Below are 60,948 nucleotides of genomic sequence, written 5' to 3'. Positions count from 1 at the left end.
GATGGAATGTAACATGGTACATTAACTCAAGTACAGTTTTGAATATTTTCATTTTCTGCTACTTTACAGTTCCAAAATGTACTTTTATTCCAACACATTCATTTGATAACTTTAGTTACTAAAGTTAAGTTACTAGTTAGTTTACTTTGTGGACTGCATGCTGTATCAGGGCCAAAGTGGCACATTTTTAAAATCATTTATTTTATCGCAATCAAGATTAAAAAAACACTGATTTAATAATCGTAAAAAATGCTGAATATACAGTATATACATACATGTAAATATATTTATAACTTACTTTTACTTATGCTCTTAATACTTAAGTACATTTATCAGAAAGAAGAAAGTTTATAATAATTGTGAGTCATATCTAGCAGCTGTAATCTTGTATGTTTGCACTGAAGGAGGGTTGTAAAAAAGCATGACATTATTAAACACATAAATTATTCACTGCACGTAACAATAAACTGATGGATTTGGAGGCACAGCAGTCATAAAATATTTCAATAAACTTTATTTATATACATACAGTATATGTATTGTAGCCCTAAAGGCTGTGTTGACAAGTGTATGATTCAGAAAAGGTGTAACAATATGAAATAATAAATACAATTTATTTCTGCTCTGTAGTCCTCAGTTTCTATGAAACTGGGCTCTTCTGTCCCAATTTTTAAAATATTGTCATAGCACAGAAAAAGCTGAACAAAGTCAGTAATAACATCTGAATGAATAATTATGCAATAATGATGATGTTGAGTTCTCTCACACTGCTAAGCTATACATCAGCTACTGTGACAATGGCCAGAGGAGGGGGGAATGTGAAAATGTGGCTCTGGTTTGGTGTGGTTTACGCTTGAGCTGCCTTCTCCTCCTCCTCATCCTTCACCTGTGGGAAAATAAAACAAGTTTAGTTATTGTCAAGTAGCACAGATATTTTCCAACGCTTATTTTATTTAATGCAACCTTTATCAGTTATCCTGTCATAAAAAGGAATTTAAAAACATAGTACTTATACAACAAAAATTACAACAAAAAACACCTGATTTTAAAGCCTTGACAACTCTAAAATGTAATGTTTATAACAAATTACTGCAGCTCTGTAATTTATTTAGTACTATAAAAGTATTTAAGCCTATTATAAAACAAAAAACACTAATTGCACTCTAATTATACAGTTATTTATCATGATAACTCTTTATTGTCAAGGTATACAGTTATTATTTATACATCAATTACGGTCCCAGCCTTTACAATGAACCAAAACATGGCAGAATACAAAATATTAAAGAGGAAGTCAGAAAGAAGAAGCAAGTATTAATCTAACTAAATTAGGTAGCATGTGTGCAACGCAGGAGAAACAAACCTGCTCCACTGATTCAACTTCAGGGACGTAAAACTGCAGCATGTTTTGTATTCCACTCTTCAAAGTAATAATGGAACTCGGACAACTGGTGCATGAGCCCTGCAGCTTCAGTTTAACAATGCCGTCTTCAAAGCCCCGATACAGAACATCACCTCCATCCTCCTGCACTGTTGGCCTGGGGAAGAAGAATAACACGTTTGGAAAAAGAACAGAAAGCCACTGTCACAGGAGACAGGTGCAGATATTAGGGTGCAGCCACCTTATTCGAGTATCCAGCAGTTCTTTGATCATCGCAACCACTTCATCATCGTCGTCTGATGGAGCTGAAAAGACAAGTGGAGATTCCTTGGCATTCACAAACAGCTTGCCCTACCAGGTTCAGTGTAACACACCGCATAGCTGATTGAAATCCTTACCTGTATCCGCACTAGGTTGGCTGTCCTCATTGACAACAGGAAGTCCAGAGGTGAAAAAGTCCATAATAGTAGCGAATACATCAGGCTTAATTACTTTCCATTCCATATTTGCATCAGACTAAGTGGAGAGAGAGGACGGAAGCAAGTTATTCCAAGCAATGACAGTACAACATGCCACACTATACATAATGTGGACCTAGTTTTACCTTTGATATGGTGATAAAGTCGGGGCCCAGGAGCACACCCTTGACTCCATCAATCCTGAACAGCTGTCTGAAGAAAAAAATAGAACATTGAGCTCTGTTTTGTTATGTTTTGGGACATACAAAGTTAATTTGACATTTACAACATTTAGAAATGTTTTAAAATATCAACTAACTAGGCTATATAAATCAAACCAATAACAGATATCATGCTTTAAAAAAGAAACACAGTTGTACAAATAAAGTGCCTATGCATATATGTGTGTTATATTAATATCACACTTTTGATCTATTTTTCTAATGGCACAAACAGTGTTTCAGGTTAGATCTGTATCATTGAAAGATTGAAAGCTCAAAAGCTCAGACAAGCATCTACAGTAACAGAATCTAATCAAGCAGTGGAGGACACACTGTGTTCTCTGCTTTAAAGACACTGGCTGCAGACTCAAGGACAACCTGAGAAACACTCTTCCTACTGCTATTTCTGTGCTCAACAGGAATAAATAAAACAATTATTGGGTACATTCATTGCTTTGGTTCTCATGCTACTGGTACAGCAAGTGAATAAAACTAGAGTAAACTACTACACCATATCAAAATACAGGCTATGAAAGTGATTTATTTCTCTTCATTCAGTAAACTTGTATTTAAGCAGTCATATACCTGACTAAGGGTGAGCAGTGTGCGTCACGAGGGCTGTCAAAGTTCATCGTTCCCGATTCAAGAACTGTACGACCGGGCAGAAACTTTAGGCTGTTTGGATTTGGTGTGTCCTGCGTCTGCACAAACATGGTCCTTCCTGGAATTAGACAAAACACAAATAGGAAGAATGTAACATCGGTCGTTATGTTTTCTCTAAGTAATAGAGCCCCAAGCATGCTGCAGGTATACACACCAGGGACAACCCAATGGGGGTTTTGTGGCCATCTGTTAGAGACTCCTGTGGTATGTGAAGGCCAGTGTAATCCAGCGCTCTGATATCCACTGCCAGCAAGACTGCCAACACATAAGAGAGGTTCATAAGGTTATTAGCAGTGGTGTGGCTATTATTGTTGAAATATTAATGCATTAATGTGCACATCACTTTAATACCGCAGCTGCATGGGGCTAATTCTAACAGCTTTATATACAGCGGGATAGCTTGTGAATTTACCCCAAGGGATTATTTAAGTCTTACATTAACCTGTAAAATACATCTAAGTTTATTTCTTGACTTTATGTTTCATTATTAATCTGAATCTGCAAACTAACTAAGTAACTGCAAAGTACAATATTTGCTCAGAGTTGAAGTGGAGTAGAGGTGTAAAGTAGCAGAAAATGGAAATATTCAAGCACAAGTACCTCAAAACAGTTCTTGAGTAAATCTACTTAGTAACTCTCCACCACTGATTATAACAGCAAACAATCACACTTCATTAACAAATTCATGCTGCTAAAAATCTGAATATTCAATTTCCATGTAAGCTTGTTTATTTTCGTCCCTCCTACTTGTGAATGTTTGAGGTTAAAAAAGGAATCAGTTGAGTAAAACTAATCTACTTAAAACCTTTTTGTGCACAACACATTATTCCTTTGTAGCACATGTAATAGTGTTACATGGGGCAATAAGGAAACATGCCCTGCAATGACTCATGCAGCACAAACTAAAAACTAGGAAGCATCATTTGTCTTGTCCATGGCAATGACAATGCACAATTCATGTCATGTGGGCATGGCTAATGGAAGGATGTTCACATATAAACAAATATTTGGTATACTACAGTGCAACAAAAATGTGAACCCCTCATTTAACTACTTACTTACTTTGAACCAGAATGGATTAATTAAGCTTTCCTACCACATCTACTGACAAACTCTGAAAATGAAACCAGATATCTACAAGTCAATGATAACAGGTAGTAGGCATACATAAAAAACTATTGCTAAACTGTTCACCACCTTTACTGTGACAAGATTATATGAATGGAGACCACCTGTGTGTAACTGAGGTGTTACAGATCATTGTAGAATAAATATACCTGACTCTGGATGCTCCTAGTTGGTCAATCTCCGGTCAAAAACTACTCAATAAAAATTAAAGCATTCTCCAAACAAACGCTTCACAAAGTTACAAAAATTGTTTCCAAGACACTTAATATCATTCGGATCCGAAGTTTATTCATTCAATAAATTATAACAAAATAACTACAAATAACTGGAGAGAGAAATGTGACTCGCAAGAAGGTTTACTTTCCAACCAGACAACTCCAAATATAGGATCAAAGTTACAGAGTAGAGCAAAGACCTCATCCTCATCATTAGATATGTAGCAGGGCTAGCCTTTATTTACCACTTCGTAAAAAAAATATTTCTGATGAAACATTACAATGTCCAGATGTGCACTTGGGCTCAAGGCTGCGGCGTTAGATAACTGCTAAAAAAGAGAGGTTCCAACAAAATTTAGACTCGAAGGGATTTATTTGTGTACTAAATTAAATGTAATAATAGAAGAAATTATTTTAGTGTGACATTAACGAGTCATTTTTGTTCAACAGTGTTTAGCAAGCTTTCATAACTGACTGTTCATCACATCACGCTGCTCTGAGGTAATAATCAGTCTGCGTCACTCTGCACCTTAGCTAGCTAGCTAGCCGCTAATGTTTAACTTCAGCTGTACTCAGGCAGTTAATAGCTCTCTGCATGTACACATGTACAACTAATGCAAAATAAAAGTACATCACATTGTCACAACTGACAAACAGGTAAACTTACGGACGCGAAAGTCTTGCTGAAATACCCAACAACCTGCCGACCTGTCTGTAAGTCGCCATGTTTGTTGTGATTATCTAAAGCAACGGAAGTGATCAGTCCTACTTGCGGAAGTGACGTAATATTATTGTACGTTTGGTAAAACTTTCCCCAAGACACCCAACCATCTGCTATCAAACGCAATTTTGTGAAAGCCCTGAAATAACCTTAAGCCGCTGTGAAAATGCCGAGCGGCAAAAACTTTAGAAGGAGAAAGGAGTCGTCTGATGAGGAGGAGGAAGATGAGACAACTAAAGAAGTCAGGTAAAGTACTTAACTGAAACTCCACAACATGAACAAAAATGCTAGCTAGCTACTAACGTCAGAATAAGGTTGTTAGCTAACGTAGCCATCTGCTACATCGAAGTTAAAAACAATAAGTACCTACAGTATTTATTAATGGACTTCATGTATTTATACTTTATTGTATTTTTAGCTAATGTCGTTTAATTGATGTGTATTTGTTGGCCGTGTAGGTCGAAAGTAGAAGAGGCTAAAGAGCTTCAGAGTTTGCGGAAGCGGCAGACTGGAGTCAGGTAACGGGAATGCAACACTTGTGATGCTGTTTCTTAAATAATGAACACGTTTCTAAAGATAAAGTCTCAAAAATCTGATAAATTACATGAGAAATAAAATGATATTCAAATTTCCGTTTTGTGCAGTGTGACCGCACTGCTGGTTGGAGAAAAACTGCCACCAGAAGTTGAAATTGATGTAAGTGCTTTTTTTCAAAAAACATTACTTTATATGGATTAACCAGAATATGTGTTTTAAACTGGCTATTTGTTGAATGTTTGGTTATAAAAATAAACCTTTCTCACAGAATGATCCCTTTAAAATGAAGACTGGAGGAGTTGTGGACATGAAGAAAGTCAAAGACAGAAATAGGGACATGTAAGTGAATCTGTGACTGCTTTAATGACTGCAGTGATATTAAAATGTTGTGTATGTCATTACAAAATGAAAAATGTGTGCATATGTATCACACATGGAGCTAATCTGACCTAAAGTTACCTCTTTTCCACATCCAGGACAGAAGAAGAGACGGACCTCAACCTGGGCACCTCTTTTTCTGCTGAAACTAACAGAAGAGACGAGGATGCAGACATGTATGTACACTTCTTCTTCACACACATACTCTCACTCAGAATGAACTGGTTCATCCCAATCCTGAACCTCAACTGGAGCACCCATTTCTCATGAGTATATCTAGATGTTTAACAGCAATATTCCCACATGCTTTATCTAATGTGGAGGGCCAACATGCTTGATTTAGACTGGTCATTTTATTTTGAAAGACAAGTGAATTTCCTGCAATAGTCTTAAATGACATAAAACAGAAGATTGCAATCCATGAAACAATCATGGTTTCTCACTGACAGTTGTTTGCAAAGTGCTTCATAGAAATATTTTAAAACCTTTCTTATGAATCTATTCTCACAGGATGAAATATATCGAGACAGAGCTGAAAAAGAAGAAGGGGTTGGTTGAAGCAGAGGAACAGAAGGTTAAGCAGAAGAATGCAGAGGACCACCTGTATGAGCTGCCTGAGAACATCCGAGTCAACTCAGCCAAGAAGACGGAGGAGATGTTGTCCAATCAGATGCTGAGTGGGATCCCTGAAGTCGATCTTGGCATTGAGTATGTAAAGAAGATTCTCAAAGTGATCCTGTAGATTAATTTTTTTAGAATCTTCAAGAGTGACAGAAAGGATTTGACTCTGTTACTGAGGGCTTGCTTTCTGTGATTTCTTCCCCAGTGCAAAGATAAAGAACATCATCTTCACAGAGGAGGCAAAAGCCAAACTTCTGGCAGAACAGAGGAACAAGAAAAAAGACAATGGCACATCATTTGTACCCACCAACATCGCTGTCAACTACGTCCAACACAACCGCTGTGAGTTCTGTCGATCAGTTAACGATGAGGTTTAAATAATGATAAGCAATGACATGTGAAAGGTTGGTTTAATATGTAAATAATATAATCTATTTTTTTTCAGTCTATCATGAGGATGTGAATGCACCGCAGAGGCACCACAGACACAGAGAAGAGCCCAAAGCAAGGCCGCTGCGTGTGGGAGACACTGAGAAACCAGGTCCAGAAAGTAAGACGCTGCAGGACCAAATTATTAGTTGGTTTATTATTTATTAGTTGTTCAGCACCACTAGAGTGCAGAATACTGTTATGAGTTCAAGCACACTGAAACAGAGGAGAATATAACATTTTGCTTGTTTCTATAAACTGTGTGGCACTAGTGACTTCATTTAAGAGTTTCTGTGGGTTCTTCAAAGGTCTTAAATCCAATAATCCATAATTTAGGCCTTTTAAAATGTCTTAAATATTTTTTACAGGCCTTTTTGACACGATTCTGAAGTTAATGTTACTCTTATAAAGTTGCATTAAGTTCAGTCTCGCTTATAAATGTTTTTTGGGGGGAATTTTTTTTTTTAAACTGCAGCAGCACTGCAAAACGAGAACAGCACATTGGTTTAAGCCTGTTGAAAATAACAAATTTGAAAATAACGTGGCACCTTCTGCAAGAAAAAGGTCAAATTAGGAACTTTGGGTATAAAGGCATTAGAGTCGCTTGGGAAGCCTGAAAAAACAACAGAAAATGCCATAAAAGCCACCAGCAAATCCCTGCCATAACCCAGTGTTGGTCTGTATTCATATCAGGAGCATCATTAAAGTCAGGGTCCCATGTGATTCACTTGTAGTAACAACAAAGAGACAGCAGACTAGGGTTTCTGTTGCCAATATGGATGTGAAATAGATCACTAATTGCAGCCATAATGGTCTTAAAAAGTGTTCAATCTAACCTGTTTCACCCTGCAGAAACTGTGTTAATGTGGAACATTGTTTATACAAATGGTATCATAGCTGCTCACTGCTCTTATATCTTCTCGTTACTCCACAGCTACGTCACCACCCAACTACCGCAAACGTCCAAACAACGAAAAGGCCACAGACGACTACCATTACGAGAAGTTCAAGAAGATGAATCGGCGATATTGAGAAGCTGGATGTTTTTTTTTTAAAGGATGAATTACTCAACATGATGCCCATCTTTATTAAGACTGACTCCTTTAGGTTAGCATACTGGACTCCCAAAACAGTTGTTCTTTGTAAAGACTGTAAATAGCTCCCTGTGGTTATCTGTATACAGTACACTTACAGTACGCTTTGTGATGTGCATGTTAAAAGAGAAGTCCAAATCATTCAGGCCATCGTGTGGTTCAGGATCGCCTGATGACCGAGGAATCAGTCAAATGAGACCATGATCTCACTTCAGAAATGTTGCTTTTTTGATTCACTGTTAAATCTAGACTTCTTGTTGTAGAATTTCGTGATTAGGACTTTCAACAACAGTTTTGATTAAAAACATAAAACCACAAGTTTTTAACTCGTTCTTTAATGCGACCAGTGCTTGGTGGAGTAAAAAAAAAAGCAGAAATAAAACATTACAAAAACATACTAAATAACTGAAAGACACTTAATACCCAGTCCAACATAAGAAAATAAAAATGTACAGTATTTAAATGCTGCAAAAGTTACACTGGACATTCATAAAGTTGTCTGCATTTCTTGTACTTCAGTAATATATATACAGTGTGTACATTTTAAATTTATTGTGAAAAAGTCAAACTGACATCTGAAATGTTTTAGAGGCCGTCATTCTTCTGATTCCAATAAGCTTTTCCGGTACTTCCTGTTGAGTGCAGTGTCTTTATTTTTACTCTTCTCTATGCAAAATAAATCCTCAGTTGAGTCTTTAACACATGGAAACACAATGGAAAACCTAATCAGACACTAGTTCACACTGCGATGGACCCTAAATGAGCCAAACCACTTCAAGACAAAATGTTCCAAACAGTGTCCACTTTTTTAATCATTGTTTCTCTATAGAGGACGTCCCGTGTCCGTTGAGATGGTGCTGGGGGTTTGTCTCCTGTGAAGGAGGTCCCTCCACGTCCTCTCGGTCACCCTGGGTGGAGCTGCAGCTGCTGCCCGGGGAGGCCCAACTGTCTCGTCTACGGTAGGCCTCGCACAGTGGCAGATCAGTGCTGTCCCACTGACTGTAGCTTTGTGGAGCAGAAACCAGTAGGAGGCAAAGAATCAGCGCAGCACAGAAAGAGAGGAGCAGACAAGAGCGTCAGCAGCAGGTCAGAATAAGCACATTCATACACAGAGAGGCACACATACGATAGAAGCATGGAGGTTATGCAGAAGCACTGGAAACTGGATCAACGCGTGTGCAATAACTAGACGCTGCATTAAGAGGTGATTTAATCAACTGTTGATTTTAAGTTCAGCAAAAAGGTGCAATTAGTTGCTGATGGAGGAGAAAGCAGAGCAAGTGCAGTGAGGAAGGAAGGCCCACACCCAGCATGCTCCAAACAGGACTAAGAGACACTTTTAAATATGTTCTCACAGAAAACAAGACAAACTACTGCAGTGTTTTGTCTCTATTTTATTTCTTAAATCATTCTGGGTCTACTGGAACAGTTGGCACAAACTGGTACACATGTACAACCACACCATGTGTGATGGTGTGCATGGTTACAGCTTGAGTCCTCGGTGGTCTTAAGGACGGATCAATTGAAAATACCAAATGGCTTTTACAGAAAATCTCTATTTAACAAACTCTTAGTAGCTTTAGATTTGACCTGGAATAAATAAACAGTCGTGACTAATTTTACAGTCTACATCAAACATCCATCCACAGTCATCATTAAAATCTACCATATAGGTCACCACCGTTATGTTTATGATTTAAATATTATATATAAATAATCTACAAATTATTATAAAAATCTATTTTCTGATATAGTTTAAGTTCTTTCAATGAGTACTTCTTCTACAGGGAGTTCACTTTCTCTACAAAGATTTTTGTTGCCATACCAAGATATTTTTTAAATCCATCTAACAGCTCATCCAGGTATTAAAAAACATGGATTTTAACGAACTCTGGTCATTACTTGAATTTCAAACATTGAACTAGGAACTTATTATAACATTCCACTAAACCACACATCTCTCCTATTTGCCGGACAACATTTGCCGGACAACATTTGCCGAACGTGAGGGTCTGATGCTTTCTGTTCTGAATTATAAAGTTGATCTTTGTGATCGGAAGAATGCCTTCTGGCTTTCATACTTCAGTAAACTGCACCAAATGCCCCAAAATAAACTTGAACTGTCACAGCCCAAGAGCTGCATACATTTACACTGCTGATCTTCAGTTGCATACCCCTTTAATGCTGATGTTTTGACCAATAACGGGGCACATCATAGAGCAGAGGAAATTCAAGGCACTTACTAATCAATATCAATGTAAAGTCACTTTGTGAGATGAGCTCCATCACAACAACCCACAGAAAAGCTTTGTGTTGATGAATGTTACCAGAAGGTGTCACATTTAGATGTTGGCAGAAATAAACCCTTCCTCGGGCTCAGCAGTGAATGATAAAGGTGAGACAGTACATGGTGCTGGGCATGGGACAACAGAGGGGCGGTGGGACGGGGGCAAGTACGAGCCTACTTGTACCTGGAGGAGTAATATTCTTCCTCTAGCTCATACAGGTCGATGGCGATCTCGTCACGAAGTGAGGTGAGCTTCTTGTCGCACTCGTCCTGCAGCGAGCGGAGCTGCTGGTTCTGGAGGCTGATGGCGTCGTTCACCGACGGGAAGTCGTTCAGAATCAGGAACTGCTTCAGATCCGAAACCAGCTTCATCAGGGACTCACCGGCTCGTACCTGAGACAACAACACAGACGAGGGGAATTGGTTTAGAAATGAGTTATGTTTTTTGTTTCTTATTTCTGGATTGGAGACATTCTGCAAACTTCCGAATGCTGAGTTTGGGGGAAAATGTATTAATGATGCACATGTACAATATTTAAAGCTGCTACAAGGAACTTTCATATTTCTGTTGATTCTGGCCCCTTTGAACAAAAGATGACAATGATGAAAACAAAGTAACCTTTGTTTTAGTGATGTAGTGAACCAGCACACTACAGAGCAGCTTCTTTCATCAGACTGTGAGACCCTTCATATCATCCCCAGCACTCCACCAATCAAAAAGAAATCCTAACAAGTTCCTTGTTGTATTTTTAAAATCAAAGTTATGGCACAACTTCACAAAGTAGCAAAACAGCACATTTAGTGTCTGCCTGCGCTCTTAATGTCATTTATTTACAGCAACGTGATAATTTAAATTTCCAGTCAGAATGCTGTTAAGCTGCTCCTGAAGCAAATGTAACTGGCTCTTCCTGTGCCCATCTCTCACCTTTCCCTCCCCACACTAAAACACATCCTAACAAGGTCCCTAACTACGCAACAAGAACAATAAAAACATCTGTGCACGTTGTTTATTCTGGAAAACTGAGCTTATACTTACAATGTTGGCTGCTCTGACGTGCATCTCATAATGGTCCTGCTCTGCTTGGGTTGCTCGGGACACCTGTGTCTCATCCTCTATCTGGCCAAAGAAAACAGTGTGAGAATAATACATAATTATTCAAATATTTAGAGCAAAGAGACAACATGTCAAGAGAAAGGACATGACAAGAAATGAGAGATCCTGACACCAATATGTCCTGACTTGTCATCAAAAAATAATAAACACAGAAAGGAGCAGAGAGAGAGAAAGTGGTGCAAAAACAGTGAGCAGAAAGGAGATGAAGGTCTATAAATGCACCTTTGCTGTCTTGACGATTTCTGTGAAGTTGTCCAGGATGGACCTGATGTCATCTTTCAGCCTCTTGTTGTAGTTCTGTAGCAGAGTCTCTTTGCTCTGAGGGAGCACTCTCTGTGTAGCCATCGCGCTCGGGGAAAGGCAACGCAGCCCACGTTACCTGTTCACAACAAATCCACACACACACACAACTGCAGTCAGCAGGTGAAGTTTATCACAAAAACACAGAAAACAAACCGCGATTGTGATTCAGGAGCGAGTAGCTAGCTAGCATGAAAAGCAAGGCGCGTGTGTTCATTTTCAAAGAAAAGGAAGTAAAGCACGTCTAACTTACTTGGTTTTAATATCTGTATTACTACAAAAAATATATTTTAATATATGTTGTGTAATGTTTAACACTTACGTCTTACCGCATACTTTGAAAACAATGTCGTTATTGTGCAGAACAAGCGCCACTACGTTGGAGCCTCCTCTTCTTCTTCTTGGTGTTATTGGCGGCTCACATCCGGTTTGTCTGCGTGTTGTCGCCCTCTAGCGAAGAATCACTGATCTTACACCATAACACACACCTGTGCCGCTTTCAAAACACAAAAAGGTCGATTTTATCTCCAATACCTGCGTGAAGAAATCTGCACTTTTAGATTTAGTTTCATTAAGTCAAGTCTAGCATACATCAATGCATAAGCCACTGACAATAAAGCCTTGCAGGGCAGTTTAAGTGATAAACGACATACATTCAAAAGCATAAGTGTTTACCAGCAGCAAAATGTCATGTATGAAAAGTTCATAATGCAAAAGAGAATCCCTGTCGGTGCTTGTGTTGTTTTAATATTGGATTATATTGCTGTTTGTTATATTAAAGGATATCTACTATATCTACTCACCCTCATGCAGCTGGAAAGTTGGGTAACGTTTTGTAGCCTGCAAATTATTTCTGGAGATTCACTGCAAAAACAGCATTCTCCTAAACCAGAGGTTGCCAACATTTGTGACAACACAGGCCAGTCACTGTGTGGGGGTAAATAACCTCCTTTCAAATCAGTTTGAGATCTCTGGGCTTCTAGAGACCTGAATTAGACAGGATGAGTCAAGCTATTTCATGTTGTTTTTTGGTTGTCTTTTTATCATTTTAAAACAAGTCCCCATCTACTTCAGTTTTCATGTTTGAGTGAACTTATCCTTTAACATATAAGTGGCTTAATGTTGGCAGAGGTGAAGCGATTAACATCCTTGTGAACATGTTTTATGTAAAATCTGCAAAGCAGTCATCAGCTTTCAGATACATGTATCGGAGTAAGAAATACAAAACATCATACTGAAATGTTGTTCAGGTTTAACTTTGTGTAAATCAGAAATTGTCCAATTAAAAGAGCCTCAAACTGTATTTATGCAAATGTTGCATTTATAACCATGTTTCAATGATGATAAATAACACACAAAACTGTGCAAAATTCAATTTACATTCATTTAATAGTTTTTATGATTTACAACATAGTTTTCAAAGGCAGGCTGTGCAGCATAACAAGTATTTCGAGTGCTTTTTTCTGTCCAACAAGTTGAATCCTCCACAGACGTCTCAAACAACACTGTTCGAAATACATTTGACAGCTGTGTTACAATCAAAAACACATTCTTAGGGAACCCTGACTCTGTGTCAGTGACTATGTGCAACCTTCATGTATACAAGTCGGGTGACAAAAGTGAGCATTTATAAAAGAGATTGTACACTTCAAAATGAAAACGGAAAAAAGAAGGATTTTACATTGCAACGGAGGAATACATGAATTAAACTTTGGGTTTCAACAGTTTTGGATCCCCTTTCTTAAAAGTGCCATGGTGGGAACCAAAAAAATGTTCCATGATTTTACAAAAGCACAAAGACAATAAAATATTACCCAAAATGGCGATGGAAATAAATTCAAAAAGGAATGTCATCAATCAGTCACCATTCAAGATCTCACTTACAAGACTGTTACGATCCCTGACTGGAACTGCGAAGCATAAGTGCTATAGATATTTGTGTGTGAAAGCGTTTGTTTAAAGTTGCAGTTTAAGTTTTCACTTTGTTGTTCTTAAGTGTGAGTCACAGTTAGTACACATTTGGAGCCGACTACCATAGAGATGCATTAAAGAGTTGAATGAACATCTTGGAGCTTTAGTATACGGCAGACAGCAAACGGAAGTTGTATATGATAGCACACCAGTATTTATTTGGTGGTGAATGCAAGTGCAATAAAATGATGTAAATGCAGCAGTTTTTCTAAGGAGGGCACAAAAGGCAAAAGTGATTTGTGCTGTCTCGTGGTCGGAGGGAAGTACTGTAAGAGTGTAAGGCTTCAGAGAAATCATCTTGTAAAGTAAGAAGAGACAAAGGAAAGTGAATGGTCTACATTTACATAACAAATGAACTATTATAATGTATTTTGTAGGCCTAACATTTATATACGGTTCGTACGTTATGTGGAACAAACACTGATATTCCATTTTCATCAGACAGGACAGTGACCACAAACAAAAAACACGTAACAATAATGCAAACATATCAACAAATGTTATCCTTGAAATGTCTGCGCATCATTATCCAGCATCAAAAGGCCCAAAACCATTGACTTTGAGGGGAATAATAAGGCCTTTCAAAATGTTTTGCTTGATGTAATTACAGTTAAATTCCTCTGAAACATCTTGTCACAAAAATCTCATAATAGTGTTGAGAGACGGCACTCACACAGTGCGAAACAGTGTCTTTTCCTCTTCCAAGTTTCTGTGAAGTTATGATCTTGTGATTTGAGCTGAATCGGTCCTGTCTGTGGACTAATAAACTGGAGGAGTGAGGCTTGATCAGATCACAGCTTCAAAGTAAAGCTCAAACGTAGAGGAAATTAAACTGCCAAAGCTATAATCGATCAACTCCCTCCCTGTGTTGTATTTTAGTGCTGACACAAAAAGTAACTGAGGTAGGCAAGAAAACAATCAAATGCTTGACCACCACATTTGTCTTTGTGTAGATGTACGTACCAAAAAGGAAATTCAAAAAGGTAAAAGGATGAGACAGGAGAAATAAAAAAAACAACATGGAGTCTGGAAATGATGTCAGTTTTTCTTACTCTAATGGAGCATTCAAGTGTAAAGACGACCTTGCACTATCAGAACTAATTGGAGCCAGAGCCAGAATGAGATCCATGCAGGCCTGCAGTCCAGCTGCAGCGCTGGTGACAGCATGCAGAACGCCTGGTATAGTTTGCATAATTCAGTGGCGCTGATAGACCCGCTGCCCTGACCTCTGAGTGTGCGTTCAGGGCTTTTCTTGCGGGGCCTTGAGGTGAAAGGGTGCAGAGACGAAAGGGTCCACAGCGCTCACTTCTGAGGTCCATGAGTGAAGAGGTCCAACGGGGACGGATGCCACAGCGGCTTGCTTGCTCACGTTAGACACAACCCTGTGAGCTGCTACTGGCTGCTGGGGCACAGGTCCCTCAAAGTGTCGGGAATATTTGGCCAGAGCTTGCGGGCGGAACGGTTGTTGGGCGACTTGTCCCAACACACCTTGATCGGGGGTTACAGCTGCTTGAGGATGTGAGGTGCTAGCTCCTGTAGCCTCCTTTCTTTTTCCGAAGGGAGCCTGAGAGAACACGTCGAGCTGCTGCTGAGCCGAAAGCAGGGTGCGTGGAAATGGAGCGTTTGCGAACACGTCGCTTGCCTCTTCTTGCCCGATCCGAAAGGGAGCTTTTGAGAAAACATCTGCAGAGACTTCTGCCCCCTGTGCCGGCTCGTGTGCATGCTGGGAATGATTCTGAGCAAAGGTGTTTGGAGTAGGTTGATGGAAGGTAGTCGGTGGTTGTGTGGTCAACTGAGCTTCTTCTTCATCCTCAGAGTCCATCAGCAGAGGTCTGGAGCCGCTGCAGTCATGAGCTGCTGCGTGACTCTCAACGGCTTCTTCATCCTGCTGCTCTTCCTTATGAGCTTCTTTCTCGTCATCATCTTCATCACTGGAGTGCACACATCCCTGGGCTGTTTGAGATTCTTCTTCTGGAGCTTCAGTCTCTTGTTCCTCACCAAGCACAGAGTAGCCGTTAGTCTCCCCTTGCACATCTGTATCAGAGAGCAGAAAGAAAAGAACATATCAGGAGGTGAACAAAAACGTTAGTCAGTATTAATTTAACAAGAAACTTTACCATCTGAGGTCCAGCTGCCTATTCATCTACTAGACCATCAAACCTCAGTCACACATACACTATGTGACCGATGGATCACCTGTAACATCTGTAACCACTGAAGAATCAATGACAACGACCCAACAGTGAAAAAACCAGCACAGGACTACAACAATACAGACACACTCTACTCTGAACAAGTCACGTAAGACAGACAAGACTAGCCAGCTCTACCATTACAACATCAAGTAAACCTTGTTTCCACAAATTATTCCACAAATCATTTCCACAGCGGCAGCAGCGTCCTCAACCTCCAAAAACAGTGCCTCTCATCAGTGTTACGTTCATTTAGAGTCGATTATTTTGAGGTAGAAGGAGCTCAGAGGGAGTCAGAAGGTCTGTGGAAACAAGGACAGAGAGCCTTCACAGCAAAAGGAGAGGCAGTTAGGGACAGACAGGTTTGCACAGAGGAGCAGAGACAGATCAGTCTTACCTCAGCAGCGTCGGCAGCAGCTGTTAACTGGCAGCCCTTGGGAAGATGTTAGTTGCAGCCATTAAAGGGAAACGCCGGGTTTTGTTTTATTTTCTGCCCATTTCACACAGTACAGACATTTCTACATGATTTCTAGCCGAAGTTAACTAAACTAAACAATGAGCTATGAATCATGTCACGACCAGAACAACAACAAACTGTGAGACTGCTGGTGTAATCATGTGTAACAACAGCCATCAGTTCTTCATAATACAGCTCACAGGCTCTTACAGTCTATCTATGGTACAATCTAACAAACAGGAACACTATGCAGAGACTCAATGTCCTTTACCAAAGAACTGCAATGTGATTTTAAAATACAACACTACCAAGAACAACTGAGATATGAAGGCTCGGGAAAGAAAGAGAAGTAGGAAAGAAAACCTAGAAAACACCAGAATGGTACTTAAAAGGATAAGCTCACCCAAAAAAAATATTCCGTCACTATCTACTACATCCTCATGCCGATGGAAAGTCAGGAGAACTTTCGTAGTCCACAGAACTATTTCTGGACACTATTTCTGGAGCTTCACAGCAAAACAGTGTTGCAGCATTCTCCTGAACAGCTCAAGTAGACGGGAAAGCGTACATAAAATGACAAACAAACATAAAATGGCTCCATACAGCTCATCCAGGTCTTCCAAGTCTTCAGAAGCCCCGACATCCCAAATTGATTTGAACGGACGTTATTTACGCCCTTTTTAAGTCAAAATCTTAACTGTAGCTTCTAAGCTAAAAGCGTTAGCGTGCACCCCGTCTGGAGCGGGTCCAAAAGCTGGACTGCGCGTCAAGGGTGTAAAAATCGTCTTTTCAAATCAATTTGGGATCTCAGGGCTTCCAGAGACTGGGATTAAGTCGGATGAGCTGTATGGCGGAAATTTAAGTGTTTTTTTGCTTGTATTTTTTTCATTTTAAAACAAGTCCCCATCTACTTTAGTTGTTAAGGTGACTGCTGCAACACTGTTTTGCTCTGAAGCTCCACAAATGTTTTGTGAACTATGACTATGTCCATTGGAATGTGGGTGAGTAGATAATGTATGAATATATATTCTTGGGTGAACTTATCCTCTACAGCTCAAAAGTACAACAGTGCTAGTTGTCGGACAAGTTTCTAATGATGCTTGTACTAAGCGGTGCAAAAATATCCCCACAGTGCAAAACACACACTAAATAATGGTTCAACACTGAAATCTGAGCAGAGAAGGCCTCAGTGGAAACCAAGTTAGATTAGAGTATCCGCAATCTAATTTGGTTCCCAGAAGGAAAAATGATCCATCTGCCAATTAAAACAATGAAAATGAAAGAATAAATCTTCAGACTGTCAATAAAACCAGCCGGCTCTGTTCTCCCGAGCACAAATCAAATAACGTGACCCCGCAGACTTAATTTACGTTCACATTGATGAGTTTTATTCTGTGTCTCTCTTTTTTGAACCTCAATTCATAAAAATAGAAGTACACAATCCATAATGGTCCTGCTTTGACAAATCATGTCAAACATTTTGATATAATCAAAGTCATTTTTTACACCTGCCACCACATCAACCCAACCAGCACAACAAGTACATCGGTTTCACACGGCAAACACAAGTCAAACTCTACGGCCAAGGCGAGAACTCTACAGCACTGTAGTGTCTGATAAGAACATGAAGCGTTACTGTAGGATTGCATAGATTAGCCACAAAAATGCAAATGACTTAACTGAACAACATCAGATGGAAAGAAATAAAGCATAGTTTTATTTACCCATGCCAGTTCTTACAGAATGTCGATGTCTATGACTAACTTTTACAATATGTCACACTGGAAAGAGGAGAAACCTATTTATGTTCCAACTTTAAAATGTGCTATCTAATATCTGAGGTGATATTGACCCTTAAAAGGGATTTATGTCTTTGTTGGCTAGAAAGAGCCAGAATGAAAGGTGGTGGGATTTTTGACAGTAAAGATTTAATGCAAAGTCATACACAACTTATGCAGTTGTTTCAAGTCATACAAGCCTCATGATCAGTGAAAGTGAACAGGTGTCAGAGGTGAAAGGTGCTAGAGATATCAGGAAATAACTTCCGTCATTAGCTCTGTTTTGCTGCCCGTTGGATTAAATCTATCTCAGTAATATATACAGGCACGTACAAGTATCAGAATTTTGTAAAGAACTGCCGTGGAGAGATAAAATCACTACCCAGTCAGGTAAGTCATAAGCACTTTGTTTCATGAATCGATGATGAGAAGTACTAGCTGAATGACTGACAATGAATGGAGAGAAAAGACAGGAGGACTTGGGTCGACATCTTTGCACTCTTAAATACAGCTTCATACACAAATATTTTTTTTTAACTATATATCCTTGTAAATTTTTACATTTTTCATACATTCATTCTAAAGCACTATCCATACAGTAATAGTCACATTTATTCATACCATGATAGATGAAATGCTTTTAAATATTACATACTAGAAAAACAAATCTACATTTAACGGTGCTGACAAGAGCAGAAATAAAAACAAAATAATAGTGATTTTATGTACAAATAAAGACGTTTTCTGAATTTCTCCTCTAGCTGAGATTAATGTGACCTCAACACGTGTGAGAGGAATAGACTGGATAGATTACACAAAAGGGGATGACAATGGGAAAAAGGAGATTTTCATGTAAAGCTTATTTGTTAGCGCATTATCTACATTGAAATCTACACCCTCTCTATTACAGCTGCTAAAAATCTGCTCATCTTCACCTCACCCTGAGAGCAGACTGACACATGGCGAACATACCATAACAATAACAACTTTCTTTTAGCTTTGGCATGGCTGAACATCTAATAATTTCATTCCCTTTTGTTTCTGCAGTGCTTATCTTGACAATGGGTCAAAGATATGACGGTGAGCTCACGAGTTCATACCATTAATGGTCTTACAAACTGTGGGAGATACTGCTGACAGTGAAAGCACCCTGCTGTGGCAATGGAGCCGAATGAATCAACCGTGTTAACACTGACTTCACCAGTTTCAGGATTTCAAGACATCACCACGACTGATGAGTTTTAGGAGAAATAATACCCAGCTTAACATCCAGAAAGACCTATGTACAATTAAGCTGAAGCTGCAGCTCTCATTTACTGTTAGCTTAGATAATTGACTGTTAAAAACATGGATACTGTCTGTGGAAATAGTAGCACAGAATTGACCAAATCTGACTTCCTTAGATGGTGCAAAATGTTAGAAAAACACAGCCTAAGGTTTTATTCAGACCAAATCAGGCGTTGCAGTGATTAGCGCAGATTTGTGTGGAAATGTTAGAGGACGAAGGAGTATCATCATTTGCTTGCAGAGCAGGATGTTGTCTGAGGCAACAAGCAACTTATGCCTCGGCCACACTGGATGACTGTCAAGGTCTGTGCTGTTCACGATACACAACTTTCCATCTTGTAATCAGAAGTCTAGCTGTCGATGGTTTACACATTGCATGACCGATCAGCAACAGGGGTCACACATTGTAAGATCATACATGTGAGACGAAACATGGACGGTCTAGGTTGTTTTGGCACCGATTTGCAGCGAAACAACAGGAAGTAAAGGAAAAGAAGATGGGTGAGAGGATGGATTGAGAGGTGCGGGCAGCAAGGATTATTCTTGCACTGAAAAAGTATGACTGCCATCTCGTATTGTGGTTCGGCAAGGACGATACAGTTACAAATACTGAAACACTTGTGTCTATGTATTCTGACAGAAACTATAAGCTAATATTGAGCCCGCTCCATATGCACAGATGCATGATAAGACTGGGTTCATGTCTTATTGTCTGTAGCTTGTTCCTGGCTGCCTGGCCCGCCAGCGACTCAACCAGATATTTAGCCTGCTCAATATCCATCAGACATCGGCGAACTGTTCAAAAGATGCGTCACACATACCATTTATTGTTCACTGATGTGCCTCTGATCTGGGCTTTTTGTAAGCAATCTAAAAAAAAATGCCGGTGAGTGGAAGATCAGGGCTAAAGTCCTGTAGTGTGAAGTTAGCTTTCATAGGAAATCAGAGTAATCTGGAGGACCTTTCAATGTTTGTGCATGTGTCTTTTTAAGCCTATCTGAAAGTATCTGTTTAACCTCGACACGTGTCATGTCAACAAGGGACAACCAGAAAATATCAAAACTTCAATTATTAAGTATTATAGTACTAGGCTACTGTCATGATAATGGAATTTTCTAACTTTGATACAACACCTTGAATAATATTGATATTCATTACAGTATTGATACTGTGGAAAATTAGTTTTGAAACAGTTTCAAATATTCAGTATCGATATTTCGATATCTCTGTCAACACTATACTAGGCATTATTTATAGTTTAATTTTACAAATTCAGTGTAAACATCTTAAACAACAATACTATTGACCAGCTGGTCTGATCACCTGCGTGTGCGATTTGCCATCGTAGCATGACTTTTTTTTTCTTCAAAAGTCGATTCCATTTCTATTTTGCTGCTGCAGGACAGGACTTTTTTTTTTTTTTTTTTACAGCAACCCCTGCAGTCCACACCACTGCAGCCTAAATGCACTGCCAACACCCAAAATGAATGGGAGGACTAGTGTTTCTTTGCTGCAACATCTGATTTGGTCTGAATGAGGCCTAATTCTCCTAATTCTCTTTGCACAATAGCAAACCACAACAGTTAGAGAAATCTGTAAACACAGCACAGAGCTAGCATTTTTTCTTTACAGACTGGTTCAATCAGTGTAAACAGCTCAGTGGTTCCCTCAGGGTGCGTCTTTGTTCGATCAATAGTTCATAGTTCAAAGCTTTCGCAGGAAAGTGCATCATTATCCTGAAGGTCTTTACAGCATCCTGACTCCTCGCTCTTTAGTCAGACCCGATACAAATGAGCATGCTTGTATGTGGCTTGTTTAAATAAAGCTTCAACCCTGAACGAGCACACAAAGTGAAAACACAATGCAGCTGTGATCAAGCGTTTTAACAAGTGCAGGTGATGACATTCGATCACCATGGCAGTGCACTCAATGAGGGATATTAATGCAAGTATGAGAAGCATGAGGAGGACTGGTGTAGCCGGGACAGAAGCAGACGATATGCTCAGGCATTAATGAGAAGATTCTTTCCAGCGTGGGAATGTCAACAGCCAGCAGAGATATATGAAACCAGCATATCAGGCAACTAGAGATGGAGCTGAGGCCAAGGAGGCACATGAAAAGAAGGGTTCCACTGAACCGATCTGTGCTGGCTCCTCTGTTTCACTTTATAAGGTGCTACATTAAGTGCCTCGGCTTCTCCATCTCTATCCCCACCCTCCCTCCCTTTGTTAGGATTGCACACTGCCCCTTCGACCTCTCCCACCCCCTCTAGAGGTCGATGAGCTGATCCACCAGCAGAAGGGAGCGGGCCAAGTTGGGGATGCTGGACTCTGAACTGCCACTGTTGCTGCGCGAGTGACCACCTGAAACGTGCCAGAAAGAAAGAGAGAGAGAGAGAGAGATGGACATGGAAGAGCCGAGGGAGATAGTGAAAAACAAGCAAAAGAATAAGTAATATTAACAGAGATTGTATGGAGAAATTAGGAGCGAGGAGTTGATGGAGATGAGGGGAAAATGATGGCAGAGAGATGCATGAATGGGGGCAGAAAGAGAAAGAGAAACAGGCAGAGAGTGAGCTGGGATCATCTTTATACAGCTGCATCATTACAGGGGGGAGAGTACGGGAATGCCTTTCTAACATGAGGGGACTTTTAAGATAAACTACAGAGCCAAACACCTGCAAGACGGAGAACCACTGGCAGTGTAACAATAATAACAAAAGAGAGAAAGATGACTAATGTGAAAGCTTGATGGGATAAAAAAAACAAGCCTTTATGTGACAAGCACACCCATACAAGCCTTTTCACATCAGCAGTCAGAATCTAACTGAATTTGGGCGCTAAGTCAATCATCTTTGTGGCTCATGTTCTGGGCTTCAGCAGGTGTGAGTGCTCATCTCGGGATTCTGTTAACCTTACCTTGATTAGAGTTTTTGGAGATGAGCACAGGAATAGGGTCAAACTCGTCGTCATTGCCCTTCTCCCCACACGACATGAGGAAAGCAGAGTCTGCGGTGAAGGAAGAGGAAGTGAAGGAATGATGGAGGGGGCAAAGAAGTTAACTCAGCCAAAGAAAAGAGCCCAAAAAGAAAGAAGGATGCAAGTAGATTAAAAATAGATGGAGTCAGGGCAGTCACAGTATTTACAAGCCATGCATTTTAGGTGGCTTTTGGCTCTTCTACAAATGAGTCAAGGGTCTGTGAAGCTGACACTGAATGTGTTACATTCACGTTTTGTTTTTGCTGTTTGAACAGGCCCTCCTGTGATGGCTTCATGGGCCGAAACACCCAGCAGACATAATGCTAGCTGAGAGGGGGTGGGGTCTTACCGGAAGCTGTCTGACCAGGCGGCAGCTCCTCCGGACAGGATCCCGAGCCGGAGCCAGGAGGAGCAGAGGAGCAGGAGGAGGAAGGGAGAGCAGAAACAGACTGGTTTCCATGAGGTGCAGTATGAGATAACAGATCACAGCCCAGCAGAGAGTCCTCCCCAGTGAGAGAGTCTGAGTCAGGATGAAGCAAAGCCAGAGAGACAAAGGGTCACAGGACAAATAAGATTGTTAGCTTACAGAGCAGAGGAAAATGTATTTTTGTTAGTAAAGACAGTTTTATCTTTGAAAGCATATAATCATCAGCATCAAAGAGAAGTCTTAGTGGAAATTCCATAGAAAATATGCTGCAAAATCAGGGGCAGGAGCTACAGTTTAACACTCAGCAGTAGCTATGAAAACAAGAATGTTAGCTATTATTGATCATAACAGAAGAATGTAGACTGTGTTTGGGAGATCAACATTGATCATACAAAATCTGTTAAATGTTCTCACTGTGCTACACAAAAGCAACTGTTCCAATCACTGCCATTTTGAGAGAGCGACAGGACAAAATGATTAATTGTTTTTGCCCAGACAGTGCCTGCAGTTGTAAAAATACCCCAATAAAAACCTCCGGTCACGATGATTTGAACAAGTGACAAGGGGATCATGACCACAACTGGAAACAATTATTCCCTGATGAAAATGCTGCAAAGAATTATCTGAAATTTCCTATTCTGTGGGCCAGGATGCTAACCTGGCATGCTGACAGGGATGAGCTCTGGCTGGCCTGAATGTCGCTGGGCCTGGGGGGCTTCCAGACCAGGAATCAGGGAATCCACACACACCTCTGCCTTCACTACAAGAGGACAGCAAGTGGAAAAGAGACATTAGTAGTAATTTAAAAAGGAAATAGATTGCCTTAATAGGGATAAAATTGATGAAGATCTTCTTTACTCCTTCCCCCTGTGGGTCTTTTTCTGACTTTGTGACCATGTGAGTGAAAGAGGAGAAGAAAGGCAAAGAAGACATATGCAGAGCAGATGGGGAATTTAGGAATAGGGCAAGGCACGGGACAAAAACAGAGCTAGTACCATTGGTGGAGCTCTCTGCAGAACTATTGAAGGGGTCAGCCAGGGTTAAAAGGTCAGGGTGCAGCAGAGAAGTTTCAGGGGACTTCAGTCCCTCAATCAGCTTCTCTGCGAGTGAGCCAGAGAGAGAAGATGGAGAGAGGTTGGCGGCAACAGATGGCAGAGAAGAAGGCGATGAGGGAGGAGTTAGCATTCAAAGAAAAAAGAAGCAGAAAAACTAAAGAGATATAAAATTCTAGAAATGTTGGAAAATATCTAATATTTACAAATATTACAGTTTAGAAACATTTCTAATATAGTAGCATATAGGCAAAAAATGTGATGTAAGAGAGAAAGAAAATGAAAAATAAAAGGATGAAAGGATGATATCGGCACGGCTCGGTTTGACTTGCCATGGCCAAAAGTGTTAGTGGAAAAGGCCCACATCATGTCAATATTTCATGGTCATTTTATATTTACAAGGCTCAACATGTGGTTGCTTACAACATTAATGAAACCATAATGCAACAACAAGATTATTGTATGATTTGTTTATTAGTTTATCCAGCTCTGCCCACCACAGCCACACACTCAGGTCCAGTTAAAGTAGTGAAATCTCATGCAAGGACAAAAACTCTACGAAATCCTTTCCGAATTCTTCATGTTCTTAAAGTACAAACTTCAACACCAAACATTTAATTGTACAAAATAAGCCACAGCAACCAGTGAGTTCCTTTACAGCGACCATAGATTGCCCCAATGAGGGTTGACACTCCACATGTGAACCCTTTCTATTCATCTTTAAAACCACTGCAGTGCACACAAATGACAGAAAAAATGAATAATTTTTTTCTCATTATTATGCAACTCTGTTATCATAAAACATATAAATTTGGTTAAGCTGAAATACAGTCCATGCATGAAATGCCAAATTACTATTCATTGCAGCTCATACTTACAGGAAACTGTTATGGGGCAAAATTTGGTAGGTGAGGTCTTAGACAAGGAATGTCAGAAAATGGCACAGCAGATGTCACCTTTTGCCCCCTTCACTATAGGAAAGAGGCCAACACTGATGAAAAGCTTTTTACAAATCCTAAATGTCACAAAGCTTATTCTTCTACTCGAGTCAACAGAGAGTATGCTAGATTTATTTCTTAATTTCAACGAGGCTGCCCTTATCCAAATGCTGCTTAGGTGGCGCTCTCTGCTCCACCAGGAAAAGACTGTTTGCTTGTGTGCATCCTCTCTGAGTGAGCGACATCGTGTCAGAGAGACAGCTTAGGCTGGGTGGAGAAGATTAACCACATCCTGATTATGTAATAGCCTCAACATTTTTATCCAGTCAGTTCAAGCTTTAAACAGCAACTACACAAAGGAGGTGACACAGCTTAGAAGCAGGCCCCTCCAAAAGGCCAAAAGGCTAAACTGAGGAGAACATAAAAGGCTTGGTCATCATTTTTAACGAGGCAGCAGCACGCTTAACTTTCTCTTGCTCTTAGGGTAACTGGTAAGCAGGCTCCTCCAGCAGTAAGGCAATCCAATTAACAAAGGAGAATTTGTCCTTCGCGTTGCCAGGCAACGGCAAAAGCACAGATCTGCAAATGAGATGCGCTCTAGCTGTAGCTACGGCCTCTATTCATGGAAGCTGACAAGGAGCCACTGTGAGGCCGCTTGCTATGTCAACAAGATAGGACCGTGTAAAAATCCAAACCACAAAACTAGCTCTCATAAACTATCCTCTGTGAAGCGTGATATCCAGGAAACCGCTTCAATAAATAAAAAGAGTGACTCAAAAGCTTTAAGAATTTATTTGTTCAAGAGTCTAGAGGTCTGAGAGAATCAAAGGCACGGCTCATTCTGCGTCATGTTGTGACAAGAAAATTACCTGGGGTGTCAGAGAGGCTATTAAAAGGCTCCGGGACAATCAACAATGCTGAAGTTGCACTCATGATGCCTGCAGATCTTTCAGCTTAACATTGCACAGTGAATGAAGACGGAAGAGAAGAAATGAAGGGAGGTGAGAGGATGACCAACAGAAGAAAAGAATGGGTAGGACATAAAATAACCTTTATGATGATGACGTCAATAGAGCAGCACAAAATGGTTGAATTCAACTTCTCTTAATAGGGCAAATAGATGAGAGAGAAGAGGAGGCCACGAGATTGCATAATGAGAAGAATTAACCTTACCTGGAAAAGCATTGAGCCCTGGAATGAGATTTTCATTGGATCCCGTGACCATCTCTCCTGGTGCAGCAGCTGTGCATAAGAAAGTAGCAAAACATTCTTTCACACACAACATTTTACCAAAGCTGCACATATGAGTATGTAATTAACAACTTACTCTCAGCTAGCTTTGCAAAGTCTTTGTTAAGCAGCTCCTCTGCTGTTAGCTTGGAGAAGTTATCATCCCCAAAGGGGTTCCAGCTGGGCTGAGTGGTAGGTGCAGTAAAGGCTGTTTGGGCGTCACCGTCACCTGGATGATACACACTCTGCTGGGACGAGCAGGGGGAGCCAGAAGGAGTAGTGCTGGCTGATCTGCAGTGTAAACATAAGGAAGAGTGACAGTGCACAGTGAAATCTGATCATGGGTGTTTAGTCTGTGGACACTGGCTTACTGATGTATGCAAATAAGAATGAGTGAACAGAGTTATTTAAAGACTGAATGGAGGGATTCTCTGCTATGTAAAAGGGTCATTTATCCTCCTTCGGGGTTCTGTCATATGAATGGACTGTCTCATGCCTCTCTCGGCTCACTCAGTGCCATGAAAGGACAGTTCATCCCCATATCACTGAAGGGAGTTAATTCTGCTCACTTGGACTTGTTGAGGCTGGCCTCAGCTGCGGCTGCCTGGAGTAGCTGGGTGGATTTGCTGACCGGGACCCCAAACACAGCACTGTGAGTAACATCGCTCAGGATGCGTCTGTGGCCGCTCTTGGGGGCCATCTTTGGCGACGAGGGGGGCGTCAATGAGCCGACTTTGTGAATCGCTCTGCCAGCAGTCTTTAAGATGAGGAAACAGAGGGAAATATGAGGAGAAAGAAGAGAATTTCAGTTTAGCGCATAGAAAAATGAGAAGAATGACGCCCAAACATACAAAAACAAAGCAAGAAAGATCAATTGGAAAAGAGAATCTGCTAGAGACGACGGATGATAAATTCCCTGATAACCACAACAAAGTGGTGAAAGAAAAACTGTTATGGAAAGGGAAGAGAGTTTTCCCAGGAAAATGGAGTGAGGTCAACAAAGTCTGAAACAAAGAATTTGGACATTTGATTAGGTTAAACAGGATTTTTACAGTCATTTACTGCAGTGTCTAATAAAAATGGCAAGAAAGGAAGCACTTCTAGTTACATGGAAATCACATTGTCCCATTCACAGAGGTGAGAGCATTCCTGCCACCCCTTTTCCCTTGACAAAGAAGAAAAGTATTCAAATGTGATTGGTTCGCAAAAAGCTGGTAATCAACTCCCTGGCACAAAAGAGCGGCAGACGACAGCAGGAGTAGGATGTTACCACAATCTCTGGGTCATCTACAGGATCAACAACCGCAGACTCAGGGATGGGGATCAGATGATAAGCTGCTGTTTCATGGACATGAGCTACATGCTGCTGCTGCTGCAGGTGTTGCGGTTGCAGGGTAATAACTGGAGGAACAGGCATAGCTTTGGACTGCAGCAGGGAAAACGCCTGAGATGCTGTTTGCTGTTGTTGCTGCTGGTGGAGGCTCTGTACCAGTTGATGCTATATAAAAAATACCACACAGCCAAGCATGAGGAAGGCCCAGTTTGTCATGATTTATTGCTCTTTGACAGGTGCAATAGCCTTTTATAGCATACTTTTCAGGGTTTATTTTCTACCTTTCTGAAAGCACACAATGGAGGGAGGCAGACACAGGGACAATTAGAGGGGGAATTATTCACAACATTTTAAAAGTTATAATAAAGTCTTTTGTCCCTAAAAGCACATATTCTATCTTCAGAATACACCAGTTATGAATAGCATTGTATGAACAAATTAGTTTGAACTGAATTACGACAATGACAACAGGACAGCTGAGGCGAAAACTAACAGAGGGATTATTAGAAGTGGCATGTCATGGAAACTAACCCTAACCCTAGTAATTGAATTTTAAGTCTGAAGATTACCACTATTTTTACAACAGTCAGCAGACCTACAGCATGTGTTTGTATTACTAATTACCAGCTCAGTACAGCCTTTTGTGTGGGGCATTATATTGTGTGTGTTATTACATGGATAATTATGCTGTGAATTGAAGCATGAGAAGCTGAACAAACTGATAACACAAGCTGTGACTGTATTGTGGTCGATGACAGCTAATCAAAATAAAAACATTGGCAACACCTGTTTTGCAAATGGTCTATTACAGAAGTCAACATACAGGGCTTTTCAACCACAGAAACTTTCTAGGGACAGGAAGGACTCATGTATGCTACCTGCAAAGATTATATCTCAAACTAACCATTGGTTTTTAATAAGTTATTGGGGTAATTTGGCACATGGTTGTGCTAAAGAAAGTAGGAATATTCTGTGAATAAAGGAAGACTTATTCCTCAAGTTAGTTCCAAACATTTTTCCTGAAACTTTTACTGAATAAGCTCAGATTTCTGGTTTGAAAGTGTGTCACCCCGTGTCCTCAGCATCGTCACACATTATTTTTCCGAGTCCCTGAGTGAGTTTTACTCAATGTGACCAAAAATTATTTCCATTCATGTTCTGCGAGGATGCCTACCTGCTGGTTACTCTGTGGGCTTAAGAAGGCTGCAGCTTGCTGCTGCTTCATGAGGAGCTGCTGATGCTGTGGTGTAGCCTGTGGCTGCATGTTGGTGGTGTGAGCTGGCTGTGGTGCAGCCTGTGCAGCTGGAGCCTGTTGAGCAGGTTGGACAGCAGCTGCAGCTGGAGGTGGGACATTGATACCAACACCTGGAAGGGAGAACATGAGAAGAATGAGAAAAACATGGACCACATCAAAATTATCTTTAAAAAAATGCAACCACATTTCAAGTATACAGCATCTTGACAGTTAAATTAAGTATTTGTATTTGTTTAATTGTAGGCCTCCTTGAATGTCAAAAGGACAATTTCAGTAACAATATTTGGGCCTAATCTTCACTTTCATCTGAAGACAAAATCAAATATTCTACTATATTTTAAGGTAACAATGAATGCATTTCTTTAACATAATGCATTTAATATAGCTGGATGAATAAGTCTGACTCTTTCTCGATAGTGTTTATTTATTTAACACATTAAACATTTTAAATCACAAGCATGACTTCTTTGGAGACCCAGCAAATGAGTGCGTTAGAACTGTACATTAAAAACTGGAGAGTCGGCTGCTGTAATTAATATGACATCATGCCACCATCTATTCTTGTCTAGTCTTTCCAAGTGGGCGACGGATGGATTGCTTTGTCATGTGTTGATGTCAAAGGGCTCATAAAAAGACAATTAAAAGCCTTTTAAGGATGTGCTAATTGAACTACTGGGAATACAAGTCTTTGACAGCCTCTTGAGCAATTCACTACACCAAAATCAATATATACTATAATATATAATATAATATAATATAATATAATATAATATAATATAATATAACATAATATAATATAATATAATATAATATAGTATATTGTGAATATAGTGTTACCAGGACAACTGTCACCATAAACGCATCACCATATTATATAGTAAGAATAGTCTTAACCCTGACACACAGATGTATCACAGAGCTACTTATACCTATGGCCTGGGGTGCTCCAGCAGCCACATTGGGTCTCTTGCGTGGAGTGAGAGCTGGCTGGATGGGAAGAATGCCTGATATCTGCTGAGCCTGGCCAGCCTTGGGCCGTTGCCGAGGTGCAATTGAGGTTTCCATGGTAGGAATGGGGTCTGTGAGCCTGATGGAAGAAAAGAGAAAACTTGGGAGTAGATCGAAGTTTCTTACAATGATTACAACGCTCAAATTGCTTTGCTTTTCACTCACCTGGCTTTGGTTTGACTCTTTTTGGCCACTGCTTCACTGGCTCTGATAGGCTCAGGAAGTTTTGCAGGAATAGGTGAATTCTACAACAGTAAGCAGATTTACAAGTTTTATTTGACAATCAAACCAAAGAGTTACCTTAGTATGTCTTAATCAGGGAGGTGTTAAGAAAACATTGAGTGTCACAGCTACACTCCAGAACTGATTTGCAGTTTCTATGATTGTACATTATTGCCTAATTTAATAACACTTAAGGGGTGAGGGGGGTAGACCTCTGGTTGAATCTGGGGACCAAGTGCTGAACTACTTTGTAAATGCATTAGAAAAGGGCATGATGGATGGAGGGCAGTTATCTGGCAAAAGCTAAAAGGCATAGCTTCTCTCCAACATCATTATGTCATTAATTTCCTTAGAAAGCAACAAGACAACTAAAACCACTGTCCGTGAGATGCATAAAAGGCTTTAAAAAGAGTTGACCCAGCTGCTAATATTCAACACCAACCCTACAGCACATTTCCATCTCAAATCCCTGCCATTCATCTTGTCATGGCGACTTACATGTACATTTGGGACTGGACACTCCCGTCGAGCCAGTTTAAAGGCAAAGTAGGATATTTGGTAGATGTCTGGTCTCTTATCTGGTTCAGGCTCCAGCATGTATCCTGAGAAATCAATGAACAAAGGATGTTTAGTGTGAGTCAGATACACGAAAATGTATATTTCCAGACTTTCAGTAACTGCACACACACACAGGATGAACAACCTTGATTCCAAAACAGTTGGGATACTGCGGTGCTTCTCACTTTGCATGTTGTAGGATTTAAAGTCAGAATGAGTGTATATCTATTTAAAAAATCATGTTTCTCAGTTTTAACATTACATATCCCGCCTTTATAGTCTACTCAGTTGAATATTAGGTCAGAGAGGATTTGCAAATCAATGCATTCTGTTCTCATTGACTTTTTACACAGCAAGGCAAGTTTTTTGGAATCAGGGTTGCACATGATGTATGTAGGGCAGTGTTTATATTCTGAGGAACAGGGTTACTCACTGATTAGACAGTGCATGTCCTGGGAGTAGCGGGAGTTGTCTGGGATGGTGAAACTTCCGTCACAGATCGCCACTTGACTCTCCCCAAAAGGGAGCGTGAAGTAGCACAGCTTATAGAGCAGACAACCCATAGCCTGTACAGACAAGAGAATAAACATACTCAGACTATGTCAGTACTTAGTACATTATCATAGTGAATTAATGTGATCATACAGGCAAGGTAATGTAGCATAGTAGTAATGAACACAGTCCTTACCCAAATGTCTGCCTTTGTTGTGATGATCTTTCCACCATAGAGGTTGACCATCTCTGGTGCCCGGTATGACAGAGTAGTGTACCTGGTGTCAAGAGCAGAGCAATGAGCTACTGAATTTTAACCCTCACAGACCTAGAACAATTTTTAGGGTTTCTGACCTGTATTTGTATCTGTATTTATTTTGTTGTTCCTACCCATACATCATTTGATTCACAAGGACTTTAAGTTTCAGTCTGGCTCATTTAAAGTTCCAATTTGACATCTGCTTTGTCTGAGAATGGATGAATTTAACACAATTAAAAAAAAAATTTAAAAAAAATTGGGATGTTTTTTTTTTTATACTTTGAATTCAGACTGCACCTCAGGAAAAATAAATATATAAAGTAAATATATAAATAGATGTACACTGATGTTTTAGACTTCCATCCAAATTTGTCTCCATCTGATCTTTCTTAAGCAGGTTATAGTCAATCATTATAATATTATCTGACATGTTTTTCAGTGAAAAGCAGATGTAATCCTATATTTAATTTTCTGACCATCTAGAAGTGTCCAACAAAGTTCAGAGAGTAGATAAAAAGGTTATTAAGTCATAAAAGAGCACATTGAAGCAATAGTGACTTTTTTCAGAACAATATATCATCCAGTGAACATGAACAACAAAAGTAGCTTGGCGACAGCCACTGCGCGCTTCACTTTGCACGAGTTTTTAAAGCATATAGATAAAATAAGCAGTTATAAAGTTATTAAACATTCTATAACAATAGTGATTTTTAGCTGGCGGTGGCTGTCTAGGGTTTCGAGGGTTAATAGTAAGAACATAGTTACGGTTGCTACGTTATGATACAATCTCAGAAAATATCATGGTTTCACAAAATATGACTTCCTGACTAACTTGTTATAAGCTTGGGAAAAAAATTAAATAAATAATAACATTAATACTTCAGAATTCAATACCCTAGACAAACAAATCTACACAGTAGGGTAATTTTCATTTGACGATATGCCTTATAATCAGTATACAGAGGTATACAGGTATACGGAGCTGAGAAAAACTCACTTTTTGATTTCTTCCTCCACCACTGGCACCCCCTCTGTCTGAGGGTTTTGGAAGTGGTTAGTGGCACTTCCAAAATCACAGAGCACGTAGTGTCCCCGGTCGTGCAGAAGAATATTTTCCACCTACATGAGGAAGACAAGATTAGACCTGTCAGAACTGATGGTACACAAGGTAAACAACAATGTGACAATAAATGACTGCCAAATAATTAGTGTGGCCATTAATTAGCAAGGGGTATGCAGTGAGTTAATATGTGTGTATTGGAAAATAAATTAGACTTGCCTTGAGATCTCGATGAATGATTGGAGTCTTGCACTGGTGGAGACGAGCGACCGCCTCGCATGTATCACAAAAGATCTGTAAGACCTCAGCTTCGGTGAAGCCTGTCTGTAATCGCTGGTTCATTAGGTTAACCACCTGCCCACCTGCATAACACAAACAAGTTAACAAAGAGTCAGCTGATGACAAGTTAATGCTGTCCCGAACTATGCCCATCGGTAAACATCTTTACCTTTGCCAAGGAGGTTATGTACTGACCCATTTCCGTTTCTTTGTTTGTTTGTTTGTTGGTTGGTTTGTCAGCAGGACAACACAAAAACTTTGTCTGACATGGATTTTGCAGGAAAAAAAGGATAATATACCACATACCACATTCAAATCTTAAAAATGGCACCTATTCCTTGTCTCTCATTAAAAATCACAGAATATATGAATATGTAAATGTGCTTCATTTCACAAATGTAACTGCTGGACAAAAATATAACCCACTCCCAGCAGTATCAGATTTGCTTTCTACAGAGCAAACTTGACTTATTAAAAATGTAAAAAAGAAGGAAAGAAAATGAAAGAATTATTTTGTTTGTTACTGTAATTGATTACTTTAACTCTGCATTTGCAATGCTGTATGTTTTTAATACATTACATCGTCTTTCTTTCTCTTTAAAGTGGCATTTTAAAAAAAGAACAGTTGTATACTGCTAATTCGAGTCTACAGAGGCTTTAACAGTTACACAGTAGTGTAAAAATGTTAACTTTCTATAAATAACACCACTCAGTGATGCATCGACTGAAACAGAAGTTTTATTGACCACGACAGCTATCAGTCGAACATTTGCCTTCGAACAGAACAGGATGCTGTGAGGAGCCGCGGGTAATGGAGCTTTGAATTTAACAGAGACTGAATGGGATGGGGGTGGGCTGATTTACCTCGACAGAAGTCCATTAAGATTAGGACTTCCCACACATCGCCAGCTCCAACTGCTGTTATGCTGGAGTCCAGGAAACCAACTATGTTTTTGTTGCCAACTAGGTCCCTCTGTGTAAACAAACACAGAGAGAGCAACAATGAAGAACAACAGACACAATTTTCATAGTTTTTACAGTACAGAAACATTTGGCTTGGTAAATTATAAAATACATTAATGTTTGTAAGTATTCAGTCTATTTTTATCTGATGAGAGATTCTGATTCTCTACCAAAAGTCTAGAATAATGACGATAACCATCCAGCAACAATCATGCCAACCAGGGTGTGGCCACAGGAACTGCTTAGTTTCTCTTACAGTAATGACTCTAGTTAGGAAATGGATGAGAGAGGAAGCTTAGATGGTAATTCAACATTTTCAGAAGAATTCCATGACTTACAATTACAGTTCAAATCTTGAACTCCCCTCTGTTATCATCACTATTTCTGGGTCAAAGATATTTCTTCACATATTTTTCAGTGTTTGTGCTGAGGTACACAGGATTTCAAGCATTCAGTGGTTAGTCACTGTCAGACCACAAAGCTCAAAAAAAAAAAGGGGGCAAGTATTTATCCGCCAATTCTGTGTGTGTTATGTTACACAAGATTAATGCCATTAATCCCACCTGTCTCAGACAACTCGCAGGTTAACAATAAAGCACAAAAACCCAACCCGCTCTTATTAGACCATCTCCTAGTAGTGTCAGAACGAATTATTATATTAGTTATTTGCTGCACTCAGCAGTCAGTGACTGGACAGTCTTACTCACCATTATCTGTATCTCAAGTTTGCAGATTTGCAGATCATGCTCGTTGTTGACATACATTCTTTTAAGTGCACAACGCACTCCTTGATGAGTCCGCACCAAAAAAACGATGGCAAAACCTCCTGCAAATGAGAGGGAGAAAAATAGATGAGCACATACAAATTTCAACAGTATTACTATCTCAAAATATCATGCTCAACTGCAATTTTGGACATTTAACTATAGCAAGGGCAACACCATACATTGTGACATGTTATTTTGTGTAACATAAGTTGTGTTATGATATTTAAACTAGGTTAATTTCACTTTTTCATAACAATCACTGTGAGGTGCTGATATTCTGTAGTTCTCTACCAGTGTAACCAAGAATGATTCCTGTCCAGTACAGGGTTGTTCTTCCAATGTAAGCAGGGATGCCAACTTTAAGCAATTTCTTCAACTGATAGTCTTAACAATCGATTATTGGTTAATTACGAATAAGAGACCCCCAAATCTGCCAAAACATACCCGAGTCTTCCACAGACCTGGATTAAACACTGCAAGTATGTCAAATGAAGTTTTCATGACAGCAATATGAGATACCACAATTTGTCTTTTCTGAGAGTTTCCTCAGGTCAAACATCCATTAGCTTTGCTCTGACCCTGACAGACATCTCTTAATCCTGGCAGCTAATGAGACAGGTGAAATAATGGAATTGGCCCCTGCTAAACTCAGTATGTATTTCATGATATCTTAGTAATGAGGTAAGAAAAGGACAGCTTAAGGGGATTATTGAATATGATGAGTGCACGGCTGGCTGACTGAAACACCACTGTGTGAGTCAGCACTTGTGCTGAGGGGAAGGATGCAAGAAGTAGAGAACACTGTCACAGGATACAGGAAGTGAGAGAATTCATCATACCACCTTCAGTCGCAGTGATGCTGACATATGAGAAAAACCACAAGATGGCTGTGTCCATCCATAGCAACTCAAACCACCAACAACCGCACAGATGAATAAAACACATTTTTCTGTCATTAGATATGAATTTATATGTCTGAAGACTCAAGACATAGTGAGATATCATTTATACATGAAGCTCACATTGCAAGCTTTTCTCATTTCTGTAAATTGTGCCATAAAAATTCAAACAAAAGCTGTGGTTGCACTGAACGGTGGACTGTGGGATAGTCTATTGTCTTCACTGATTGCTAGATATAAACTGGGCACAGCTTGCATTTGGTTCTCTCTCGATTTTGTGTTGACAGCATGTAGCAGCTTTGACTGTAAAGGTCTGAATTTTGTTGTTATTGCAGCTCCTCTGTTCACAGTTTTTTTTCTCTCTCACAGCTTGTGTTAATGCCATGCACTGGGCTGACTCATCCAGCTGGCATCACTAAGCCAAGGACAGTTCCACGTGACTGGTCTGGGTGTCATTTAGCCTTGGGCAACATCACTGTGAGTCATAGTATTTAAGAAGTACAAAAGGTGACGAGACTCCAAAAAATTGAATTATTTTTCAACAGGATGCCTAAATGGCCCAATAAAGACCGAAACCCTCACCTATGAAATCATGTTTGTTTCAGTGCTCTGTCCTGTATGCAACAGGGAAAAGCTTGGTCACCATGGATGATAACACATCACATTTTTCTGACATCATCAGCTATAATTCAATATTGGAAATTTCCCAATGAAGTGCTAAAATCTGCACCACAGTCGGACATGGCACTGGCAGAGCACTTGGCTGATTAATTAGTGTTAGTAATACAGAGCAGAGCAGTGCTTGCAAAGTGGGTTTCAATGAAAACAACTGCTAATACTGAGACTATCCTGAATCAGAATACTGAAAGGGAAGCACACTTCAGGAGCACATAAAAAAACAGCCTTAAGTGTGTTTGTGTGTGTGTGGTATGTCAGAGTTCAGTCAGTCGACCCCCCGCTGTCTCGCAGTCTAATCTGAGATGCCTTTAAGAAATGAGAGGGATTAGCAGCTTTCTTAAGCAACATTTAGCAGTGGTCTACAATCTCAGTAGACAGTGTGAGCAAATAATTGTAAGTACACCTACAAATAGCCACTGCCTCTTGACGTAACCGATTGTCCTGACCGTCAGGATTATAGCCCTCTAGCTTATGCATACACGCTCAAGCAAATGCACACAAAAATACACCTTTGGTCATTACCATGAAAAGCATAGTGAACAGTGTTCAGTCACAGTTTGTCATTAGTGTAATGGAACTTACATAACTAACATCTAGGCTGAGGACTACTACACATGTCCTCATGACTACAATGCTGTTTACAATGCTGCACAGTTACACGACACCACAATGACAGCAAGAAATACTAGCAGCAGCAGTCTCACCTATTGGAGACAATATTACCATGGATCAAAGAAAGCTGATGCATATAAAACTGAATAAATCATGTTATATACATCTCAAGAACAGGTCTAATATTAGCAGCAGTAGCTCTATACAGACACATAAAAACACATCAGAAAAGAAAAGCCGTGTCTTGGAAAATCCTTAGACAAACAAGCTTTGAACAAATCACAGAAACCAACTGAAGCCAAAATGTCTAAACTAAAAACTAGAATAATGACATGATTCCAAGCATGTATCTTTAGACCTAAAACTACAAAAGCCAGCATGTCCCTCTCCTCTGACTGCTTTTGTCTGTATATTGTGAAAAGTTTGTTTATTTCAGCTCAAGGCAACATAGTTCAACATTGACAACAAAGGGAGCAGAAAGAGGAATATAAAGTAACATTTCCAAATAGAGGAGCCAGCTAACAGCTAACAGAAAGTAATATCCCAGAATCCAACCAAAACCATCTGAATGAATAGGTCTAGTGACACTGGGGGGAGTCACATTGCAAGTAGTTGGTTCACTGCCAGAGCAAGAAAAAATATGATATGCAGGAAAACATTCCAACTAGCATTTTGTGAAAGATGAATAATATTGGAAAAAATTCTTGACGTTCATCTTCCATGCACAGTCCTGTTTATGAGGCGTAACAATTACCAACCTCAAGGTGGCCTCTTTCAGGTGAATGTCTGCATCAAGTCCAGAGTATTTCCAGAACAGAAAAGAAAACTTGGGGTAAACAAGGCTGATATTCAGCACTTTTCTGTTTTACAGTATCTTTGTTTTTTGTGTCTGATTACTGATAAAATAAATTATTTTAAAAATGCAGTGCTTTGGATTTGAACTTGTATCAGCCCTGAAAAGAACGTGATCCCTGAAGAAACCTAAAATATTTTATCATGAACAGAACAAATAACACCAAACGTTCACTGACATGTCAGTGCAGGGAAGGACTGAGGTTAGATGTCTAAAACCATTCATAAAGCTGCGGTGTGGCCAAACAGATGGGGCCCATCTATGGCACTGATGAATTAATCAGTCTTCTTTCATCTATTATGTAGTAACAGGCGCTCTTAGCTAACAGAGCATGGCAGACTCTCATTGGAAAAACAAATGACCACGGGAAACCTGGAAACCTGGATAGCAAAGCCTGTTTAACCATGATCTGGTAAAAATCTTAAAATCTTAAAAGTTAAGACTTGTTTTCAAAAAAAAAAAAACATTTCTCACCCCTGACCTTAATGATTTGGATTCACCTCCTGCTAATTGACATGAAAGTTTGTTTTTAACATAGAAAAGTGCCTGTCATCTGTGTGTAGTTGGCCCACCTTGTCAAGAGGTCATGTTTTATGATGCTGCACAACCTAATAACCTTTACCCTCCTTCTCACTAACAAGAAATTGTTTTCCAGACTCCTTAAATCTCCAGTTGTGATGTGTCACTCCCTCTGTAAATATCAAGACAGATGACTCAGCATGGCATTGGTCCTTTTTAACATAGTAGAAGAGGCAGTTACTCAGTGTTACACCCAGCCTCGAGGTAAAGAGTGCAATTATGCTAAGAGAAATGAGTCTGAACAGCTGTCAGCTATAAAACACATCCTCTTCCATATTTGAATTTTCAGCCTTAAAATCATCTCTTTCCCCACGTTTGTGATCATTACACAGATATAAGAAAGCTCAGGCCACAGAGGAAAAGTCTGATTGGAACAAGGCCATCTGGCAAGTAAGTGATCATCAAAAGAGCAGCAGGGGGTGATCACAACTCATGCTGAAACTGTGATAGCCTTGTGCCAATAAGCACGACCACCATACGACGTATCCTAAAGATGGTGTATCATGACGTTGGTGCTTTAGCTGGGCCACAGCCAAACAAAAACAACAGGCCCACTCATTTATCTAACTTATGTTACCTGTCTGTTCATCCTCACCACGATGTGGTTCAGTTGAGATTGTGGATCTAGTTAAACGTGTTTGTGTGACATGTGTGTAACCCACACTACAGAAAAGCCACATAATTCACCTTCTGCGACAATTTCCTCGACGGTCACTTGATACCGTCCAATGGTAAAGACCCGTCCGATGAAGCTGCCACCGCCGCCGGAACCAGCGCCTCCTCCACCGACTCCGGAGCCAGGCCCGGAGCTCACCAACTCCCGACGAGAATCAAAAAATTTCTTCATTTCTCCCCCGAGATATCCAAAACACGTTCAAGTCCAAAATGTGTTTGTAAGGTGGCAACAATTATGACCGGATATGACCAGTCCCTGTTCGCCGAGGTGCTGGTGATAACGCGTTAGCAGTTTTTTCTAAAATTGAATGAATGCAGCCAGCTAGCTTCAAGCTAAATGCTAGCTAACTAGCTGGACCTCAAAATATTCCAACACCGCTGTCCAACGCTCTCCGGCTAACTCATAGTTTGAACAGCAGGCGGAGTCAAATATTGTTGAGAAAATAATAAGATATAACGTTCATGCGGAAGTCGCCGCTATCCACTCTGAACCGAGAGCAGCACTGGCTGGCTAATTTAGCCAGGCTACGAGCCCGAAAAAACACTTGTTAGCCGTTATCTCACCTAGCCAGCTAGCTTAAGCAGCTAGGTGCGGTGACAGCTGTCAGTTGATAGACTGGCAGCCAGGTAAGTCCTTAGTGTCCAATGCAGCTTATTACACATCTCCACCGATATCTCCCAGCCAAAATGTTACGTGGTTTACCTGCTGCTCTACTGCTCTGTATCGTAGAAAAGAATGACAGACCTTGGCTGCTTTTGTGCGTCCAGCAGGCTGTAAGAAGGCTGGACAACTAACTTAATGACAGAGCTAACGTCGCTACAAACAGAGTCGATGCTAGTGGGGGAGAGTGCTCTCCAGCTCCTCTCTGCGGACTTCGTCATCCCAGACTGCTCTTTTTGTGATTGGTCAAATGATGAACAACCACTTCCTGTCAGCCCAGGCTGCCCGGTCCCAAAAACAAACGGGCCCCCCACTCTTCAAGAGTAGCAACCTGGTCAGCTCAGTGCCTGACTGTGCAGCTTTATGCATTGTGTGGCCTAGTCAGGTGCAGTTTTGTGTTTTAACCATTTCAAATGACATGAGGGATTAGATTTAGTTCTGTATACTTCATAATATAAAATCTAACTTTATTGATATAGCACCTTTCATACATAAAAGTGCTTTACAGTATGGTGCTAAAAACAAAACACAATAAAAAAAACTAAAAAAACATCCAAAATGATAAATAAGTTTATAAAAATCAAACAGAAAAATCTAATAATAAGGCAGATGTATACAAATTGTGAAGAAAGAGATTAAACAAACAACATTAACTAATTGTGACAACAAGTAATAAAAAATAAAAGTATGTTGTGCAGCTACATGTATCAGGAATTGCAAATCTGTGATGGAAATCCTTGTGATCCCCACTGTCTGTGGTAAGTGATGATTACAGTGAGTAGAGGCTAATAATCATGTTTAACAGCAGATGGTTTTATAGTATCACATAAGAGTCAAATATGACTTGAGATCAGGTCTGTGAAGTTATATAAACAATGCACACACTGGTGTCTGTCTTTTTTCCTTCTGCTTTTTTGTTGTCTGTGCTAAGATGTGTCAACAATATTAGTTTCTGCCATCTGATCTGTACCAAGATTTACAGCCAGGTACTATACTGTATTGGAAGGTTCCTTATGTTCTTCTATGTTACTTTTATTACTGTCTCTTTCTGTTTTAGACCTTTCATTTTGTCTGTTCCCTTGAGCTGATAAGGGTACTAAATGGTTAAAGAAATTCCTCTCTTTCTTGCAGATATCAAGTCAAACCTACTGACAGTGTTGTCAAAAGTACCCAAAAGTCATACATAAGTAAAAGTAAAGATTTTGTTAATTAATCATTAAAATATAACTTTGGTAAAATTGAAAGTCACTTACACAAACAGAAGTATCTGATATTAAATCTTCTTAAGCATCAAAAGTAATTTTCTGGCAATTATTGTACTTAAGTATCAAAAGTGCAAGTAGAAGTAAATTGTCCATATATACACATGTATACTATGTACTATGGATCGACCGATTACCTGCCTGGCCAACTATTAGATCTGATCTTCAGTATTTTCCGATAATAGAAATTAGTGTTTCTTTTATCCAACTGCTGATAAAATAAATGTGTTGAAAAATAAAGTAAATAAGTAAAGTACAAGAACATCAAAGTCATACTTAAGTACAGTACTTGAGTAAATGTACTTAGTGACATTCAGTAACTGCCTACTGATATCATTAGGCTTTTTTGCAATCTTGCAGCAGAGTCACTCTGATAGGAATGTTAAACCTTCTGTGCAACTCCACTTGAATTTCCCACAGCAGCTTGTAGTCAGAAGAATCCCTCTTGGATTCAACCTCCGTTGAATATTTACAATAATTCATGTAAAAAGATGCAAATCAAAAATAGTCCAACAAACTCGACCTTCGAGTGTCTACAATGAAAATCTGCCCCACAACATTTACCTTTTCAGGGATGCATACACTTTTCCTCATACTATATCTAAGTTCCTCCAGTCTTAAGCAGACATTTTCCAAGACAGACTCTGTTGGCTTCCTTGTGTGTTATTTTTTTAATAAGAAGGTAGCGAACAAAATCAGGATATCACTTTAACAGATCTCCAGATAGCCTATGTGGATGTGTTGTGAGCCAACATGAGGTTCCAACCCCAGAGTTGAGAAACTTTGTGTTAAAATAAAAGGTCAACTTCTGTCTTGAATTTGTTGTTGCAAAGATTGATTTCCTTTATCAAATGACACTTTACACAAACTTCCTGAGTATGTTTGAAATTGTTGTAAGGCTACATCTTTATAGCAGTGTGAAAAGTCCTCCAGCAGGGGTCACTGTTTCATCACTAAATAAATGTGCAGACCCTGTTTTTTGTTTCAAGGATAATACAACTGATATTTATTCCTCATCTCAGTGGGAGAGTATTTGTCTCTCTGTGTGTTTTAACCATATTAGGCTTTGGACCAAGTTTGACAAAAGACTTCTATGGATCTCCACCGGTTAAATTCCACATAAACCACTCCCTTACTCATTCCTAAATTCCTGACCACCAGTGTCACCTACAGTGTTTGCAGCACTGATAAATCAAGCTCCCAGTAAATGTGGTTGACGTTTCTATTGGAAGTGGTTTACATACTTAACGTGTAATGGCACTGTTAAAGAAACATGGGTGTTGATTCATATTATGCTCTTATATCTCTCTTTGGCAATGTGTCTACACATGATTATTTGTTTACAGAGTACAGGACATTCGTTCTGGCACTGCTAATGCCTTTAAACATGTGGTGACCATTTTGCTGAAATAATTGAGCCATTAAGTTATTTGAGCTGCAGAGTTGTTAGTACTCTGGTGATAAATGACAAAGCTTTCATGCATTCTTTTCCCCGGTGTTCATCTACAATATGCTAGATCTCTGCTGACCCACAGGCTGAAGGTAAACATACTTTGTTCTCAGTTTGTGTGGTCTCCTGAGAACCCAAACATCTTTGCAATTTGGTGTCTGGATTTAGATATGATAATGTGAAAAGGCAGGGTCAAATAAGCAAGCTTTACATATGCACACCAGCAAGTATAAGAAATGAGTCTATTAGCTGAGCAGCGCTACAGTTACATCATTAGAGAGGTGGATCTGTCACTTTGAAAAAGGTCTCACCGACTAATTTGTGGTCACATTACTAAACCTCTGACTCCTGACGTATTCAAGATTTTTAAGTGCACTCTCAGGAAAAAGCTAGTGGAAGATTTTTCTTTTCTATTTTGTCCAAAATGCCAGCAGGAACTTCTAAAACCACTATTGTGTCATAACTGACCTTTGGCTATTTGTATCCTATTTGTGTCCCAAACAGTCCTAGTTTTGAGAAAGAAAAAAAAAATGGAGTTACCGCCTCATGGTTGTATGCCTCCACGCACCAGTCAAGTTGCTGTGGCGCTGAATAATGGCCAGAACATGTTTTGTAGAATATGATGATATTGACCTTTGACTTTTGAGACATAAAATGCCATAACTTTTATCCAATTTGACATTTGTGTACAATTTTGTCATTATTATCGAATGAAATGTTGAGTAATGGCCAAAAATGTGTTTTGTGATGTCACAGTGACCTTTGACCTTTGACCAACAAATCCTAATCACTTCATTATTGAAGTGCACATTTGTGCAAAATGTGAAGAAATTCCCTCAAGACGTTTGGGAGATATCGTGTCCACAAAAACAAAGGCTCATTTAATGCTTCAATGCTGGATCTTTTTGAGTTGAAGTTACATACACATAAAGTTATACATAAGAGAGCATTAATGAGCCTTGAGACGGATTGATAAACAGACGGACTACCTGAAAACATAATGCCTACACCCACAGCTATCGCGCAGAGGCATAAAAATATGACTTATTACACTGCTTCCATCAGAATCACAAGATTGAAACCCCCCTTTGAATGATTCAACAGCATTTTATTATAATTACTCTGGATCAATGGGAAACAAAAGTGGCTTTAATGTTTCACTTCTTCGCCTCCCGTTCTAACTGCAAGAAAGAAAAGACGGATTAATTTAACACATTTTCCTCAACTTCACCTCAATGCCTGCTGAAATAAATGAAAAGATTGATCTGCTGGTCCCCAGTGTTGCGAGCTTTGGTTGAAATTACTTGTGCTCTTGAGCACACTAAAGAAAATGAAACCATTCACCGTTGATGACACGGCCTGACATTTATCTTTCCTCAATTCCAGTTAGCTAATCTCATCACGATGGCCTTTTTCGACCTTAAATGACCTTTCATTACCTTTCCAGCGTCCTTAATGGGTAAAGTCAGACACTACGCTGTCCACTGTCTAACTGTCACAACTGGGTGTCGCAACCAACTCTTGTACTAACTCTGTGATGGTGACTTTAGTCATAACTCTACCTCTATGGTCATTCATTTTTTAATGTTGTTTTTGCTTCAGACAAATATGGCTTCCCCATACTTACTGCAGGTATAGGACACTCCAGCCAGCATCCAGATTATGATTAGATATTCCATCAAGCTTGTGGAAGACAGAACAGAGAAGTCATGTATTGTATATTAAATCTCAATTAGAGCAGCCGGATCCAACTTCCTGATAGATGATAGTTTATTTTTGAAAAACAGATCCCACACGATTGTCAGATGAGGGACTGTCAGATTCTTTCCTATCGGCTGGCTTGTTTTGGCATTCACTACTATTTTAGAGTAGCTGATTATTAGACTGTTGGAGTGTGTGAGGCATTAATATACCCACGTGCCCTCTTCCAGTCCAGCAGCAGACACACACCACACATCTGGATCTCATCCCCCTTGCAAGAGGAAGCCAATCATCACATACCTGAGCAAACACTCTTGACTTTTTCGGGATTCAGCATTGGAGAGGTCCAAGCTATGATTTTCATAGGTATGGTCCAAACTCTGACATTAGAGATTCTGGAAGCCAAGCGGGCACACTTTGAAAGAAATTTGGCTTCCCAAAGAATACTGACGCTGTGCAGTGAATTGCATCCTGAGAATCAAACAGAAAGTTTTAGAGGAAAAAGATCATCACTTCCTTTGTACCGTAGCCTGGTGCATGTCAGGGGCCACATCATACAATATTGTTTTTTTAACCTGGGCACCATCTGTCCCTGTCTTTTCTGCTTTAGCCTTCACCTTCGGCCTTTACACGACCGAAACCTTGTTGGTAGTGTAAAGACACAGTATGGCTGGATCCATTCCGGCAGAAGAATATCTATGTTCTCCTCAGCCTCCCTGGTCCTGTGTTCTTCAGCTCAATATCCTGTTAATATGACATATGAAGGAGACCCTTCAAAGGGTTTCATGCACTCAGCAATGTTTTTATCAAATGTTCTTCCATGTATTCACCGTGTATTCATCCATCACACCATGATGGCGTTGCTAACATCCAGGTCAGCATACAAAAATCCGTCATCCCTGCAGCACAGCAAACTTTCTCCTTTGGAGGGCCAAAACTGAAACTTAGCTTATATGTGTATATATGTAAAACATTTCTAAGATGTAAAATGGCACTAGGATCCTAACTAACTTCAAAGTGTCACTCTGCCCGCCGTTCTCGGATTGTGAAAAAGAAAAATTAATTTGGGATCCTACATATTTAAAGAGCTTTTTTTTCTTGCAAAAATAAAAACAGCATAAACAGAGATTTATATTATAATTATTTAAAGGGACAATATGTAAGACTTAACCACCTGTCTTATTCATAATTAGAACAAATGGGGGGCAGCATTTCACCATGCTGCAAGCAGTACCCACTACTAGCGAGTTAACTCAGGTAGCAATGGAGCTAGTGGTCCAGACTGTGAGAAAAAAAACAGTTTTAAATGATCTTCAACATGTGTGATTTAAGGTACAATTTTATGTAAATGAGGGGATCATTTAAGGTCAGAGTAGATAATTAAGGCAGGAAAAAATGAAATAATGGCACATCAAAAATAAATTCTCATCTGTTAGTTGACATTTCTTGAAGCAAACTATTTTTGAATCTTATTACTAACTAATTATTCTTTAAAAGGCGACGGGGACAAAATTGGCCATCTCAAAAAGTGGTTTGGACATGTCCCCCACATCCCTGCTGTAAATGACACCTCTGTGGACACCACCTTGTACCCCATTAGCCACTGTGATGATGGCTGCACTCTCCTGACTTCAACGCAGCGTGTATGTCATCGGCTGTATAAAAGACACATTCACCTGCTCTACAGAAAAGTACTGAATGCACAAATAGCGTTTGTGGCACTGAGACGTGCTGCTTTTGACAGGTCGGTGGTGACAGGCGGCTATTCTGTCAGCCACAGACAATGCAGCAGCAGCTTGTGGGTTAGTCCTGTGATTGCAGTGGCAGCAGGTGTGCTGACCGGGAGTGGATGGTGTTGATGGCGGTGATGACAAACTGCGGACCCGGCCGGAACAATCATGCTATCTGATGGAACTTTTGGCAGCTGCTACAGCAGTATATTTTGTGGGGGAAAATGAAATCAAATCTGTGATCCTTGGATGGAGTATTTATGTGCAGTGTGTGTGATAGCCTTGACATGGACTGATGACCCATCTGTGCTTTCAAACCAATGTATGCTGTGTATACTCACTTTTCAAATTACATACATTTGTAATCTTTAATTTTAATAACATATAGTATATCTTAGCAACTCTCTCGTGACTTATCTGTGTGTGACAAAGTTTCACACCACTAAATGTTTCAGGGTCTCCTCTCCTCATTAGCATCTCTTATCAGCCCACCCAGCCAACAGTAATCAGTGAAGATCAGCGGAGGCAGGAAGAGTGAGGGATGAAGGGAAGAGGCGGTGGGTAAACTTCCTGAGGAATGTTCCTCTTTTCTCCAGCAAAGGGTGGAGTGCTTCTTACAGACAGAAGAGGGGAGCATTTTACCCTATTTCCTCAACAAAAAAACAAAAAAAAAAAGATTTGTGGTCACAGTTCACAAAGAAAAAATACTTCCCTGTGTTTGTAAACAGAGATGGTCATTACAGAAGATAATACTTTTTTTTTTTTTTTTCCAGGAACGAGGAAATTACCTTGTGATGTCTTGAGTGGAACACATTTGGCTGAGAAAGACTCACCAGTTGGCTGCCATGTTATATGACTCATTTTATTTTAAAATGTGTATTTCATCACATATTTTGAAATGTTATTTGGTCCCTAAGAGGAGCAACAGATTTATATTCAAGCTATTTATATTCGAGCTCTATCTGTAAATCATGAGTATGAAGTAACTGGTATGCATACTTGCCAGTCCTCCCGATTTCCATTGCCCTCTCCAGGTTTTCTCCCGAGGCAACAATTCTCCTTTATTACTTTCGATTTACAAATTTTTCACATCTTTTTACCCTTTACGTTATGGCAACCTGTTTCTGGCACTGTACAATGTGCAGTCTACTGGACTGGTGCGCCTTATTCTCCTCAGACATCCTGGGCGACATAACTCCTGTTTCGTACAGAAAGTTTTAAATGAAAGGGCCATTTTGTCAAATCTGTTGTGTCGATTTTGCTATTGACCACAGGGGTTGCACCAATGTCAGCCTCCACGAGAGGCTGACAAACGTAGGGCGGTGACATGCACAAATTCTATAAGGGGCAGAGGGAAAAAATGAATGAATGACTGTAAGATTCACGCAAGACCACACCAGGGGGGCGGATTATTCTGCATTCTTCCCGGAGAATTAAAAGTAAAATCAGGAGTATTTAACATAAAAATTCTGTTGTGCTGTACTTATTGTTATTCCATTCGTTAAAAGTCAGACTGCACAAAACAAAGTCCCCACTTTGGTTTCAAAATCCTCCCTATTTTTGAGGTCACAGGGTTAGCAAGCTGGCATTCTGCTAAGACCAGAAGGAGAGCAGCAGACATTACACCTATTTTAAAGTCTTTACTTTGGTTTCCTATTAGTTTTCATACTGATTTTAAAATTCTTTTGTTAGTTTATAAGGCACTACATGGCTTTGCACCAGACTACATCACACAGATACTTCTGGTTTATGAGTCAGGAAGGCCCCTCAGATCCTCCAGCTCTGCTCTTTTAGCTGTTCCACAAAGCAGAACTAAAACATTTGGTGATGCTGCTTTCAGCCATTACGCTCCGAGCTGTTAGAAGAGCCTGCTGGAGGATCTGAGAGGAGCTGGAAATATTGACTTTTAACTGAAACTAAATCTATTCAGTCGGGCTATTATGTAGTGTCATATAACTTGATGGTTTCCTTGTTTATACTTATTTTAATTTATTTGTTTTTATCATAACCCTTTATTCTGTTTTATCTATATTTAACCATCTTACTGTTTTTATTGTTATTATTATTACTATTATTAATATATCGTATTATATTTCAATAACATTTTTCATCAACTTTAATGTGCAATATATTTTATTTTATCTGTATCTTTATTTTTATTGATTGTTTTCATCTTTCATTGTTCATCTTTTATTATTTTAACTATTCATTTTATTGCAATTGGTGTGCATTAGTCTCTAAACCCGTTTTTGTTTTCTTTATACCCCATGTACCCAAATTCAAAGTTTCACTGAGACTATATTAAAAAATGTTAGTAAAAAGTCAAATCAGTCTTTTTTTCCCTTTTTAAAAAAAAAAAAAAAAAAAAGAATGATAGAGGTTGAAACAATATGCAGATCTGTTTAATGAGCTAAAATATGTTTTAAAAAATGACCGTGACATTTTAAGCAGACTGTATGAATATCAGCTTTAGAATTTAATTTGTGATTTGGGGCTATAAAATTAAAATCGACTTAGTGGTACCCTGTGTCAACTTGGTCACAGCAAAATAACTGTAGCTTTACTACATAATATGATCAAAAATATGTAGTAAAATAGAGAAACGGATTCACAGATGTGTGCATCCCTGACTGAAAAGTTTAAAATACAATGTAATCATGTATATTCCCTGGTGCTGAACTGTCTGTTTGTTTTGGTTTTGGATGTCTGATCAGAGGGGATTACTCAGCAAAACACAGTGAGAAACAGCCGACCGTCTCTGTGATAACAGATTCTGCTAGAGTTTGAATAGATGACCCTGAGATCACTGTCCCAGTGGGGAAGCTGTCAAAGCAAAGGCCATTTCAATCTATATAACAAACAGCTTTCACACACATATTTAAAGCCTCTACATCCACAAGGAATTCACTACAGCAGACACGTTGAAAATGGCTTAATACTACATTGATAACAGATGTCATTGAAACAAATGCGTGCTGTTGGAAAATGCTATGTGATATGTAACATTCAATGGTTCAGCACCTGCTATGTCCTCAGTGGTTCAGGGAATAAAATGAGCACTTTGACGTTGCCTTTATCCCTGCTTTTAATTTTCCCGATTGAACTTCCTTTCTGTGTGGGCACACTCACATCAGTTCAGATTAACTCCAGCGATTTCTTACAGATGATGCCAATGCTGTAATCATTTTTATGTGATGACAAAAATCCAAGGAAGTCAGCTGTACTGATTATGACAGATGTCTTGGAAAGATCAAAGCTCAGATGTGGTTTTTCTTTTGTGGAAGTTCAAACTGCATTTAGACATCACTTTCTGTAGATGAAAATAAAGCAGCGTGTTCCCTGGAGTGACTGGACCAGATATTCTTACCACTTTTATCCTACCTCCTGGCACAACTGACTGCATTCATCAAACGAACAACAAACCCCTGGTGGATTGCAGTATCACAGTAATGAGTAGTCAGCGGAGTCATCAGGCCTGACCTCAAGCTCTCTGGAGGCGACAGATCAGCAGTAACAAAAGCAAAATAGATCTGATGGCACAGTCACAACACATGGATGCTTTCATTATTTCCATCTGTGACATGGCTGGTTTGCAAAGTTTGCTGTCTGTTGGACAGTTATCTTTCTCTGTAATGAAAGGTTGTAAATCACAATAAGATATCTGGATACTGTGTTGACAGAGTGCTTTTATATGAAAGAAAGGAGTCGTGCAAGTGTGGTGACTTAGAGAGGAGGGAAGGGATTGCTAACTGCAAAACCAACTTACTTGCACAATATAAACTAAACCCTAAATCACGTTTTATTTTTGGTCACGGGCATTCAAGGTACTTTTACCCTTAATGTGTACTCAGCTGAAGTACCTAAATACTGTAAACTTGTTTTGAGGTCACTTTAAATTGCAGTTAACTTTTTTAACGCTTAGTGTTCCTATGAACAGACACCCTCAGTCCTGCTGTGTGTTTAGCTCTGTTAGCTGTTAGCTCTGTCAGCTCTATTAGCCTGTTTACTGTAAGCTATTAGCTCCCTTAGCTGTTTACGCCATTAGCTTTAATGGCTGCGTTAGCTGTTAGCGCCCTCCAAACACACGCTGCTCCCCACCGGCTTCTAACAGCGAACTAGCCCTACTCCTGCCGATGTCAACACAGATTTGTTGTCAACAATGTAGCTTTTTCAGGTTAAAATAGGGTGCATCCCCTGTTGATTATGAGTCTACTGCATCCTTTTGGATTTTACCATTGGTCTCACACTGATTAGCCAGCCGGTGGTAGTAACTAAAGTATATAAACAGCATGAGAAGACACACTCCACTGTAGTCAAGTGATAGTTACAAACTTTTGAGTCACGGCCCTGTCCTTGCAGCAACTACAGCTTGTATGTAATGTAAGGGACGCAAATCGGACAGTTACCAGCAGTGATGACAAAAGTCTCGACAAAAGAAAATCCAATGAAACACTTTTCAATCATTTACAGAGAGGCAAGAGAGCTATAAAAGGAAATAAAAATTCACCGATCCAAAATTAGAGTAAACACTGGCCCTCACCCTCTGAGATGAAAAGCCCTGTGAGATGAGAGCGAACTGGCAAATATGTGGGTGGTGACATGGACTTTCAGCTGGGAATAACTACTTTATACTTATGTAGTTGTAGTACCAGAATCAATGTAAGAATTAAGAACAGGTCTGAAATAAAGAGAACGAAGACATTCGAAGGTCATCTGATGGGGGCAAGTCCGTCACTCCTTCTTGTGTGCGTGCAGATCTGAGAGTCCCCAAAATGAGGCTCAGTCAAAGCCCACTTAATGCTTGGCTGAGGGAAAAGGTTGACAAACATAAGATAAATGATCAGTCAGTGTAAAATGAGATGGATGGTGTGAATTGAAGCAGGCACTAAAGGGGGCTGTCATGTGCATCAGCAATGTTTCCTGCACCTGACATCTCATAGCTGGTCTCCAAAATAACTGGCAGGTTTCTGGCAGGCACTGTCCTCCCAATTGAAATAACAAACTCAGCGGCAGTAGGAGGATAATAATGCTTTCTCCCGTTAGAGCTGGATTTTAGAAACATTTTTTATGTCAGAATACTTATAAGTTGGAAAATAGTGTGCATGATTTAGCTTTAGCAATTTCAAAGTATTGATCCAGATTTGGTGCTGAATAAATGAAATTCATTATATGAGATTGATTTTGAAAAATATTGACCCAGAAAATACTGTGGAAAAAGTTATATAATATGTTGATATATAACATAACCCATGATATAATCGTTAGTGCTACTGACTCACAGCGACAAGAATATCAACTGTGTAACATTTATGTTTGTGAGTTTTATTTCCTTGAAGTTGCCATTTATTTATTTTTATGGCCTAAAATGTCCAATTCAGGTGGAATAGTGCATCTTATATGCCCTCATAAAAAGAGTTTTAAATAATGATTATCGGCACAAAGTGGATCACTCATAGCATGCATAAATCTTTCAGTAAAAATAACATTGCACAAGGCTTGATGGGCTCTGGGAACACAGCATCATTAATAAAAGCTCCAGGTTAGAGGAAAAAGGAAAAAATCAGACAGCTTTTTCCAGATCTCAGTGTAACTACATTGGAGTCCTTTTAAATCACTTTTAAAGGCTTATTTTTATCAAAGGGCTTTCCTATAAAGGTGCTTAAATTCTTAGGGGTTTTTTTCTTTTATAATAACACTGTACTTTATTCTTGACATTGTGGTGCGTGAAGATGCAGCAGCAGGTAGCTCCTCAAAATAATGCTCCAATTCAGTTATTTTAACTGCTATTTTTTCAGCTTTATTGTTGAAACACATATTAGAAATACTGAATTGGAGAAGAAAGCTTGTTTTGGATTAAGAACAGCTAACTGTAAGGCTATCAAGACCCACAGCATCTTTCGACCATCCAACCTGACCAACCGGACCACCTCAGGAAGGTAGAGTCGGAATAAGAGCCATGCTAATGTAGAAATGTAGAAACCCAAGAATGACTGCAGCTCTTTGACAGTGGTCCCTGCACCTTCTGCTGACACCCGATGACCCAAAAACTTCACTGACTGCTGTAGAAAAGCACACTTTGCGGCCTCACCACAGCCTGTCTCTGCCAGTCTCTTAAGCACAGTCTCGAGTCTCTCCAAATGCTCCTCAAATGTCTCCGAAAAAACCAGGATGTCATCCAGGTAAACCGGGAGTATCTGAAAAATGTGATCACTCATAGTAACTTGCATAAGTCGCAGTCGCATCAAACTTAACAGAGCACATCATGCCAGGCAGGAAGTCACATACAGGAACAGCATAGTGCATCTGAACCAGGGGTCACCCCTAAATTCACTCTCAACGCATCAAAACTCTCATCAGTCTGCGGGAGCGGAAATGCATCACGTCTCGTCTTTGAGTTGAGTTCCCGGTAATCCACACATAGCCTCAGACTACCATCTGCCTTTCTCACCAGCACTGTCGGCGACGCATAAACACTGGAGCTTTCTTTGATGACTCCTTTTTTCAACCGCTTGCCAATATGTTCCCTGACTTCACTGTACTGTGTGGGTTGGATTCGTCTGTATGGCTGTGTCACAGGTATGTCATCGAGATGGATCTCATGTTGCACTTTGTCAGTGTAACCCAGATCTTCATCTGCTGTCGCAAACACAAGAGTACTTCTCCAGCAACAAAGCCAGCTGTGTTAGCTGTTCTGGGCTACCACATACATCAAGCTTGTCCAGGATGGACTATACATCTGCAGACGTTCCAGGGCAGTTTCGACACTCACTTGTTCAATATCTGCTGAGATCCTCTGGAACTGTACCTCACAAAGCTCATCGCTTTTCACAATGTCCACGAGAGTCAAAACCCCTAACCTTGTCCTTGCTAGGCCAGATATCTTCATCGTCTTCGCCTTTTACTGACAAGTGTTCCCTGAAGAAACTCTCAGAAATTGTACTGACCTGGCTACCAGTGTCAAGTAGGCATGATACTATAACACCCTGGAGTTTCACCTCAACAGTCTTGCATTCTCCAACTGCACGCTCTAAGATTCAACTTCTGTCTGGTGTCTCTTCTGGTGAGCCAGCTGCTTCCCCTTGAGTTGTTTGGCTCATGAGAACAGAGGGTGTAAGTTTTCCTGCACTATTGAAGGACCAGGTGTTGCACAATCTTGGCCCCTTTTGGCCTGCGGGCAGTTTCTTGCAATGTGACCACACTTGAAACAGATAGGCTGACCATCTGGTGACTTGGGCTGTTGAAATGTCTGTTTAGTGCTGCGCATACTCAGTTCACTTATCGCACAAGCTAGCTCAGCAAGTGTTTTGCCTAGCTCTGCTAGCTGTTTTTCTTGATGTGCTACTGCTCTTTGAACATCATCTAATACAGTAGAGTGGCCATTGAGCAGAGCACTGGGTTTCTGAAACCTCTGACTTAACTTGGTTGCTCTTTATAACTCTGGGGCAATAGGACCTGCTGTCCTCCATCTCCCACAGGGGCTTCATTCCTCACATCTCTCCCTAACCATCTTTCGGAGTTCACGCCGAAGGGCTGCATCCCTTAAACCCTCAATGAACTGATCCCTGAGAACAGTTTTCTCATTAGGTATTATGTTTGTGGACTGCTTCACTGCAGAGCTCAAGGTCTGGGACAGTGCACGGGAGTAGTCACGAAGGTCTTCCCCATCACCTTGTTTACAGTTGTAAAAGGTCTGCAAAAACTGTGTGGTGCTGCGTTTTTCCCCAAATGCATTTCTCAGGTGAGAGTATAAATCACCAGGCCCCACTCACTGACCCCTAATGCACAGCCTCACCTGTTCTAATGCAGGACCATGTAACAGGGATAGTATGTAGTCCCACCGTTCTTCTGTTGTCTGCTCTCTGGATCTTAAAACCCTTCCAACGTCTTCAATAAACTCTTCCACAGAGTTTATTGAAGTTTATTATCAGTAACAGCAATTACTCCCACATGTACCACACTCCCAACTAAATGCTTGGATCTGGCGTTCTCTTGGAAGGTAGATGAATCGTGCACCAGCACCCCTTGGAGCCCCTCAGGTCGTCTCTTGCTGGTCACCACCTCCACAGTAAGCTGGCCTCTCAGACTCAAACACCAACAGACCTCACCTGCAATCTTCACCACCGCTGTATTTCTCAAATAAAAATAAAAATAAAAATAAGCCACTCGATTGCCAATTTTAAAAAAAGAACACTTAAGCTACCCCACTCCTGGTACCAAAATTGTGTAGCCTGTGGAATTACATGACACACAGGACACAATTACTTCTGGGGTTCTTGTAGCTTTAGTTTTATTGTTGACCTCATTTGCTACAGGTCATTTCTGTCATTTTGTCCTTCTGAACAACAGCTTATGTGCTTTTACAGTTTGTAGCAGCTTTAAACATCACAATAATTTAAAGAAACAACAATGGGCACAAAATACGACAGTGGGCTATGACTATTGACAGAATACAAAATAAACCTTGTTAAATACATATTTAACAACCATAAACCCAATAACCAAGGAATGTACTCTCAAAGCACAACTCAACGCACTGTTGTTACTTGAGAACACAGTGGACAGAGTTCATGGCCACCAGAGCGCAGGCCTATACTGGGATGAGGAGAGGTGGACTCTGCGTTTACATCATGGATGCTTGGTGCTCACAGCACAGTCAAAGTGGATGGACATTGTTTCCCAGATGTCAAACTTTTGATATGAAGATGCCGACCACATTATCATCACCATCATATTGCAGCTGTTTACATACACCTTGACTCAAATTGAAAAAAATCACGACATGTTTGTGTGTATATGTATATAAATAACTGTATACATGTTCTGTTACTTATGTAGCATTAAGGAGTTTATGAATTTCCATTTTGTTATGCAACCCTGTGTTGTATAATGATGACTAAATTACCTTGTACCTTGTTCCATGTTGTCAGATTTGACTGGTGATTATATACATGCAGATTTTATGTCCAGGTGACCATATAAAGTGAAGTTATGGCTCTCTCTCCGTACATTTAGATAAAGGCCTGGTCTGGCTTGTTAGCCAGAAATAAATGCCTGGAGGGGTTGCCAAGATAGCTGCTGAGTGGTGAGACTTTGTTTGAAGTCCCATCAATGAAAGACAAACTATGGTAAGTGCCCATTTACAAAGCTGTCATTTTAAACTGACCTCGAGCGAGATCAGGTCTTATCATTGTTCTAAACACAAGCAATTGACTGTGTTCAAATAATAACTCGGTATTTGTTATTGTGGGAAACCAATTACCTCAACACTTGGCTCTGCTGCGTGAACCTGAGTCTCTGGAAGTCAGTGCTTGACAGTGCCAGTGATTTTCATCAGCTTGACTGATAAGCTTGATCCAGAAGAAATATGGAAGAATACTCACTGGCTTTTATAAAAGGGAGTTGGAAATAACTGGAGGGATTTTGTTTCTGTCTCTGTTGACCCAATTCAATTAATCATTGCCTCCTGCTATTAACTACTATTTGATGGAGGGGCTCGTTTCCTTTAGAAGTTAATAGACTTCATCAAACTAAACCATACAGAAGCAATTTTCTTTGTTTTTTCCATGGCTGCGGTGGGTTATAAATCACAGTACCAGATGACAGTTTGAAGTAACCCCTTGTCTGATAGGTCAGCACCAGACTGGGAAAGGATTAATGAAGTATGAGATTGGGCTGCGTGTCCTGACTGAGCAGAGTTACCACAAAAGTGAAAGCACCAGAAAGTTCACTTCACTTCAAAAACAATTCATTTCATCCAACTGTATCTGCTGACCTCTGACCTGAGGGATCAAGACAACACATCACCACATCATTATTGTTACTTACAAGGCTCCAACAGATAATTGGCTGCCTTCAGATGCTGACAGCATGAAGTAAGTGGTCAGCATTACTTTTTCCAAAACTGCTCTGCACTGACACCTATACAGAGCAACTGAGTGTCTGTAGAATGCCATTTCCCAATCAAATCAGGACTGACTAATGTGTCCTGTTATCATAACAATTATCATGAGGGAGGAGCTGGAACTGAGCCTCACTGTGGCAGTGTGCCAATATGACACTGCACATAGCAGCTCACATCCATTAATGTGATGTAGTCCCAAGGAGCTATCAGACAGCACTCCAAGGATTTGATCATACTTGAATAACTATTATTACAGGTCCAAAGGTGCAGCACACCAAGTCTAATGCATTACATTAACACATAGCCTATAATACACACTCTACCTTCTAATGTTTTTTTTTTTTTTTTTTTAAACTGAAAGGAAAATGTGGATAATGGTGTCATGAGGACTGCTGTAATTTGCAACTTGACAGATAGATGGATAGATGAGAGAAGTGTTTGCGTCAGCCGGAGTCTTAAACACAAACACAGCAGTCTGTAATGGTTTAATAGTCAAAACAGATTACTATGAACATGAAGCAGAGGCAACCTGTGACAGCACAGCTGCTTGCACAGCTACAGAGGTCATTTATTGTCATATTATGGCACTGGTTGAAAGCTTAGGTATTGGTATCATGAAGTAATGCATTCCTAGTAAGAAGTCTAAGGGATTCATATTAATGGCACAGTGAGGAGTTCCTGTTTCTGAGATCAGGAGGGTCACATTAAGAGAGTAGCCAGTACAAAGATTCTCAGATGGGAGATGATGATGACAAAATTGTTCATTATAGGGCTGTCACGATATCAGATTTCCCTGCACGATTGTCGTGGCCAAAAGAATTCACGATAACGACAGTATTGTGATTTCTGCTTGCACTACCGTAGAGTGTCTCGCTCTCGTCCACCATCTACTCCGACATAATGTTAGTTACTGTGTCTTCCTCTTCCGTTTTATGGCAGTAGCATAGAACAGTAGCACCTAGCATTAAGGTGCATTAGCGCCACCTACTATGACAAAGCAAGAACAGAAAGAAATGGAAATTATTTAAGATACGCCTGATTATTTACACAATATTATCAGATGTGTATTATGAATATAATATCAACATTTAATTTTTTAATATCCAGATTATCTCCAGTATCGGTACATCACAACACCCTTAGTTCATTACTTTGGTATCTAGCAGTCTAAGTAACAACATTATTGATTATTTAGTTCATGATTTAAAAAATACTTTGGAAGAAAGTATTATCAATAACAGCAATTACTAGATATCAATATGTTGTCATATTTGTGCTGCTGCTAAATTAAGCGAACAAGAAGCCAGTTTTAACTTAAAGGTGCACTATGTAGTTTTGGAGAAGAAATTTTAATCAGAAGAGAAAAATCTTCATTGACAAATCAAATAAACAAACTTTCTTTGTTTTCATGACTGAATAAACTGAATAAACAAACTGACCTTAAAGGACAACACAGTTTCATACTGTTTCAATTTGTTTATATGTGGCGGACCCTGCCACCTTTCTAGCTTCAAACAGTATTCTGGGACCTTATTTTCCTCTGAGAACAGCTTGTTTATTCAGTTATGGAAAAAATAAATATTTATGAGTTTGTATTATTACCTCATTAATAGTGTAGATTTTTAAATTCTGAGTTTGAATTTCTTCTCCAAAACTGCATAGTGCCCCTTTAAAATAAGTTTGACAAAACACTCATGGTTGCACACTGAAGCTGCGTGGTTCACACACAGCTTATCAGTTGCTAAAGTTAGCAATCAAATTGTTGAAGTAATGGAGTGTTACTGGAATTTGTAATGTAATTATTACATTTCATTTGCAATTTTGCGACAGTTGCAATTCACGACAATTTCAAACGATTCGGTGTGGCTGCAGACAAACTTTTTATTGGCATGGAAGAGGAAATATCACACCAATACACAGGATTCCCCCCCAAAAGTTGCATCTGTTCTAGTTAAAGTGCTCACCTGTGGGGGAAAAAAAGATTTTTAAAACTTATTTTGGGCCAAAGACATACAGTTTTTAAGTGTTTTTTTTATTTTTTTTTATCAGATTTGACTGGTGACACTGTATGACCATTGAAAGTAAAGTTATGGCTTCCTTCCTATCAGATAAGGGCCAAATGTATAAAACTAGAAATCTGTGTACACACAAAACAGGAACATGCATACGCAGTCTTTTCGTTAGATTTATAAAACCCTCATACATGTCAATCATCCGGAAACTGAGTACACGAGCCGCCTGACCATCCCCACAATTTACTATTAATGGCTTTAAACACGCCCCCAATTACCTGGTTTGCATATAAAGGGCCAGAATTTAGTGAAGCAGAGAAGAAGAAGAAGCGTGATTTCTACAGACTGTGAACTTGATCACAGAGAACAAGAATTATTTGGCCGCTTAAGTTCTGGCATCAGCAACAAAATGAGGCAAGATAAGAGGTCACGCCTGAAGGTATTCTTCCCCAATTATACAGGAAAATGATCTTCACTTATATAAAGGTCATTGTCATTATTATTATATGAAGGCATACTGACAAACATATTTAACAGAAGGTTGTGCATCACTGTATAATCATACTGTAGATAAACGTAATCCTAACACAATTTAGCACAAACATAAAAACAGCTCTAAATAAAATGTCACCCTAATTCACACTTTTCTTATCGTTTTTTGCCGACCTACAACATCACACTAATCAGAGTAAAAAGACTGCATGCATGGTATGCATGGTGTTAAAGATGTGTACCAGTATGCACATTCTCTCCCTCTGTGGATTTTTATACATTTTGAATCCTGTGTGGAAACTGGCGTAAGTACATTTTTCATGTGTACGCATGGTTTATACCTTTGGCCTCTCGTGTCGTTAGTCTGAAACAACTGCCATGGGCCTTGCCAAGAACGCTGCTGAGCGGCAAGTTGATGCCCAACACAAGTTAATAAAATCTAGTTTAATGTAGAGTAATTTCCTGTCCCATATCTTTACTTTTTATTTAGGGAGCAATACAAGAAAAGCTTCGTCCTCTTGATGTATTTCACAATGGTCTCTCAGCCCTCAGCGCTTCTGTATTCAGGAAGAAAACTTGAACAGAATTCAACTGTGGCTGCAATGTCACAGGGACTGACCCAGGGGATGGCCATGTGGAGCCCAGCGTGAGAGCCTGAGAACAAGACTGGAATGTCAATATACCAATTTACAAGCAGCTGTAAACAGCACTGCTGTCTGTAAAATAAACCCAGAGGCACTATTAATAAACATATAGGTTTATGCAACTATCTCTGGTTTTCCTCTTTAGAACACATACCTTGTTGCTCAAGGGAACGAGTATTTGAAGATTTCAGTTGTGCTGAGGATTCCCACTGGTCTGAGCAAAGTTCCCACAAACTCCCATAGGCCACAGCTCTCTGTGTGAGTGAGTGTGTGTGTGAGATTAATCATGCTGGCGTAAAGAAACCCAGACATTTACAAGTTCACAATGGTCTCATGTACCCCCACCCTTCACTCCCACAATCCCCATCCCAAGTCCTCATTTCCCATTGTCTCCTCCAGTAAAAACAGCCTATGTAATCTCCTGGATTGCTGATAATGCTCGCCGTGCAAATGCAACACTGTTTGTTCAGCCATTATGGACTAAGTTCAGCAGAAAAGCCTCAGTGCTTTGCAGCCGCTATCGGAGTGAAACTTATTACACGAGTCTAAAAACAGATCTGCTCCCCTCGAAATCCATCTGTGCCAGAAGTGGTGAGGTCGCTCCTTCCACTGCAGCTAGGGTCTTAATCACAAACATCAGAGTTTCGTCATATTTTTTGAAGTTGTGTAACCCGCGCACTGATAAGCGCGCAGCACTGTGGTATGTCATGATGTCCAATCAGCTCACAGTTTCATTAATGCTCACTCACTTCTGTTCATATTATAAATACTATGTCATATTGTAAATACCAAGTTCATATTGTAAATACTATGTATATACGAGTTAATTCTATTTCTTATCTCTATTATATTGTTTATTTTTTACTTTTTATTATTGTTTCAGTGTAATACTGTCCTTTGGCTGCTGTGACTAAGGAATTTCCCCATTTGCGGGACAAATAAAGGATTTCTGATTCTGATTCTGATTCTGATTCTTCTGTCCTTCAAACTGGAGAACAAACAGGCTGCAGGTGGATGTGAGGTGTGGGGCAGGAGGCGAAAGGTGAGATTCAGGCTTATCTGATCGAGCCTGAAGGAATCTGATCATCTGATGTAATGCGTCTGAATTTAAAAACGGCGCCTGACTGAGGCAGCATACCATCCCACAGACCCAGGTCACTCCCTAAAGCCCGGGGGAGATGACACATGGAGGCAAACACAGTGCAATGAGTGGCAGAGAGAGGCTTGTTCTCAGACCACACACTAACAACTACAGCTGTTTTGCTATTTCTGCTCACTTAGACAAGGAGGGTCCTTTTACTGCAGCTAAAGTTAACATTAAAATGTTTTTAGACAAGCTGACATCGTGTAAGAAATTTGGCCTTGAATCACAAAGTGTATGTTATGATGTCCTGTCCAAGTGTTCAGAGTGTTCGTGATTCCCAGGCTGAACAGACTGCCAGCCTCATCAGTCACCAGGATGGCCATGAAAGGTGATACAAGCAATTCAAAACAAGTCGAACTCTTCCCTTTAATGTGGCTTTCATGCATAATGAAATACTTTTTTTCTTTTTCTCTAAGTCATGATGCTGTTGTTTGGAAGGCTTTAGGGTCAAAGCGTGGTCATTTGCAATCGTGCCATCTGGGCTCTACCTGCTTTAGGAACCGCAGATGGAGGTCAAGTTTACACAGCACACACGGCAACACCGTTCAATCAACACGCAGACATGCGGCACTGGAAATTTCCTTTGTGCCATGATCGCATCGAGGGTTAAAAAAAGCTCAGTGGGGAAACTTGATTCACCGAGGTTCTGGAAATTGTCAAGCCTGAGAGTGTGCACCTGTTATGAATTAACACATAGTTTGATACACTGTGTGTTCACACAGTAGTGTATTATCAACTGTTATGTAGCAGCAGCAGCATTTCTGAATATGACGTGACTTTCAGGACACGACTAAAAAAAACACACATTTAATTGTGTTATTGGGTTCTCAACCTTTTGGAGATGGACGCCGCAGAAAAATCATGTTAGTGTTCACAATGTTTCCCTCAGAACTGAGGCTTTTCACCCACAGCAGCCTGAAAGTGCCAACATGAAAAAAAAGGGGGTTGTGTGTGTCCAATTACAACTCATTTGCAATTTCAAAGACAATTTCATAGTATATGGCTTATTGCTTCTGCCAAGGAGGTCATTTCTTTTTTTGCCTGTGTCCGTTTGTTTGTTAGTTGGATGGTTTGTCAGCAGAATTACACAAAAACAATTGAACCGATTTCCACGAAACTTGGATGGAGAATGGCTCAGCCCAGAATAGACCACATTAACTTTTGGTGCAGATCCGGAAAAGATCCAGGAAATTTTTGGTCACTTTCTTTAACATTGTGAGACATTTTTTTGTCATTTCCGTTAATTTCTCAGGGGATAATGCATGGATCTTGCATCTCGTATTTAGGTGGTTGATATCTATGAGTGAGTACAATTTGATGTGGATCCAAATAAAAATTTGGCTCAAGCCGATTTTTGATACTGTATATATTATATATAATATTTGATATTGGATTAGGCTTGATTGCATTAAATGGGAGCTTTGCATTCTAGTGAGGGCCATTTTAGTTTAATCTAATTTTTTATAATTTTTACTTACTGGACATTGGGGATATGCAAGTGCAGCTCAAATTTATTTGACATTTAGTGAGTTACTGAATACAAATTACTTGGCAATTTTTGCCAATTTTTGAGTGTATTCTACAACAAGCGTTTGTTTTTTT

The 60,948-nt window shown here is 39.9% G+C and overlaps 4 protein-coding genes across 9 annotated transcripts; 1 reads left to right on the top strand and 3 right to left on the bottom strand.

The window, feature by feature from the left end:
- Positions 1–494: 494 nt before the first annotated feature.
- On the bottom strand, positions 495–4,816 carry nfu1 (NFU1 iron-sulfur cluster scaffold homolog (S. cerevisiae)). Its single transcript, XM_073465945.1, has 8 exons — positions 4,734–4,816; positions 2,878–2,978; positions 2,646–2,781; positions 1,986–2,052; positions 1,780–1,897; positions 1,623–1,686; positions 1,364–1,538; positions 495–886 (listed from the first exon to the last, which is right to left on the bottom strand). The coding sequence occupies exons 1-8, from the start codon at positions 4,790–4,792 to the stop codon at positions 848–850; spliced, it is 759 nt and encodes a 252-aa protein (XP_073322046.1). The 5' UTR covers positions 4,793–4,816; the 3' UTR covers positions 495–847.
- A 45-nt stretch (positions 4,817–4,861) lies between these two features.
- c5h9orf78 (chromosome 5 C9orf78 homolog) lies at positions 4,862–8,164 on the top strand. The gene is made up of 9 exons (XM_073465943.1): positions 4,862–5,033; positions 5,246–5,305; positions 5,432–5,483; positions 5,593–5,663; positions 5,801–5,878; positions 6,213–6,410; positions 6,529–6,665; positions 6,769–6,873; positions 7,687–8,164. Exons 1-9 carry the CDS (start codon positions 4,954–4,956, stop codon positions 7,782–7,784), a joined length of 879 nt encoding a protein of 292 aa, XP_073322044.1. The 5' UTR covers positions 4,862–4,953; the 3' UTR covers positions 7,785–8,164.
- Positions 8,165–8,481: 317 nt separating this feature from the next.
- Positions 8,482–11,962, bottom strand: med22 (mediator complex subunit 22). Of its 3 annotated transcripts, none has more exons than XM_073465947.1 (5): positions 11,877–11,962; positions 11,470–11,626; positions 11,170–11,250; positions 10,318–10,526; positions 8,482–8,851 (listed from the first exon to the last, which is right to left on the bottom strand). In XM_073465947.1, exons 2-5 carry the CDS (start codon positions 11,590–11,592, stop codon positions 8,659–8,661), a joined length of 606 nt encoding a protein of 201 aa, XP_073322048.1. In that variant the 5' UTR covers positions 11,593–11,626; positions 11,877–11,962; the 3' UTR covers positions 8,482–8,658. The 3 variants fall into 3 exon arrangements, with proteins under 3 accessions (XP_073322048.1, XP_073322047.1, XP_073322049.1); XM_073465946.1 differs by having other exon boundaries at positions 11,870–11,952; XM_073465948.1 differs by lacking the exon at positions 8,482–8,851 and having other exon boundaries at positions 9,221–10,526; positions 11,870–11,962.
- Positions 11,963–12,917: 955 nt separating this feature from the next.
- On the bottom strand, positions 12,918–39,190 carry LOC140995956 (AP2-associated protein kinase 1-like). 4 transcript variants are annotated; one of them, XM_073466137.1, is made up of 19 exons: positions 38,362–39,190; positions 33,994–34,112; positions 33,188–33,296; positions 32,264–32,406; positions 31,982–32,103; positions 30,922–31,003; positions 30,667–30,799; positions 30,174–30,277; positions 29,619–29,698; positions 29,375–29,532; positions 28,365–28,555; positions 27,128–27,355; positions 26,427–26,614; positions 25,955–26,148; positions 25,801–25,869; positions 23,296–23,397; positions 22,560–22,730; positions 22,151–22,240; positions 12,918–15,552 (listed from the first exon to the last, which is right to left on the bottom strand). In XM_073466137.1, exons 1-19 carry the CDS (start codon positions 38,519–38,521, stop codon positions 14,759–14,761), a joined length of 3,237 nt encoding a protein of 1,078 aa, XP_073322238.1. In that variant the 5' UTR covers positions 38,522–39,190; the 3' UTR covers positions 12,918–14,758. The 4 variants fall into 4 exon arrangements, with proteins under 4 accessions (XP_073322238.1, XP_073322239.1, XP_073322240.1 ...); XM_073466138.1 differs by lacking the exon at positions 22,151–22,240; XM_073466139.1 differs by lacking the exon at positions 27,128–27,355.
- Between the last annotated feature and the right edge of the window lie 21,758 nt (positions 39,191–60,948).

The sequence above is a fragment of the Pagrus major genome, chromosome 5 (assembly GCF_040436345.1).
Source record: "Pagrus major chromosome 5, Pma_NU_1.0".
In the NCBI taxonomy this organism is placed as follows: Eukaryota; Metazoa; Chordata; class Actinopteri; order Spariformes; family Sparidae; genus Pagrus; species Pagrus major.
This window is presented reverse-complemented; position numbering and strand designations above follow the sequence as displayed.

Excerpts from the sequence above, each read along its gene's own strand:
- nfu1 (XM_073465945.1), bottom strand. The coding sequence starts at position 4,792 with ATGGCGACTTACAGACAGGTCGGCAGGTTGTTGGGTATTTCAGCAAGA. Across the intron at positions 1,687-1,779 it reads CCAACCTAGTGCGGATACAG|CTCCATCAGACGACGATGAT; the intron begins GTAAGGATTTCA and ends TTGTCTTTTCAG. Across the intron at positions 887-1,363 it reads AAGTTGAATCAGTGGAGCAG|GTGAAGGATGAGGAGGAGGA; the intron begins GTTTGTTTCTCC and ends ATTTTCCCACAG.
- c5h9orf78 (XM_073465943.1), top strand. The coding sequence starts at position 4,954 with ATGCCGAGCGGCAAAAACTTTAGAAGGAGAAAGGAGTCGTCTGATGAG. Across the intron at positions 5,034-5,245 it reads GAGACAACTAAAGAAGTCAG|GTCGAAAGTAGAAGAGGCTA; the intron begins GTAAAGTACTTA and ends TTGGCCGTGTAG. Across the intron at positions 6,666-6,768 it reads CTACGTCCAACACAACCGCT|TCTATCATGAGGATGTGAAT; the intron begins GTGAGTTCTGTC and ends ATTTTTTTTCAG.
- med22 (XM_073465947.1), bottom strand. The coding sequence starts at position 11,592 with ATGGCTACACAGAGAGTGCTCCCTCAGAGCAAAGAGACTCTGCTACAG. Across the intron at positions 10,527-11,169 it reads ACGTCAGAGCAGCCAACATT|GTACGAGCCGGTGAGTCCCT; the intron begins GTAAGTATAAGC and ends TTGTTGTCTCAG. Across the intron at positions 8,852-10,317 it reads GAAGAATATTACTCCTCCAG|CTACAGTCAGTGGGACAGCA; the intron begins GTACAAGTAGGC and ends TGCTCCACAAAG.
- LOC140995956 (XM_073466137.1), bottom strand. The coding sequence starts at position 38,521 with ATGAAGAAATTTTTTGATTCTCGTCGGGAGTTGGTGAGCTCCGGGCCT. Across the intron at positions 32,407-33,187 it reads CTTAATGGACTTCTGTCGAG|GTGGGCAGGTGGTTAACCTA; the intron begins GTAAATCAGCCC and ends TGTGTTATGCAG. Across the intron at positions 25,870-25,954 it reads CTTTGCAAAGCTAGCTGAGA|CTGCTGCACCAGGAGAGATG; the intron begins GTAAGTTGTTAA and ends TCTTATGCACAG.